The sequence below is a fragment of the Podarcis liolepis genome, assembly GCF_965112155.1.
Source record: "Podarcis liolepis genome assembly, chromosome: 1".
In the NCBI taxonomy this organism is placed as follows: domain Eukaryota; kingdom Metazoa; phylum Chordata; class Lepidosauria; order Squamata; family Lacertidae; genus Podarcis; species Podarcis liolepis.
The window spans coordinates 69,167,801-69,227,364 of NC_139554.1; the positions used below are offsets into that span (position 1 = coordinate 69,167,801).

General features: G+C 40.4%; 1 protein-coding gene across 6 annotated transcripts; it reads left to right on the forward strand.

Moving 5' to 3' along the window:
• Positions 1–1,490: 1,490 nt before the first annotated feature.
• DENND5A (DENN domain containing 5A) lies at positions 1,491–58,898 on the forward strand. 6 transcript variants are annotated; one of them, XM_083476827.1, is made up of 25 exons: positions 1,601–1,991; positions 16,308–16,379; positions 16,928–17,037; positions 18,424–19,084; positions 23,587–23,774; positions 25,743–26,060; positions 27,555–27,773; positions 28,715–28,949; positions 29,331–29,481; positions 29,962–30,055; positions 31,805–31,909; positions 32,371–32,502; positions 35,602–35,754; positions 36,554–36,658; positions 41,967–42,051; positions 43,276–43,360; positions 45,895–46,023; positions 47,519–47,640; positions 48,429–48,574; positions 49,082–49,200; positions 51,394–51,575; positions 52,414–52,496; positions 54,254–54,377; positions 54,572–54,740; positions 56,586–58,898. In XM_083476827.1, the coding sequence occupies exons 1-25, from the start codon at positions 1,862–1,864 to the stop codon at positions 56,767–56,769; spliced, it is 4,101 nt and encodes a 1,366-aa protein (XP_083332953.1). In that variant the 5' UTR covers positions 1,601–1,861; the 3' UTR covers positions 56,770–58,898. The 6 variants fall into 6 exon arrangements, with proteins under 6 accessions (XP_083332948.1, XP_083332950.1, XP_083332953.1 ...); XM_083476822.1 differs by lacking the exon at positions 31,805–31,909 and having other exon boundaries at positions 1,491–1,991; XM_083476824.1 differs by lacking the exons at positions 31,805–31,909; positions 36,554–36,658 and having other exon boundaries at positions 1,539–1,991.
• The last annotated feature ends 666 nt before the right edge of the window (positions 58,899–59,564 follow it).

The following is a 59,564-nucleotide window of genomic DNA, read 5'->3' on the forward strand; positions in this document are numbered from 1 at the left end:
AGCTGCTGAGGCTTCTACTTAGCCCTTGGTATTTACAGCATTTTGAAGAAAGTTACATTTGAAACACTTTAATAGTTAAGGTAGCCAAATTTAAAATTCTGAAACTTTCAGTTTAAGAGCTGGGATTAGTTGTTGAGAGGATTTGCAGCAATAAAGGCTTCTGCCTCACTGCTACCAGTCTCTTAATTTACTCATCTCTCCTTGCCCGCTAGAGCAAGAAAACTCTATCCCTTGGGCTTACAAAAAGGCCTGTTTGAGTTGCAGAGCAGAAGTCTGAATCTCTGCGTTAGCATCCAGCAACATTAGCCCTTGTCCCCTTTTCTTGTTTGCTGCATTTGATTCTACTCCTCTGGTAATTACCATGGTAACTCTTTGCATCTGTTTCAGTTGACTGCTGCCAGGAGCCTCATGTACCATCTCTTTAATACTGGCCCTATGGGATACTTGGAACAAGTGCAGAATGTTCCTGCAGCAATTCAGCCAGTTTTAACACACAGCTACTGTTGAAAAAAGCGTGAAGTATATAGCAGCAGGGCACTTTAGAGTGGAGTAAGCTGGAAGCATAGTGCTCATGTGAATGCAGACTTCAGCATAGGGCTATGCATGGAACTTTGTGCCTGCCATTCTCACAACCCTGATTAGTTCCAAATGAGTTCTACATTTTAACAGCTTTTGGAGGGTCTGTTTGGAAAGCAAAATTCATTTTCAATCAGTTAATGGTAAACAGCTTCTTATGCTTCCGTTTAATTCTTTGCAGAAAACTGCTGCTTTTTGGAGGCAGGGAGGGGAAAATGTTGTTGTCCACATTATCTGCCACACTAGGTGGTATTGCCCTCCACCTGCATGCTTTGACCCCAAGCAACAAGCCTAGCTGATCTGCTGCCCACAGCTGCCCCCTGGACCTGGTCTTCCTCCTATTACTATTGGCAGATTGATGGTCTGCCGAAGCCCTGTGTACAACTCTTTTGGGGCCAGTTTCCTAACACTACCTAAATGTAGCTATGTTAAAATTAGGGTAAGAAGCATGTTTCAAATTAGATAACAATCATGTTTTTGTCTTCGCACTGTGCTCTCTCCGCGAAAAAACAATTTAGGAACAATCCCTGCTGTGGGCCAAGGAGGAGGAGGAGGAGGACAGTAATAAGAAGAATGCAAAACCTTTGGAACAATCAAGAAAAATGTGATAATAACTATAACCTCCTTTTCTGCCATGCGGCCAAACAACATGGGCACAAATCCAGGAGAATTTGTTAATAATGCTGATGCTTCTGTAGCGGGCTCCCTCTCCCTCCAGATGTGTGGTACAAAGGACGCAGGGTTTAAAAGTGAAGAAGGGCAACAACTCAAAAGGGGAGGGAGAAGCAGAGAGGCGGAAATGTCCGTTGAGAGAAAAGACTGGGCTCTAACTCTATCCGGTGCTGAGGAAAGAACCAACAGCGGGCGAGGAAATGGGCTTTATCCCCTCGCGCCGCTCCTCCCAGAGTCTTCTCAAGAAACCACACTGCAAGGAGCATCACGTCATCCTTTCTGCTCACTGCGCCTGCGCAGCATTGCGGTCCTCGCTTCTATTCCTCCCTCTCTCCCGCCTCCCCCCCCCCTTGGAAACATCTGGGAAGAGAGGAGCTGAGGGGGGAGAGCGCCCTGTTATGTGTGTTCCCTCGCCCGAGTGTCAGGCCTTGCTACCCACAATGCCATGCGGCCCTGGCCGCTCCGTCATGGAGGCAGCAGCAGGGGCCCCTGAAGCAGCCGCGTCCGCCGCAGCTGGGCGGCCAGGAGCTTCGGCAGTAGCGCCCCGGAACGCTCCCTCTCTCTGCTGCTGGGCGGCTTGAGCCGTCCCGCCTCACTGGGGGCCCCGTCCAGCATGAGCGGCGACGGCGGCAGCAGCGGCAGCGGCAGCGGCTCCTCTTCGTCCGCTCCTGGCCGCTTCGCCGACTACTTCGTGATCTGCGGGCTGGACACCGAGACTGGTCTGGAGCCGGACGAGCTCTCGGGTGAGTCAGACGGCAGCCCCGCCAGCCTCCCTCCGAGAGCCCGAGGGCTGCTCTGCCGCCCGGCGTCGACGTACTCTGCCCTCCAGGGAGGGAGGCGGCGGAGGGGAGAGGAAATCAGCCCAGCCGGGGCATCATCATCATCATTTTATTTAGGCCGGGAGGGGGGGCGCTTTTGACAGCGGCTTCACTTCAGCCCCTGCCTGGCGCGGGTGAGGGGCGACCCAGTTCGGGGCTGAGGGGTTGCCGTCGGTCCCCTTGGAGAAGCGGCTTCTTTCGCGTCTGCTGAGGCGAGAGGGGCTTCATGGATGTCGTCTTCCCTCCTTGCCAGCTCAGGAGGAGTTGCTGTGCCTGGGCTACTTGGCAGCGGCGAGGGCGGGTGGAAGCAGCCACTGCTTTGTTTTGGCAGCAACAGGACCCTCATTCTCTCCCCTCCTCCTCCTCCCTCCTCTCTGCTCCCAGAGCACTTGGCCTTCATAATAAGGAGATGTTGCATCTTGCTGTCGCTGTGGGATGCAAAAGCAGTTTTAAGGGTCATGTGGCAGCGGTTGCCACAGCAGTGGCATTAATTTCACTGCAGGGAGGTGAAATCTAGTGCACTTTATTTTTGTGTGTTGTTTACACTGTTGTTCCTTTAACCTCTTCCTGAAATGCTGCCCTGACTTCAGATTAACATCCTTCTGCCCACTTATTCCTGACAGTGGAAACTGGTACTGTATTTATTTTTGTAATCCTGCAAAATAATCGTTTAAAAGATGTGGTAGGAGGCAAAGGGGTGCTCATGGATATGGAAGAGGAGGCAAAAGAAGACACTCGGCCACGAGATGAAACCACTGGTAGCAACAATTTAGGAACCATATTTGCAGAAGTATAAGGAATGGTTGCAGGTCTAGAACTCTTGCCTTTCATTATCTTTTGGCACAACTTAATAATTTCCCCATTCAAAACCTATATAACTGGTAATTGTTGTTTAGTCGTTTAGTCGTGTCCGACTCTTTGTGACCCCATGGACCAGAGCACGCCAGGCACTCCTGTCTTCCACTGCCTCCAGCAGTTTGGTCAAACTCATGTTGATAACTTTGAGAACACTGTCCAACCATCTCGTCCTCTGTCGTCCCCTTCTCCTTGTGCCCTTCATCTTTCCCAACATCAGGGTCTTTTCCAGGGAGACTTCTCTTCTCATGAGGTGGCCAAAGTATTGGAGCCTCAGCTTCAGGATCTGTCCTTCCAGTGAGCCCTCAGGGCTGATTTCCTTAAGAATGGATAGGTTTGATCTTCTTGCAGTCCATGAGACTCTTGAGAGTCCCATAACTGCTCATACTTCATGCATATAAGGGACGCGGGTGCCTCTGTGGTCTAAATCACTGAGCCTCTTGGGTTTGCTGATCAGAAGGTTGGCAGTTCAAAACCGTGTGACGGGGTGAGCTCCTGTTGCTCTGTTCCAGCTTTTGCCAACATAGCAGTTCGAAAGCATGCCAGTGCAAGTAGATAAATAGGTACTGTTGCGGCAGGATGGTAAACAGCATTTAAGTGTGCTTTGGCTTCCATTATGGTGTCTTGTTGCGCCAGTCTTCAGTTTCAGTGTATCTGAAGAAGTGTACATGAAAGCTCATACCAAGAACAAACTTAGTTGGTCTCTAAGGTGCTACTAGACAATATTTTAATTTTTAAAATATATTTTACCAGATCAGTGTTAACTTTTTCTGTTTTGGCAGTGGTAGTAGATTGGTACATATAAACTGCTGTACAGATCTTAAAGGTAAAGGTAAAGGTACCCCTGCCCGTGCGGGCCAGTCGTGTCCGACTCTGGGGTTGCGCGCCCATCTCGCTTAAGAGGCCGGGGGCCAGCGCTGTCCGAAGACACTTCCGGGTCACTTGGCCAGCATGACAAGCTGCATCTGGCAAGCCAGCGCAGCACACGGAAACGCCGTTTACCTTCCCGCTAGTAAGCGGTCCCTATTTATCTACTTGCACCCGGGGGTGCTTTCGAACTGCTAGGTTGGCAGGCACTGGGACCAAGCAACGGGAGCGCACCCCGTCGCGGGGATTCGAACCGCCGACCTGACGATCGGCAAGTCCTAGGCGCAGAGGTTTTACCCACAGCACCACCCGCGTCCCTTGTACCGATCTTAGCATCTACTTTAATAAGGTATGTGTAATTCCTTGGAGGATTAAACTAACTGCATAATTTGTCTGTAAAATAAATGGTTGAAAATGAAGAATATTTGCATGATTGGGAGTTTATGTTTACTTCCTTGTTGTTTTTCCATATTGCCTCATAGACGTTGAGGCATAGATTTCATATAAAATGGTGAAGTATTTTGTACTAAGCTTTCCATATAGTGTGCTACTTAGTGTGAACAAAACTATGGAAATACTAATCTCTGGATTATCTGGAATAAAGTCTGGTGTGATCTTGTGTTAAGTGATATATAACATTCCATAGTATGCAGACTTATATGTCAGGAGCGTCCATGTATCCCCATATCCAATTTTTCCTTGTTATCCTGATCTGTTTCCTCCAAACTCCTAAAATTATGCTAGCCGTGGAACTTGCATAGTTTATTTCCTTCCATAGGCTGCAATGGGCAGGTGTGGCTTCCAAAATGATAAACTAGTTGTCTTATGCACTATGAGACAGTAGGGCTCTGAATAAGTTGGTGACTCTAACACACAGAGTTCCCCACAGGTTGGATTTCTTTGCTCATGTTATTTTGTTAGGAATCCCGAAGTAGAAAGAAGTATTATGTACTTCTTATTTATTTATCTAAATGATACATGCAAGATGCTAGAAGTTTCACAATATCTCATTTAACAGCTTAACAACTCTGAGTGGGAGCTCATATTATTTTTACCCTGCTACTTATTAATTTTTATTATTATTTGCTTTGGAACAGATTGAAAAATAGTGACTTACCCAAAACTATCCAGGAAGCCCACGACTGAGCTGGGATTTGAATGAACTCAGGTCATCACTCGACTCACCAAACCATGAGTCTGTTCACATATGAGGTGTTCCCCATGCAATTGCTTTAGAAGCAGGTCTACCCAGAGGGTTATGGAACCTGAAGCAGGCCTGATGTTTGGGGCCCTGCTGCTACCCTTTAAAAGGGCTTATGAACCTGTGTACAACATTGGCTGGAGCACATCAGCTGCTTCTTACCTTGGGAACAAGCAGACTTTCTGCACTTGTTCCTGTGGCATGTACAGCTGGGCACTGACTTTGAGACACATTTGTAAGGCAAAATGACATTAATAGTTGACAAGTGAAAATTTTATTACATTTACATTACAAAGTTAAAACCCAAAAGACAAAATGAGAAGTACAAAGTCAGGGATAATTTCTGCCTTTAGATGCATGCAAGGTGAATGGAAGCCTCTTGGAGGAAAGGAATGAATAGAGACCCCTGCTGTGTAAACCGAGTCAGGGTGGAATAAAGCATTGTTATTTTTTAGATGACAAAGAATTAAGCCAGATGACAAAAGTGATGTATTCTGGTCAAGCCACTATATTTTAAAGGAAAAATTTCTAAGAGTAAGTTTAGGATGAACTTCAAGTCCAAATAAATTAGGTGAGGTTATTTCCATCTTGCTTTATGCTTTTTGCAAACTATAATTGTGATGTGTGTTGTGTATTAAAGCAGTTTCAACAGTTTTCATACCTTGGTCCTTAGATTTAAAATTGACACAGCTCCTACTGCAATTCCTCTGAGATCTACAATTTGAATTTAGCAGACTTTTAAAATTTTTGTGTTTCCTGAAAGATATATTTACTGGAGTAAAAAGGGATATTGTGTAGACCTTTCTCTGCTGAATGCATTTTTAGCTATAAAGGCATCTTTGTTCTGCTGAAACAATTTGTCTAATAAGTGGCAATTGTTCAAATAAAGCACTGGTATTACAATGTAGAGAGGCGGAGGGAAGGAAAATAGGATTCCTAAATAGAAGTTATTCTTAAAAACACTAACAGTAATTTGCTGCACACTGCAGCTTTCCTCAGAGTTAAGATTGCCTTGAGCACAATCTCTCTGGATGGTATTCAACTACTTTTACTCAGAGTAGATCCATTAATTTAGTGAATATGACTAAGTTAAGTCCATTAATTTTAATGGATCTTCTCTGAGTAAAACTTTTTTTAACACTACCCATAGTTCACTGGGAAACTGACAGTTGTTGCTGGAACACTTAGCAAGGCTATAGACAAATTTACAGTGGTGCCCTGCAAGACGAATGCCTCGCAAGACGAAAAACTCGCTAGACGAAAGGGTTTTGCGGTTTTTGAGTTGCTTCGCAAGACAAATTTCCCTATGGGCTTGCTTCGCAAGATGAAAGCGTCTTGCGTTTTTTGCAAGTTTGTTTCCTTTTTCGTAACACCGTTAATACAGTTGCGACTTGACTTCGAGGAGCAACTCATAGAACGCGGTGTGGTAGCCTTTTTTGAGGTTTTTGGTGATTTTTGAAGCTTTTCCAAAACTTTTCCGACACCGTGCTTCGCAAGACGAAAAATCTGCTAGACGAAAAAACTCGCGGAACAAATTAATTTCGTCTTGCGAGGCACCACTGTATTCTAGGAAATAAATGTTGTGCTGCCTTCTAGGGTTTATTCAAGAATATAACTTACAAATGTTGGTTGTATATAATAACAGTTTTCATATATGTGATTTTATTATTATAAACTTTAAAGTGAGATCAGTTACAGTAAAGCAATGGTGCATAACCTGTGAGCTCAATTTCAGACAACCTCTGTAAGTGATCAGTTGAGACCTTCTGCAAGGGTGAACTGTCATTCATGGGAGGAGAATTTGTAATAAGGCAGAACACAGAGAACTTTTATGGGGAGAGAGCACCCAGAGCCAAACTATTCCCCTCCCTATACCCACTTGTGAGGAGCTAAATGGGTGGTGATGGGAGAGAAGGGGCTTGTGTCCCGCCTCCCACTGTGCCAACTCATTTGTCGCTATTTGGTGGCCTCTTTCTTGCTGCCTTGGGCTGTAGGGGAAGAGAAGTCAGGTTTAGGTATGGACAAAGGCCGGCAGAGTAGGTCAATACCAGTGGGTGTGAGGCAGAAAGAAGGGTGGAGGAGGCAGTCCCTGCTCAGTCACCTGCTCCTGTTGGCACAGATTGGCCTCTTGTCACTCCACCCTGAGCAGTGTTCGAAACTCCCATTGTTCTAGGCGCATTTTGCAACAGGGAATTTCATTAGCGCACACAGTTTTTGAGCTCTGGGCACAGTACTGTGGCTAAGATTTCAGATCAAAACTGCAGAGTGGAAGGAAAGGAGGGCCTTTTTCTGCCTCCCTACTTACAGCTACTCTCTGAAGACTGGAGAAGAGACCCTCTTAAGAATATTAGTGGGGTGGGCAGGGGAAGGACTAGACCATGTGAAAAATGAATATTTTAGCTGCAGTTCATTCATTTTCAGTTTTGTATTCTTGTTATTAAAAATTTGTGCCTAGACATTCCATTGTTGCACCCATAACATAGGTTTAAGGTGCCATTTAGCTCCTAGCTTTCATATCTCAGTTTCTAACACTGACCCGGAGTGAAGCAGAGACACCATGGATATCTTTTCCAAGTGAAAAGTTATCAGGTGGCCTCTTTCCTCCCTATGCTGCCCACCAAGCGAACCAGCACGTCAGAGACACCATAGATGCCTTTGCTGGGTCAATCATTTGTTTTCTCTCCACTCTTCCTGAGTGAAATGACACAGAAACTATGTGGGCCTTTCCCCACCTCCGCTTGCCAATGATATGGTGTCCTATTGGGCCTTTACTCCATGTCTGGGAATGGACTCTACTCATTAAGCAAGTCCTTTTTGTTATTTTTCTTGTTCTGTGCATGAGCTGTGTCTGCAATTAAAACTCCAGTCTCCTGCCCGGGTAACTCCCTCTTTCAATGCCTTCAGTTTCATATAAACTTAAGAACAGCCTGCTGGATCATGGCAATGTTCCATTCTAGCATCCAGTTCTCACCATGGCCAGCCAAATACTCATGAGAAACCATAACAGGACCTCAGTGCAGCAACATTCTATCACTTGTCAATCTCAGCAACTGATATTTGGAGGCTTATTGCCTCTGACACAGCTTGATGTCTTCTACTCCAGTGGCTTCCCATTCCCAACTTCTTTATCAACAACAATGTCAGCTTCTTATATACAGTTATTTTGGATATAGCAAGCTAGAAATAATAAAATAAAATTGGATTGTGATGATGATGATAAATTTATACGCCGCCCATCTGACTGGGTTGCCCCAGCTACTCTGGGCGGCTTCCAACAAATTAAAAACATTAAGCACAGTAAAACATTAAAAACATTAAACATTAAAAACGTTAAAAAGTTAGAACGTTGGGTAGAGAAAGGTCTGAGCTCTTTTCTTTTTCCCTACCCCTGATGGCCTCCAAAATGACTATTTGTTTTCAAAAGCATCTGTTGGGTTTTCAGTAGATACTTGCATGTAATGATGAACAAAAATGCTTAAACATGGATGTTCTATATCTACTGTATATCCAAACTTGACTGTGTGGCCACACCTCACCAACTTCTCCACACAAAACCTTCCAGGATTGCCAGTGTGAATTTTGGGGCAGGAGAAGCATAGCTGCAGACTTCAGTGAGCTAACTCCTGTTTTATGTGGTGTATGTGAGTAGACCACTAATGGGAGCAGTTATTTCCAAAGGCCAGTTAGCTGCAGTACATCTGCACTAAATTAAACAGATCCTAGTTCATTTCCAAATTATGTAAAGTGAAAATAGAGTTCTTAGTGACTAAACTTATTCATTGACTGGTATTAAAATTGATGGAGATGTGAAATGTGAAATGGCTTTTATTTCATAAATTCTGTAGCGATAGGGCAAGAATTTGAGGTTGAGGTTTGCAGTAGCACTTGTGAAATCCTCTGTACATGTTGCTGCCCAGTTTTCTTTCTCCCCCCGAAGAAGCTTATGCTGTTTGCCATGTTGCAGAATACCAAAGAGCTCTTTTGTTTCTTTGGGAGCTGTGCAGACGTGCTGTGGTAGCTGATATTGCAGTGAAGAATGGAGTAGCTGATGTAAGTAAGAGCAGCTGTGAAGCTTCTTTGGAGTCTGCAGGCTGATATGATAGGCTGCTTTATGACTGATGTTGTGATACCATGTTTTTGTATTTGGCTGTATATTTACAACCCTGAGTAGGAGAGCATAATTTATAAAACCTGAGTAAACAAGTCACTCCTTTGTTTCTCTAAGCAGCCTTTAAAAGTCTGTCTGTTAGCTTTACAATGTGTGTCTGCAAAACTCAAAATTGACAGCAATAATTGACTCCGCTCAATATTGAGGCAAATATTTAGATCATAGTTAACTTCAGAAATGTCTCAAGGTGTTTAAATATTATGTTATCTAATTCCACAAATGAACAATTAACTTTTAAAATTTCAGCTGTATGCATAATATTAAACTTTACCTGGTTACATCTTGTGTTACTAGCTAAATAGTAACTCATTTTGTATTTAAATATTGTGAACCCCCTGTGATCTTCAGCTCAAGGGTGGTATACACATTTAATAACAAACAAACAAACAAACAAACAAACAAACAAACAACTGCTTCCCCTGACCACTCATCAGATTTGAAAGTCTATGAAAATGTTGTTGTTTTTTATGATAGTACCTTAGGATACTCAATCTTGCCTGCAAGAGTTTGTATGGAAAAAATAATTCATATAATGCAACATTGTCAGGAATATTAATCTAACTGTACATGGCAAATTGATCATTCTGCTCAGATTTGAGGCTGTCAGACAGACAGTAGCGACTGGCAGGGCAGTGTGGGTGGGGTCATGTTGCTGTCCTATCTTCTCAATGCCATATGTTAATGTCAGTTACCAAGAGAGGGAGAAACAAGGAAGTGGGGAACTCGATGTGGGTGCAATGGCAGGAGCATCAGATTGTTCTACCACTGCACCCATGCTGCATTCCTCACTGCCTTGTGCCTCCCCTTCTTGGTAACTGTCAGTGACACATGACACAGGAAAGCCAGGTCAGCAACACTGTTTTCCCCCACAGGCCACTACTACAGGTAGATAGTGTTATTTCCTCTTCTTTTTAAAACTGTTGTGCTTTGTTCCACAAATAGGTAAGGGTAAAGGGATCCTTGACTGTTAAAGTCCAGTCACAGATGACTCTGGGGTTGCAGCGCTCATCTCGCTTTACTGGCTGAGGGGGCTGGCGTTTGTCTGCAGACAGCTTCCGGGTCATGTGGCCAGCATGACTAAGACGCTTCTGGCGAACCAGAGCAGCGCACGGAAACGCCATTTACCTTCCCGCCAGAGTGGTACCTATTTCTCTACTTGCACTTTGACCTGCTTTCAAACTGCTAGGTTAGCAGGAGCAGGGACTGAACAATGGGAGCTCACCCCATTGCGGGGATTCGAACCGCCGACCTTCTGATCAGCAAGCCCTAGGCTGTGGTTTAGACCACAGTGCCACCCGCGTCCCATGTTCCACAAATAGGCCACAGTTATTTGCAAAGTTATTTGCAAAGTTGTCATTTAGGGTCAATTGCTTCCTTTCCAAGATATATGGCTACTTGGTAATACCTTGCATTATTTTGCGCTTTACATATTAAAAATTGAAATATTTTAAATAAATTAGATAGGATATTGGCCTAAAAACATGAATTGTATTCGTCTCCCTACATTTGCTGATCCTTGAAGTAATTTAGTTCTTTTTTATTATTATTCACGAACTTAATCAAATTGCCAAAAGTTATTGCTTTATCCTCAGGCATAAATCATAAAATGGGAGAAACTGCCCAATTGAGTCCAGATTATGGTATATATTTAACTGCCCTGTGCTGCCTTAGGAAATTGAATGTTGCTAGAATTCAGCATCTTACCAGTTAATAAGAGATGAAAGCTAAAATGGGGTACTGCCATTACTAAACATTTTAACAGTATACAAACCCTCTGGACTGCATGCACAAGTCATGGGAAGGGGAAGGTGTGGGAATACTGAGGATGCAATAGAAAAAGTTACAAGAGGGAAGTGCAGAAAAGATGATGAGGCTATGGTGGTCAAGACAAACAAAACCCCACAATGGAAGATATAGGAGTTTGGTGGGGGTTTTTTACACATTCAGAAGTGGGTAGATGCTTGATTGCAGTTAGTGAAAAGTAGGTAAGTCAAACTCATGGAATAAATTAGTCACAATTTGATGCACAGGTATGTTAGGTATGTGGAACCTGTGGCCCTCCAGACTCCAGCTCTTATTCTTGTTGTTGTTGTAATAATTATATCCCACCTTTCCTCCAAGGAACTCAATGTGGCATACATGGTTCTCCCTTTCTCTATTTTATCCATATAACAACATAGTGAGTTAGGTTAGTCCGTGGCCAATTGCTATGAATAGCCTTATCCAGATATTCAGTTGAATGTTTGAGGAAGTGTGGGTTGCTGTCCCCGCTCATTTCCTTCTGAACTTTTGGACATTTAGTGTGCAGGACTGGTGGCATAAGTGGGGCTGCACTGCTGACCTAGCTTCCCAACACTGCACATTGCTGTCAGTTACCAAGAGGGAAACTGCCACTGCACCTGTGCCTATCCCAAGCTTCCTGCTGCCTTATCCCTCCCCTTCCCTGTAACCAACAGAAATGTGCAGCATTGGGAAACCAGGTCAGCAATGTACCCCTACCTGTGGTGCCACTCCATTCACTACTGGATTCTGCATGTGATTGAGTACTTAGAATCCCCCTACTGACTATTAGCAAATGCATGAAGGCTGGGTGTAGAGGCAGTCAAGGCATACATAGGGACATTAGGAGCAGCATGGTCCACACACCCTTTAGGAGCTGGGGCTCTCATGCATTTGACTGAATATCTGAATAGGGTTATTTGAGGCTAATAAAGTTAAACGCATACTAATGCTTTGTTAAATTTTGAAAAACTCTTGAGTGTTTTCATCCAACTTGTAAGACTCATGAATGTGGTGGCAGTAGTAGGTTATTTTTAGGTGTACTTCACCCTCCCCTCTAGCATCAGACAACCTCCCAGTTTGCTCCACCTTCCCACCCTACACTCTTGTCTTCTGTGTGCAGTTACCCCCCTCTCTGCCCAGCAGTGAAGAGTCCTCAAGATGGTATCAGATGTTCAGAACATCTAGTTTGATGCCTTGTTCAGGATAATCGCTTTCTACAGGAACCAAAGAAGCTGTCATTAGTAGCAGAGCAAGGTGCAAGCATAAAGAAGTAGAGCAGGGCTTCCTGTTATTTCTCTCTTGGCTGCTGGCCTAAAACTTGCTGCTAATGACAAGTTCACTAACAAATTAGCTTGTCTTGTTAATTGGTATCATCTCACTCAGTAATGGGGTTAAGAAGTAATTGGTCACTCTTGAAACTTTTTGTGTGTGGGAGAGAAGAATGTTTTTGATAGGCAGAAATTGCATAAACATTGCCAGTATTTATAGTGTGTGTTCGGAAACCCAAGCTTGGCTTTTTAGTTCAATGTTGCTACCAGTTTGATTTTGAAAACAAGACTTAATCAGCTGTATACTGAAAGACTAACTTGGATCAATAATTGTCTGCTTTACAGATAGCTTAATACAGAAACAATTAGATGACAGAAGGTTGGATGATATATTTCTTTTTATTGCTATTTTACGTAGATTGAATTTATTGGGAGTCAGTGGATAGATAAAGATCATGCTTATTTAAGGTCATTGTTGTGTGAGCTAGCAACTTTTATTGCATCTTCATGTGTTTATAACTGTATTTTCCTAAAAATGTGCTGTTAGTGCATTAGTGAGGAAAAGGGGGAACTGATACATTTCCTCTCAAATCGTCCTTCAGGCATTGTTCTAACTAGCTGGGCTTGAGCCTTTTTATGCAAATCCAAATCTTACACAAGTTAGTTGGAAGAGTAAGTTTACCATGGTCAAACAGATGTTTTGGTTCTCTGAACGCTTCTGTCACCTTTATTATCTGCCCTTTTTATTTTATTTATTTGAAGTACTGTAGATTGCTATTATGGTGTAAGTTTAACATTAGAGATTAAACAATGTACTAATAAAACTCAATTCTCTGGGTGTGTGTCTAAATGTAGTTAAGACAGCAGTATCTATATGCGAGAGGGAGGTATTGACAGGCTTAGGGGAGCCCTAAGGTTTGCCTACAAAAAAGATAGGTGAGTGTGATTTCCATGGGTTCCTTACAAAGTACATTGGTACCTCGGGTTAAGAACTTAATTCATTATGGAGGTCCGTTCTTAACCTGAAACTGTTCTTAACCTGAAGCACCACTTTAGCTATTGGGGCCTCCCGCTGCTGCTGCGCTGCCGGAGCACGATTTCTGTTCTCATCCTGAAGCAAAGTTCTTAACACGAGGTACTATTTCTGGGTTAGCAGAGTCTGTAACTTGAAGCGTATGTAACCCGAGGTACCACTGTAAATAATTTGGCTGGTCTGCTGAGTCCAAACTTCCCTTAAGTCCTCGCAGCACCTGCTGCCACCAGATGCTTACCATGGGGTGTCAGCTACGTGCTGCTGTTCTTGATCGTGGATATCACACAATATTGATTCCCCCCCCTACACAATGATACTGTTGTTGTCTAGTAAAACAGGGTTACCAGGAAAAATATACAAAGTTGCCAACCCCCCCCCCCAAGTTATTTCTCTGGCATTTCACATATACATAGCTACACATTCACCTCTTTCTCACAGCATCTTACAGCGATCTGGAGATAATTTTGAGGCTGCAAAGGGGGTTGAAGGAGACTTGAGAGGAAGTTCCATTACACACATGGAAGTCCATTGTGACAGTGGAACTGCAGTGCTGGATGCAACCTGTAGAGCCCCTTTATTGGGTGAAGCAATTGCCCACTACTAGCACTCATGGCTGGCAGGCAACAAACAAGCAAACAAGATTCTTTTCACTTCTCCCCTCCTTAAAAAAGAATCATTCAAAACTAAGTTAGCTCAGTGCAATAGGGCAGGCTCTTCTAGGAACTGCTCTGCATTATTCTGTTATTCTCCCACCCCCAATAGTTGGCACTGGATTGGTAACGTTGGATCAATCCATCAACTTCTGATGGATCATTTAGAAGGATTGAGTGTGGCAACACTTTCACTGCCCGTGTGCCAGTATCCATACTCAGCAGCGTTGCATCTCAACGCAGCTCCTTCCTTGGAAGTGTCTTTGGGGTTGAAGGTACATTAGGCAATAAACACTCATGGACGCCATAAAGATTCAGTGAAGTGTAGAAGTTTACTTGATTGGCATAAAACCATAATGTTACATAAAAACATTAAGACATTAAGACATAAAGACACTGCTGTGGTCAAGGCATGCTTAGAGTCCACCAAGAGTCCAAAACACTCTCTCTGCTACTCTCACCGCAACACGCAAGCAAGAGACTCACAACAAGATACACAGAACTCTTGTTGTCAGTACTTCTTGTAACACTGTGCATGGCTAAAGAACAGTTCCCACAGAAAACGTCCTTGCATAGACAAAACAATCTCAGCCTTCTGCTGTTTCTTGAAACTTTTTCCCTGTTCTTCTCTGTTTCTGGAACAAATTATTCTCTCTCACACAGAGATATCCAACAGGTAAGCCCAGCATTATTCCTATATGTGAGCTACCTGGTGTGCCTAGTTGAGGCTGCAAGATGGAATGTAACACATTTGTATTTCATCCTTCTTTCAGGAATCTTTGTGGTGTATAGGGGGTTACACATTTCATCTCTAAACCTTTTACTTTTCCAAACATTTTATAAAATAGACCTCACTGTGCGTGTTCTGTATTGTCATGAATCTCAACTCCAATGTTGACAACATTTTTTGTAGAATGAGTGTGCCCTAAAGAGTAAACACTAAAGTATAATCTGGAATCATTTTCCATTGATGAGTAGAACACAGTGAAATCAGCTTCTTTTGCCATTTAATTACTGTGTATTTGAGAATAAATGAAGTATTGAAATGGCTTCCCCCATCTCATTTTGCAGGTGGTGATGAAAGCTTTGCGTTTATTTGAATCATGTTAATTCATGTAATTTTGGTTTATTGTTATAGCAGCTGTCACCCTCTACATGCTCATTTTCCTATTCATTTGATGAAGGTTTATTTTTGGAGTAACCCCCCCTTCTTTATTTAGAAAGCATTTATATCTGCATGAAGTGTAGTGAGAGAAGTACTGCCATTAAAAGCTATTCGGCCATTGCTCATAGTCCTTAGGTTTATTAAATACTCTGTAGTAAACTACTTGATTAAGATTCTCAAATGGCATTTGAGGCTGCTATTAGTTTTGAATTTGAAATCTTCATTGCACAGCAGCATACCTTTCTGATTATCAGATGCTGGAAGCAACCAAGGATTGCTCAAAACAATATAGAAGTTTTGAACATGGGTGAGGAATCCTTTCCAGACAAAGGACTGTGTTCTCTTCTGGACAACCTCTTGAGGGCCATGCCAGTGGTAGGCAAGGTCAGATGCAAACGTGGATGAGGCAATAAATGTAAATTGTACCTTTATACCGTAGGCTAGTTTCTACACTCTCACACCACTCTCTGACCATTCTCTGTCTTTCATCCAAGGAAGCAAGAGGCTTTCAGTTCAAGGAAGCATTCTAACCAGGTAAAAGTACTTGGAATGTAAAGCAGAGCCAATGGGGGGGGGGGATTGCATTGGCGAGAGACGATGTCACCTTGGTAGAGTTCAGGGGCCCGGAGGGGCCTGGAAGTAGAGAATGTAGCTTTAATAGGTTTGTGGTATGATGTAGCATAGCAAATTTGACCATTTTGTTTGACCTTTAGCACAGTAAAATTCTTGGTGTTCGGAGCGTTAATAGTATACTTGCAAGTTATTCATCTTTTGACTTACATTATTTTTGCATGGAATGGCAACTTTTAAAAGGAGCCTCATCTTGAATTCTGGGGAAAGCTCTACCAAGAAGATGATCCCACAAGAAGCTGGCACTTGTCTTTTCTTGTTTGAAATTATACTTTGAGCACAAAACCATCACAGTTCCTCCAGAAACAGTATATCCATATCAACTAACCAATTCCAATTCCTGTTTCTCTTAAAGGATCTATTTGAACCTGTTCCTTTTACGAAATATGAATGTTTATTTAGGTGACTGACCTTGATGTTTCTCATTTGCTGCTCAGAGGTCTGTTGCTATCCAGTTTGAAAAGGGATTTTTAATGTAACGCTTCTTTGATATCCTGAATGCATTTGGAAAATATGGAGATAGACCTGTTGAGTGAAATTATTTTTGAAGGAGATTTATAGTTATAATAAGAGTTAACACTTACTTAATCATAATACAGTGTTCTTTTTATTTGTTATATAGCATTATGCCAGTATATACAGGCCTCTAAAGCCCAAGATGGTGGTAGCCGTTTCATTTCAAGTTCAGCAGAAGGTAAAACAAAAACACAGGGAAAACTGATCAAAACTTTTTCATACAGATATTTCTCTTCTAGTATTTCTGTCCCTTGACCATTTTGTGCCTTCTAGCTTTCCCTTCTCAGCTGATTTCTCTAACAGATGATGGATTCTAGGTATAAATACATAACAAAGCTATTAACATTGATCTTGTATGCACTAAAATTTGCTTAACTTTAGCATCTGTTACCTATGTGTGCATTTCCTGGATTACTTTTAAAATGGGGTTTGGTTTTGGTGAACAAATAAACATGCTCATGATTAACTTTTGAAATAAATGAAGCAAATAAAATAATTTGGGCTGAACCTATTTAAGAAAAGGCACACATAGTTAATTGTATGTAAGATACAACCAATATTATAACCTCATTTTGCTTACTTTCTTGCTAACCACTACTTTCCATTTCCTGTTTCTCTTTAAGGAACTATTTGAACCTGTTCCTTTTACTACTCAGTTTGCTTTCTGGCATCTACAAAAAAAACCCTTGAAGTGAAACTATTTTGATTCTTGTATTCATTTTTCAGGCGAAAATTTTGAACAAACTCCATTAAGACGCACATTCAAGTCCAAAGTTCTTGCTCGTTATCCAGAAAATGTTGAATGGAATCCTTTTGATCAGGATGCAGTGGGAATGGTTGGTTCTTAATTTTCTTTGTTGCACTTGCACTAATGGTCTGGTGCTATAATATTCATATTTGTATGTTGGATCAGGATGCATACATTTATGTAGATTAGCTTCTAGAAAGTTTGTTCTCATTCAGAAATCAGGCCAAATTATGAAGACTTAGCTAAGAGCAACTTTTATTCCAACTTTAGCATAGCCTAGAATAGCCACTCTCAGTACGGAGCCTATCAGGTGTTATTCAGTTCCAGCTCCCATGAGCTCCAGCTAGCATAGCCAATGAATAGGGATGATGGGAGTTGGAGTCCAGCAACATCTGGATAACACTAAGCTTGGGAAGACTGACCTACAATGTGGCTGATTGGGAGACACACTTACACATGCACATGAATTCACAGAGAGATTAAGAAGGGACAGGAAATGGACTACTTAAAGTTACTTATAAACATATATCACATAGGCATATTGTTTCCTAAGCCTATATCATGAAGGCATATTGTTTCCTGTCCTCTTACCCATGATGTCTACTTCTATATGTTCTTTTGACCCTCTCTCCTACTGTCCTAGCTCCCGCTCCAGGCATGATAACAGAGGCAATCTGAGAGTGAAAAAAGAATGTTAATTAAAGCAGAGTACAATATAGGTGCAGCAACAGATAAAAGCTAACTCAAACAGAGCTTCTACAAACAGGGTGGAGGAGTTAACTGAGCTAGAAGCAAAGCCATAATTCCAAAGTCCAAGATTCAGGGCACGGTGTTCAAAACCATACAAGAGCAGCAAAGTTGTCCAAACCCAAGTGCCCCCAACCCAAGCTTTATAGCCAAAGGAGAGCACATGCATTACTTGTGAAAATTAGTCTTTTGAGAATGTCTAGACTGCAGGCGCATCAACTGTTGGGGTGGGAGTGTCTGTTCCCATTGGTGGATCCATTGTTTGGCCTTGAAAGACAATAATAAACCCTCCTTCTTGGAATTCTGTTCAGCCACCCCAGGCTGCAGCTCTGAAGTTTTCCTAGCCTCCAACAGTGTGCCCTCACAGGGAGAGAAGCAGCAGCTGGGACTCCTCCCTAGTCCTCCTCATCTGCCTCTTCATCTTCCTCTAGAGTCTGCTCTCCCAGGTTTGTGCCTGAAGGCACTGAGTAACTCATGACACCTACCCAAGTAAATATATTTTCAATAAGACAGGGGCAGGGGAGATAGCTTAGCTACCAGTGTCATAAGCACCACTGTCAGTATAGCAACCCAATAGTAGCTGGCCTCTGAGCAGCTTACAAAAAACTAAAATGTAATACAAAATAAAAGCAGCATAAAAACACAAGTTTTTTATTGTGTGTTATCATCTAATAAAATACCTGGCTGAATAAAAATAAACATTTCTATTTCTTCATTTCTCCCACAGCTATGTATGCCTAAGGGTCTGTCTTTCAAGACACAAGCTGATGCCAGAGAACCTCAGTTCCATTCTTTTATCATTACCCGTGAAGATGGCTCTCGGACATTTGGGTTTTCTCTCACATTTTATGAGGAAGTTACCAGCAAACAAATCTGTAGCGCAATGCAGACATTATATCACATGCACAATGCGGAATATGATATTCTTCATACTCCACCTACCAATGACAAAGATATCTGTAGCACCATAGAAGACTGTAATGGCACCTCTGTAACAAAGCTACAACGATTTAACTCCTATGATATTAGCAGAGACACTCTTTATGTCTCTAAGTGCATTTGTCTGATAACCCCAATGTCTTTCATGAAGGCCTGTAGGAGAGTGCTTGAGCAACTTCACCAAGCTGTAACTTCACCTCAACCACCACCATTACCTTTGGAAAGCTTTATCTACAATATACTCTATGAAGTTCCCCTACCACCTGCAGGGAGATCACTAAAATTTTCAGGAGTTTATGGACCAATTATTTGCCAGAGGCCAAGCACCAGTGAATTGCCATTATTTGACTTTCCAGTTAAAGAAGTTTTTGAGTTACTTGGAGTAGAGAATATGGTTCAGCTCTTCACCTGTGCTCTTTTGGAATTTCAGATATTGCTTTATTCACAGCGTGAGTATAGCCTTTTATATTATAAATGATGCTCAATGTGGTAAAGATACACCTGTTCTTGATGCATTGGGTCCACAGTAAAGTACGCATAGCAGGGCTGGCAGAAGCTGACTTTCCTACTCCTGCTCCCCAGGGCAGGTCTCCCTGCCCTTCAAAATGCTTCACTGAGGGTTGGAAAGCACTGCTGAATGGGAGCAGGCCATAGCATAGGAGCTTAGACATATGGGGTATCCCTAAAAATCAAGGGGAGGCATCTTCCATGAGTGGAGCTCCACATGGATGTTGTCTCTGTCCAGTTTTTCAATAAGGATTCAGTAAGGATTGGGCTTGCCAACTGAATCCAATTCCCTGCTCCTGGCTTAGTGATGTAGTCTGAGTATACCTTGGTGATCATTAAAATTATGAAATAAAAAAACTGGTGATCTTGTAAAACTGGTCTGCATTTCATTGATGATGATGATGATGATGATGATGATGATGATGATTTATAGCTCATCCATCTGACTGGGTTGCCCCAGCCACTATGGGCTGCTTCCAACAAATTAAAACACCAAATACAGTAAAATTTTCACAAGTCTCCTCAATGAAACAAATACCTTGAGTGTGATCTTTCTTGATTTCTTTTAATTCTTTCCTTCAAGACTGCAGTAGGTAGTTAGTGCAAATGAGTTTAAGGAGGTGAGGTCGGTTAGATAAAGCATAGTCAGGAATAAAGTTGGATGTCATTGGTGACGCTGCTAATGATATCTCAGCATAAGGCTCATACTGAATTCACATTTATATAAAAGCCATTAATTTCTAGCAGAATGCTTTGTTCTAAATTTTGACTGTCTTAAATAAATAAAAAAAACCTTATCTGTATAATTGGTGATATGTGTGCTTGACTATACCTGTATAATTGGTGATAAAAGCTACCCTAAAGCTTAAAATGCTATTGTCTCTCTTTAGACCTGTAAAAACCTTTATACTATTGAAAGTTATACTGTGCTTGCAGATATTTTCTAGCTAGATAAAACAATTTTCTGCATCAGTACTAGGTAACTGAAAAAGTAATTAAATAAATGCTTACTGTGCAATCCTGTGGCTGTTTAACTGAAGCAAGTTCCATTGAATTCAGTGAAACTTGCTGCCAGGTATGTGGGTATAAGATTGCAGCTTTACTATAAAATAATAAAGTGTCATTGGGCTGGTTCCAGAGACCCCATGAATAAAGTTGCCGCCACAGGTGCATAATGGCCATGGCAGGGGAAGGTAAGGCAACAAAAATGACACAGGAAGCTGGTATTGGATTGAATTATGCCACAACTTTATTTATTACAGGAAAGAGTAGATTTGGCTGAGGCATTGGGTATGTATTCTGCAGCAGGCAGCTTGCCTACTACCTGATAGGAACCTGGTGGGGTCAAACCTGTGCTGGGGAGTCACCCCTAACATTGATTAGATGGCACAGTCCTGCACAGGCCACCACTGGGAGAGTTTTATTGACCCATTGGCCCCACAATGGACTCATGGACAGAGTCACCCCTCCTGGACCCCTCTAATGGGGTACCTCTGAGACTAAGGATGCAGCCCAATGCCTTATCTGCCAAAATTGTGACGGTTGCTATGAGGTAAGTGAAAACCTACAAGCCTGCCAATTTGCTTGCAGGAGAAAATTTCTCCCTGGTCCCAAATATGGTGACTGAATAAACCATAGCAAGGTCCATAGCAAGGCAATGTGCCTGTCCACCTCACCCCCCGGCTGGACGGGCCCTTTAAGACTGGGTGGGTGGGTGGGAAAATCCCACGAAAATCCTCCAAAAGGGCGGCCAACACCTGGCCACTCCCTTAAATAGGCTAGGAGTGGGCTGCTTGCAGCCCACAAGCCTCAGCCTCTGATTGGCTGAGTGGGCACTGCCTGTCCTTACCTGGGATCCTGACATGGCCAGAGGTGGGCAGTGCCAGCAATCCTCTTCCCCGGCCGCACTGGAAGATGGCAGCTTCCCTGAACCCACCATGGCCACGCCTTGCGGCATTGGCTGTCCACCTGGAGTTCCATGCTCCATGCAGCCTCCTGCTTGCAGAATAATACGGTTATTTTAACTCATTTTCCCTTGCATTTTCTATAAATTCTGGTATATAAATATCTACAATAAAAAATTGTTCAAGTATGTTGGACAGTCCTTTAGCATAGTGTGGGAGATAACATAGTACTTAGCAGGGGGATGGGGGAATTGGTGAAAATCACCTCCGACTTGTGTGAGTAGGAAGACCCTCAGTCCAGTTGCCAGCCTTTTGTTTATGGAACACCTGCTCTGAATATGCCTGTAAACATTTCCAAAGGATATAAATGCCCTAGAGACCCCTGAGGACCATTTGTAATCTTTGGGATGGCGCTTCTCTCTAGATCACTTAAGCAGGACCGTTCTGGTGTTGACCTTTAAAGCCCTAAATGGCCTTGGCCCTATATAACTGAAAGAGTTTCTCCACACCCATCATCCAGCCTGGACACTGAGGTCCAGTACCGAGAGCCTTCTGGTAGTTCCCTCACTGTGAGCCAAGAAGCTACAGGGAACCAGGCAGAGAACCTTCTCGGTAGTGGCACCCTCCCTGTGGAACACCCTCCTATCAAATGTCAAGGAGATAAACAACTGTTTGACTTTTAGAAGACATTTGGAGGCAGCCCTGTTCAGGGAAGTTTTCAATGATTGACGTTTTAGTATTTTTAATATTTTGCTGGGAGCCACCCGGAGTGGCTGGCGCAACCCAGTCAGATGGGTGGCATATAAATAATAAAATTATTATTATTAATTTTGAAAATTGCTTCCCCAGGGGGGAGGGGCCACCCAGCTTTCAGACTAAGGGCAGGAGTCACCTAACCAGCGCCATCGGCAATTCAGCGGAAGTTCTGCACAAGGACTTTTCCATGTGCAATGGGGCTTTCCCCCTCCCTTGCTACCCCCCAAAATTGACTTTGTGGGGCTTGGGGAAACCCCCCAGAACAGTGCATGGGGAAGGAGAGGGAGGATCATGCCAACTGACAATAGTGGGACATTGAATTCCACCCATAGTCTGTGTAACAAAGCATTTAGTCAGGCTGAGTTACTTCTCAGAGCTTCGATAAGATTCTGCACAAGGTGCTGGAATAGTAGCGTTTGGTCCTCAGCCGTTTTCCCTGCCCCCCTGTTCAGGTATGTCACAAGAATTAGTAATGCTCTTTTGGAGGCTCTGGGGAAAAATATTTATATATTTTTACTGAGAATTTCTGATCAGAATCCTCTGGAGGGTGTTCCATCCACATCATCTCCTGAATTGCTTGTTCCTCCTGTATTGCTTGCTCTTCCAATCTAGTCTGGGAGTTGGGTAGTCCTTTCACCTGGAGAAGCAATTTAGAATGCCCCGGCCTAAGTGCTCCAGAGGGAGGCACCATCCTGAGGATTAGGAATATGAGGACTGAGAACAAAAAATTGTGGTAAGAAAATGACTGTTTTTTCTTTCTCCCTGAAACATTCAAACTAAGTTTATAAACAGCTTTTTTAATAAACATGCTGATCATAATAGTGGTTGATAGACAACCTAAGTCATACTACGAGTTAACCCATTGAAATAAATGACTTGTTACTTAAAACCATTGACCTAATGCGTCTACTCTGCGTATGACTTATTCAACTATTACTCAATACAGTAAGCTATCAAATCATAGTAAGTCGAACTAGTTTGGATAAAAAAGCTGGAAGTCTTTTTTTGCAGGTTCAATAGTTCCTCTTCTATCCATCCCTCATTCTCTTTCTTCACATTGTTTTAAAATTCCTATTCAAAATAAAGTTTAAATATGGTCTGCTCTTGTTCAGATTCCTTCTGCTGTTAAGTGCCCAAAATATCTTAAGGCTTGAGAATTAAATATAGCCTTTCTGGCTCAGCTAAGCCACATTAACAATTGGTGATTATCTGAACTGAATCAATGACCGTTCTTGAATTATTTTTTTTACTGTGATAATTTATGTAGACTTTGTAAATACTACAACTGGCTAACCTGAAGTGATAAAACCTTTCTGTGGAAACAGATTGCCTATGTGTATCAACAGTTTAATATTATATTGAAGAAAAAGTTCAGTATAAAAGTTCAAGCTGCAACAGAGTCTGTTGAAGATGCAATGGCCATATGTGTCGGATTTTAGCAGGCTCAATATAGCGCTATTTCCCCTCTCCTCCATCCCATGTATTGGGGAGAATGGGAGGTTGGTCTGTGGCTCATAAATCCTTTTCCTTTCTACTGGGTGCAAGTTATTTTTAAAATAATAATAAAAACTTCTCTGCATGATATCTGGTAGAAAGCTATGTTTTACTTTATCTTTCATTTCCACAGAGACTAAGCAACTGATATTTTTAGAATATGTATTGTGCAATGCCTTGTGTTTGTTTCTTAGTGCTCCTTATATGAAGCCTCTAGGTTTGTGCTGATGGTTGCATTTTCATGGTGGCTCTCTAAGTGTGTTCTCTTCTTCACTACTTCCTGTTTCTAGATTACCAGAGACTGATGACTGTGGCAGAGACAATCACAGCACTGATGTTTCCATTCCAATGGCAGCATGTCTATGTTCCCATCCTTCCAGCCTCTCTCCTGCATTTTTTAGATGCTCCTGTCCCATATTTGATGGGCTTGCACTCCAATGGACTAGATGACCGGTCTAAGCTGGAGCTCCCTCAAGAGGTGAGAAATTTTACTCGAGTCAGGCTTCACTGCTTGCTAAACTGTTTCCAAAGGAGAGAATTTTGAATTAGTGTTATTCCTGCTCTTCCACTTATAAAAGTCTCTCTAGAACAATGTGTAATTGGGTTTCAGGTAGATTGGATAAAGGACTAGTTAAGAAGAAGAAAAAGCTGACATTCTTTCAAATTGATTGTTGTAACTTTAAAATTTAGAAATTGCTTTAAAAATTAAATGTGATTCTCAGGATATTGAATCTTTTCCTAATATGACCTACACTTGAGATTGTAAGATGAAGGTATGCTTTTGGCTACATATTTTTGTTAGCAGCATCCCTTAGCCATATTCCTTTTGCTAGGAATAGTTTCTCAATGGTAATTTTAAAGTATGTTAACAAAAATGGAGCAGAACTCATACAGGGAATTATCGGTATAACAGGTAATGTGAGTTGAGTGGTTAATGTGTAGTACAAGCAACCACTGTGCACATAATTATAAAGAATTATACATATTGCCCAGTTAATAGACCTTCTCTACAAAAGGACTTTGTCGCGGGTGGCGCTGTGGGTAAAACCTCAGTGCCTAGGACTTGCCAATCGTATGGTCGGCGGTTCGAATCCCCATGGCGGCGTGAGCTCCCGTAGTTCGGTCCCAGCTCCTGCCCACTTAGCAGTTTGAAAGCACTCTTAAGTGCAAGTAGATAAATAGGGACCGCTTTATAGCGGGAAAGTAAACGGCGTTTTTGTGTGCTGCGCTGGTGCTGGCTCCCTAGCTGCAGCTGCAGCACGCTGGCCACGTGACCCGGAAGTGTCTTCGGACGGCGCCGGCTCACGGCCTCTAGAGCGAGATGAGCACGCAACCCTAGAGTCGGACACGACTGGCCCGTACGGGCAGGGGTACCTTTACAAAAGGACTTAGGTATGTGTGTATATATAGACTCCATTTTGTACATTTTCTGGCCAGTATGCACATTCTCCTGCAATCACCTTAGCACTACTTTGAATTCAACCCACTATATATTGCCACAGCAGTTGATGAATAAGATGAAAGTGACTCTTGTAGATGCTTCAGTGTTGGAGTTGGCCTTTATGATTCTGGCTCCTGTGGATGAGTATGAGTTTTTAAGAAATCCAGACAATAAAAAGGTAGCAAATTCTTACATCGTGTTATGAAACCTCAGCACCTAGCTATTAGAGCAATAGCAGCTGCCACCTTCATAGCACATGTGTCCACGTTATGGGCCAGGATCTTACTTAAGAAAAAGCCTTAGGCTGACATTCATGTTAAGAAGGACCTTAATAAATTGGCCAAGGTTGTTGCCTTCATAGTGTACGCAAGCTTAGATGCCCTTCAGTTCTCTTCTAAAGCACTGGATGCTGGTATTGCTGTCCAGCATCAGTTGTGGCTTTGGAACTGGAATGTTGACACCATATTTAAGTCTAATGCAAAGATGTTTGCCCTCTGCAATTCTCTGAATTGTTTGCTACAGTAAGGAATTGTTGTTGAGGGCATAAACAATTATTACGTGTCTTACAAGTTTCCTTTACGGAAATGCATATTACTTTCCTTCCTGCATTCCAAGCACAGCTGAAAAGAACAGGATATGTGTGTTTCCTCTTAATCCACTGTGACCAAGCATTGTAAATAATCTGACACTGTATCAAGGAGTCAAGAAAATATATCAGAAATAAGGCCTTCTAATTTTGGTAAGACTTACTCCAAAGTGTGCCTAGGAATTCAGCCTTAATCCTTTCCAGTTGGGCCGTTATCCTACTTTCTAATTCAAATTATTCTCTCTCAAGTTGTTATATACATTTCCAGTTTTTAATGAGTGTTTGTTTACACATTACGATACCTAGGATTTCTTTGCACATTTCAAAATGACAACACAGGCATTTTACATGTGCAGTATGTGTCAACGTTTTATATCTGCTCATGATTTCTCTTATATCTCTCCTGTCTTAATTCTCAGGCAAATTTGTGCTTTGTGGACATAGACAACCACTATGTTGAATTGCCAGAAGACTTGCCTCAATTTCCAAATAAACTTGAATTCATTCAGGAAGTCTCTGAGATCCTTATGGCTTTTGGGATTTCACCCGAGGGAAACTTGCACTGTAGTGAAAGTGCCTCCAAGATGAAGAGCCTCAGAACATGTGACATAGTCTCTGATAAGAGAAATGGTAACCTAGGAGGAACAACTTTAAATTCATATGAACTGTTGAAAGAAAATGAGACCATAGCAAGACTTCAAGCACTTGTTAAAAGAACAGGTGTGAGCCTAGAAAAGGTAATTTCATAATACTTATGGAAGCTTCACACTAGAACATTGTGTAGCTGATAGTGGATTGCTAAGGAACTTTACTGTGAATCTGCATTACTACTTGGTTCTAATCCCAGTTTTGCTGCATGCCACTATGCCTGTGTAATTTTGAGAGAGACTTGTCTGCTACAGAGATGTATGGAGTTTATTTTACGTATGGAGCAAATATGTTTGCCAACATTCACAGTTGTAGTGCAGCTTGGCTGCCTATGAGTTTTTGTTTTAATTTGTGGTGCTCTAGTACCACTGATCTAATACCAGGTCTTTAATGAGTATTGCTTAAATTGTGCCATTGAAGAAGAAGAAGAAGAGTTTGGATTTGATATCCCGCTTTATCACTACCCGAAGGAGTCTCAAAGCGGCTAACATTCTCCTTTCCCTTCCTCCCCCACAACAAACACCCTGTGAGGTGAGTGAGGCTGAGAGACTTCAAAGAAGTGTGACTAGCCCAAGGTCACCCAGCAGGTGCATGTGGAGGAGCGGAGACGCGAACCCGGTTCCCCAGATTACGAGACTACCGCTCTTAACCACTACACCACACTGGCTTTAATAAACTGGTTTATTAATTTGTCATTTTCATTATCTTATTGCAGTACAGTATTTGAATTGTATCCCATAACTCTTCTCATTTAAGGTTGATTTCTGTTTGTGTGGTCAGAATATTTTTTTGCATTGTTTTTTTAGTAGTCATGACAGCAGTCATGATGGTAAGCTTTTGATGTTGGCAAGCTTTTGATATTGAAATGCCTATGCTATAAATGTTCCTCACCTTGATTTTCCTTTTTTTTTTTGGTGAAGATATACTTGAAGCTTGATATGGAATAGTATTTGGAAACTGGGTGTTAGTTATGCCAACAAACCAATTGTTTCTTTTTTTCCTTTTGGAGTTACAAAAATAAAGTCATATTGGTAAAAACATAACATACATACAGCAGCATCAAATCTATTATTCTAAACCTTGGTGAACAAAGAGAATGTTTGTATAAAACAATTTACCAAGTTTGACTATCATAAAAGAGTTTAGACATTACTGGGTTGCTCCATATCCTGTGAAATCACTTAGTAACAGGATATGGATACATATTCCCCCAAATAATAAGTAATTTGTGATTTTATTGGCAGATCATATTAGTCAATATTTTTTAAAAATGACTGTGAACAGGTCTGTTCCTTTCCCCTAAACCTGAAGTAATTTTTTATCAGATTCAACTGGTTTACTTGTTTGTAAAAACAATTTCACTTAGAAAACAATTTACTTAAAATGCATTAGGAAAAAGGCACTGTTGTTGTTCCGCTCTTGCCATGAATATAAACACAGCACCATCCTGTATCAGCTCTTGTAATTCCAAAAAAATATTCATCATGGACATAACCCTAGTCTCTGACAGGCTTAACCTCACGTAAGTCAAATGCATAATTTCTATGTGAATAATTATAGCTTCAAATTCTTTTTCCTTATAGCTTGAAGTTCGAGAAGAGACTGGTAGCAGCAAGAAGGATCTCAAAGTGCAATGTGATGAAGAAGAGTTCAGAATTTACCAGCTGAATATTCAAGTGCGGGAAGTTTTTGCTAATCGTTTCACTCAGATGTTTGCAGATTATGAAGTATTTGTAATTCAGCCCAGTCAAGACAAAGAGTCATGGTTCACCAATAGAGAGCAGATGCAGAACTTTGATAAAGTGAGTATAAAGATGGACACCATGAAAGCAGAGGACAGGGGATCCATATGCATGATGGGAAGGAGAGTAGGGCACATGAAGCATCATGGCACAGTCCTCCAAACCATGGTTTGGAGGACTGGGAATTGAGGCACCAAAAGAGTGTTCATTTGTAAAGTAGTCCTTTCTATCAGCCAGAATTAGCTCTAATTTTGTTAAGATCAATGTGGTAAATTGTGAGAAGGATACTGTGTGATGACTTAATTCCTTGGAATGTTTAATGGGTGGTGTGAATCACATCTTGTTAAAAAGATAGATCAGAAACAAAATACTACTTTTGTAAACTGACTTATTAGTCACAGGTTATTCGCTTCACTATAAGCTGATAGTCCCCTCCCCCACTACGTTTCCTTTGTGCATAGCTGTCTGCCTATGATGATTCCAGCTGGTAAGGGCCAAATTAGACAACCACTGAGTGATGGGGTGAGCTCCCATGGCTCTGTCCCAGCTCCTGCCAACCTAGCAGTTCAAAAGCACGCCAGTGGAAGTAGATAAATAGGTACCGCTGCAGCGGGATGGCAAATGGCATTTAAGTGCACTCTGGTTTCCATCACGGTGTTCTGTTGCACCAGAATCGGTTTAGTCATGCTGGTCACATGACCCGGAAAGCTGTCTGTGGACAAATGCCGGCTCCCTCGGCCTGAAAGTGAGATGAGTGCTGCAACCACATAGTCACCTTTGACTGGACTTAACTGTCCAGGGGTCCTTTATCTTTTTACCTGTATATCTGTTTCAAAATAGAGTGTATATTAAAATTTATAATATAATATAATAAAACAATACATTTAAAATATAGTAAAATAGAAAATAATTTGATTGTGTTGATAATTGAAAGTATTCTTCATATCCTTCAGAAATCATTTAACATGGGGAGACAAACACATTTTCTTTCAATTTACTAGGCATCATTCTTGTCTGACCAGCCAGAACCTTATTTGCCTTTCCTCTCAAGATTTTTGGAGACACAGATGTTTGCTTCCTTTATCGACAACAAGATTATGTGCCATGATGATGATGATAAAGACCCTATTTTGAGAGTGTTTGATTCTAGAGTGGATAAAATTAGACTGTTAAATGTTCGAACACCAACTTTGCGCACTTCCATGTATCAAAAGTGTACTACCATTGATGAGGCTGGTAAGCTCTGAAATATTATCTTTAAAGGCACTATAGTTATGTCTACTGGTAAAACCAAGTTAATGCTCAGCTAGGAGCAGATAGAATGAAGATCTTCAGAAATGCAGTAGTTTTAAAATACTATTAATAAATGACACTATTTAAGAGATGGGTTCAAATGGAAATATGAATGTTTTGCTCTCAAGGGGGTTCCTTATACTCCTTTAGCACTCTGAACAGGATACATATTTCTGACAGTAGCTTTCTAACTTGTGCTTCATAGACTTGGGGTTCCTGTCTTCCCACTTGCCTCTTTTATTCTCCTTTTTAATCACGCATGACGACCTCTTGTCAGAATGATACGGTTTAAGATGTATATGTAATGGTTTTGTTTGTCTTCAGAGAAAGCTATCGAATTAAGGCTTGCAAAAATAGATCATACTGCAGTCCATCCCCACTTGCTAGATATGAAGATTGGACAAGGAAAATATGAGCCTGGATTCTTCCCCAAACTTCAGTCTGATGTTCTTTCTACGGGGCCAGCAAGTAATAAGTGAGTAAGCTATGTTTGGAAGATCTTCTGCTTAACAAATTGCACAATTTGGGGGCCATTCAGCTTTTGAATTGGGAGTTGGTTGTGATAACTATAAAATGTAGGCTGCTGGTGGCAATTGAGACTTGGATGTAATGGTGACTGTCATGAACATATGAACTTACAGATGATATGCTAACCATTCTGGAGTTAAGTTTTGAAGCTACGTACCAGATCAGGTGACAAAAGTGAGAAGTGAGAAATTAAGCATCCAGTTTTTTCTTGTAATCTCCACTTCCACAAATAAACTTTGACTATCAGTTTTCAAATATTAATAACAAAAATATGTTGAGTGGGGTTTGACCTAGTATAGGTTTCTGGTTAAACTGTATGTTGTACTATTTTGACCCTATCTCCCTATTAGCTGCAGTTCAGAATGGATATATATATTCCCTATGTGAGCTAGAATACATTTTTAAAATGTCGATTATAATTTTCTAGATGGACCAAACGAAATGCACCTGCACAGTGGAGGCGGAAAGACAGGCAGAAGCAGCACACAGAGCACCTTCGTCTTGACAATGATCAGAGAGAGGTGAAAACTGTTGAGCACAATTTCCAATCTAATGTCTTTATTTTGTACAGAATAATAATGTAGGTTATCAGACTGTATGTATAAGATGCTTTTCCCAACCCCATGAAAAAGCATAGCCCAGTTCTTCATCTGATATAAATGGTAACCTCTTCTAAAAATAAAGGTCTTTGCCAGGGGTTGTCTGACTTTGGGGGCCTTTGGGCACATTTGAAATAGGAGAAACTATTGTAGATCTCTCTCTCTATCTCTCTCTCTCTCTCTCTCTCTCTCTCTCTCTCTCACACACACACACACACACACACACACACACACACTGCAAGCATGGCTACATATATTTTTTTCTGCCCTTCCCACCAGCAGTTAGGCTTTCAAAAACGTGTTTGCTTTTTTTCAAGCTAGTTGGGAGGTGGTGTGAACTTCCTGGAGAATGCAGCTGCAGTCTACAGGAATGTCACTCTCCACAGCAATGAGACTTAGAGGAGTTGATGGTCCCTTCCCCAGCTCTAATTCCCCAAAATTGCCCTCCTGACATAGTTGACCTTGAAACACAGCCTCATATTGGTTGCAATAGAAGGCTTCTTGCAAGCATAATTTCATCAGAGAAGGGGTGGAGCAATGGGATCTTGTGGGTGCCAAGAAGGCCTCTCTGGTCCATGTGCACCCATGGGCATTACATTGGCAAGCCTTGTTTTGTGCCAAATGCAATTGTGCTCGGCAGCCTAAGACATCGTGGACTTAAGGTTCCCTAAACCTTTAAGGTTCCCTAAACCTTCCATGAACTGCCAACTCCATTTCTGCAGGACCATCTGGTGATGGTTGCATAACCCCAGCTTTCTCATCTCAGTCCATAGGATGGGTCTTTATCTTGCAAAATCTGCCTGGAAGAAGAAGTGTCTCACAAATTTACCTCTTTCCTTCCCACATTTCTGTATTGGCAAGTGTAAATTTACACTGTCACATCAATTTACACCCTCACCTGCCTTATGTGAGGGTTTGATTGCACACTCCTTACCCCTTCCTGATTAGTGACATTCCGCTGAACTACCAATTCACACCCATGACACAGAGTAAAGGTGGGCTGGACATCTTCTTGACATCTATGAGGACCCATGTTTGCATGTATGTTTTGGGGAAACAGCCTTACAGTGTGGTTATATTGTTTGTTTTTTGTTGTGGTTTGTACCCTGTTTGCTTTCTTTCTCATGCCTTCCCTCTACCCTTGATAATGACTTCTCCACTAGACTTTCTGAGGTTTGGTTGTCATCTTCCGATACCCAAAGGGTAATCTCCCACTTTGCCTAATTACTTGATTTGTATTACACCAAGGATGCAGACGAATCCTGTAAACTTTTCGTATAGAGCCAAAAGTATCAATATGCCATTGATGTCAGTGGGGGGGGGGGCAGTTATATAATCACTGAAGAACAGTCTTCTGCTATCCCAAATATGTAAAAACTGAGTTCTAAGCTTCTGTCATTTTCTTTTTTCTTTTTTAATCTTATCTTATGTGTTGATGCATGCATTTTATTCTTTTCTCTGTTGAGATCTGTTATTTATAAATTGCATTACATCACTATTCTTTCTCACTTTGGAAAGACATAAATTGTCTTAAGCAGCCTCTGTCCTGTTTTTGCATGTGTGCTCTCATTATTTCATGTCTGCTTACCATGCTTTCATCTAACATGAGCTATATGATTTTTGGTTTGTTTTTTGTTTCTTGTTTTGCTGTCTTTCCTGTTTTGCCAGCAGCTGGATTTTCCTTTGCCAGACCTTCAGTTGCAATTTTGTTTAGACTTGGACCAGCATGATTGGCCTTTCAGGCACTCTTTTAAATCTGTTTCAGAACTCTACCTGGTATGTTGTGTTTATGTAGGTACATTGTGTGTGTGTGTGCGTGTGTGTGTCTTGTTATATATAATATGAAAACATGGTGTTTGGTTATGGTACTGAACAAAAATACATAGTTAAGTATGTATTTCAGAGTCCAAAGAGAATTTCTCTTACATATTTGATATAAACCTGGGATCATCATATTATTATGCTATTACAAATATATTGGCTAGTGTAATCAGTGCAATGGTTCCCTATTCATGCAATAAAATGCTTCAGGTTTTTTCCTGAACAATAACAATAGCCAATTATTGATCTCCAGTACAATAAAATAAAAAGCATTAACCCTTTGAGAACTCAATATGCCATTATTTTTTAAGATATTTCTTTGACAAAAGAGCAAAACATATACTTCCACATATAAGTGCTTTAAGTGTTTTAAAAGTTGTGCATTTCTATATATGTATGTTCCTCTTTGTTTATAGAAGTATATCCAAGAAGCTCGGAATCTTGGCAGCACTATTCGGCAGCCCAAATTGTCTAACCTTTCACCATCAGTAATTGCCCAGACCAACTGGAAATTTGTTGAAGGTTTGCTGAAGGAATGTCGAAATAAGGTATTGTGCTGGTCTTTATTGAGGCAGCCTTTGCTAGTACTATGGAGCTAGGTAGTAGACTGTGTCCTAATCTTATTGTGCCTTGATGATATTTTATATTGAGATGGAAGGCTCCTCTATTTACTTCAGTGGAGGGAGGGATTTCATGTATAGAAAGGGATGTGCCTCAAAATTGCTCCCTCTTGTGTAAAGTATGGGGAAGTCCCCTTGTACAGGAATTTTGTGGATAGTCAAGTTTAAACATAAGTTTAATCATAAAAAAGTACAGTTCAGATAATGTACTCTTTCCTCCATATTGTGGTCATGGTTTCTTCTTTTTTGGTCTCAGAGCCACAACTGATGCAATTCTTCTTAAGGCTGTTTTATGGTGCCCATAAATGTTGCGATTTTCTGTACATGATTGCACATGCAGGGAGTTGGACTAGATGACCCTTGGGGTTCCTTCCAACTCTACAGTTCTATGTAGGAACAGGGAGAAACATCTAACCTTGGTTTTCTGGTACTTGTATCTGTCTGATGTAGGTTTCTGCTGTATCCACATATCAGTATTAAATGTTTTGCATGTATCCATAACTATGTGAAGTTTTGAAGCAGATCTTACCTTAAAGAATTCTGTTGATTTAGCAGTGCCCAAGGGTTAGCCTTAAGTAATCTGCTATTAGTCAGCTAGAGGAAGATGGATTGAACAGTGTGTGTGAAATCATGCTTAGATTTCAGCTGAGCCCATCTATTAGCTAAGCCCATCTTTCAAGACTGATAAATTGGAATTGTCAAATGATAGCAACAGTGGGTATAAGAAGTAAAGTCTGCAGTGTGAGATGATTAAGGATAAACCTTAGAGGCAAATAATATATCTGTAAGAAAAGACAGAGACACAGCACTCTCTCTGCTTTAAAGTTGTTACCTGAGAAAGATGAGATGCTTTTATTGATAGTGGCAAAGACCTGTCTAAAAAATGAGCTGAAACTGTATCATGTTCTGTTCCTGTCACAATTGCTCTATAGCTCTAGCATTTTATACCATCTTACAAGAACAGCTGTAAAGTCTATTATCAATTGTTTAATTTTTCCTGGGGCATTTGGAGGAAAATATGTTGCTGTGTCAGATTGTCAACCAAGGTCCTATTGTTAAAGTTGTCTGCTGTAGCACACAATGTAAATTAATTTACTGAAATGGAAAGGCACATTCCTTAAGCCTAGAAGAAAAACTGCTTCTGTAATGATTTATAGATAAAGAGATTTGCTGCTGTAATGATGAGATTGTTGATAACTATTGAATATTTCGAAAACATAATCTTAATAGGTGAGGAACCTTAAAGTGGTCCCCTTTCTCCCTGTTTCATCATTTATCCTTTTTGAGGGCACCATTTCAGGTGAATCCTGAAACAGAGAGGTAGAGTGTGACACAGTGATGTTTGCTGTTTTGGGGAGATGAAAAAGGGCTTAAAATTGTGACATTTTAGAAGATGCTGGTTGTGCTGGCAACTTTGGTAGCAGAGGCAGAACTATCCCTACTACAGTGACCACTGTAAGCCCTTCCTCTTCTCCACAAAGTGGGGAGGGGAGCTTCTTTGGTCCACCCCTATAGAAATTATGGAATGCTATATAGGGAGAGGAACAGGACAGAGGATGCCTTTTATTTTTCCTTTGAACTCACCCTGTTGGTTTCCTATGATGGATTAATGTATAAATTTCATCCATGGAGACAATTTGAACAAGCAGCCAGTAGTCATCCAGCCCAATGAGACAGGAGATTTCCAGTGGTTGCTTCTTGCCACAGCACAGCCAATCTGACAACAGATATCCCTCTGAAGAAAAGAGAGCAAAGAAAACATCTTAAACTACAGAGCAGGAAGCATTGGGCTGACAGTTTCTCCCATATTAACATATCTGTATCACAGTTTTGTTCTAGCACATGCATGTTGTGAGCTCCCTAGTATCACATAACAATGCATGCTAGGAAAAGGACAGTTATTTTGGGTTGGAGGCAGGTAAATAATTTTTCGTGAACATAGATAATTTCTACAGAGTGGAGAATCCCCAAACAGCATCATCATGAGTGCAGTTTCCTAATAATTCATAAACATACCACAACTTTTTTTCTCTTTGAACCTGAAGTTACCGGTACTTTACATAAGCAGACATGCACAAATGTGCAAAGTATAACCTTTGTTAATTAGAAATTCTAGATTGTATGTAGACATGTCCTCCCAGAATTATTCCAGTTTAATCTATGATTTTCTACCCAAGGGTTAGGTGGGGTGCAGGAATCCTGAGATCTTTAATTGTATTTTCCTAATTCAAAGATGAGAAATATGGGGCACTCACAGTAATTTTCATCCACAGAGGTAACGTGTTTAGGATTATCAACTTTCCATTAGGGGGGAAAAAAAATTCTGACAAGTATAGTTGCAGAGTAGTTTTTGTAGGACAATGGCAACATACGTTCTACAGATTAGAAATAAATCATATAATGCTTGAACTCAGAGGAGGATACAGAGTGCCTACAGTATGCGCAGAACACACGTTTGTTTTCCAAGCAGGGATGTTTCCAAATGCCTTTTCTGGCTGTAACCACCTGTGCTACACCCCATGACATGCCAGTGGGGCCCATGATGCTCATGTATGGATATGGGGGGAACAAGGGCTTCAGCAGGAAGGGGGTGGGCGGGAAAGCCCTGTTCAGCAAGTATAATTCTCTGTTCACATTTCTTTATGATCTTCTAGACCATTGTGTTTTGAATCTCCGGTTTTCTTATTATCTGATTTCTGACATAAATAATATTGCAGAACAGGTGTTGTGGATTTGCACACACAGGCAAACCATAGACTTAAATTCACTTGCTGTCAGCAACTTTTCCATTGTGCTGAACAAGTTTGCCATGTCTGATTTCTATAGAAAAACAAGGCAAAAAAGGGAACAATGCTGGCAGTATGTCACAACAGATAATCATTGCCAGTTAAAACAACACATTTTATAATTAAAATCACTGTATTTTACTCAACTAACACGTTGCTCACATGATGTGAAGGCTATTTAATATTCTGGTGGTTTCATCTGACAAATAGTAACTGTCCATTTCTCTTTCTGTCTCAAAAGACAAAGAGAATGCTAGTGGAAAAAATGGGTCGTGAAGCAGTCGAACTTGGTCATGGTGAGGTGAACATTACAGGTGTAGAAGAGAATACATTAATAGCTAGTCTCTGTGATCTCTTGGAAAGGATATGGAGCCATGGTCTGCAGGTGAAGCAGGTAAGAATTGAAGTTACCACTCTACAATTTTTCAAATATTTACTTACCTTTTAAAAATGTGCCATCTTTTTGTATTGTTTTCAGATATAAAGAATGAGTTGTGCTGATACATGCTTGAATTTTTTTGAATGAGATTTAGATATTTTATTTAAATTAGAATTTGCATTTTAGGTAGAGGTGCTTAATTTAATACTAAGGGTTGGATCCAGCAGAGGACCTTCTCAATGGAGGAGGTAGAGATAATTTTGACAGATTCCTCTTTCAGTACTCATGGTTGCCTCCTACACTTCTGAATACTTCCCCTATACCCCAAGGAAAGTTTTTTGGGGGGGTTGCTGGGGAAAGGAGAAACCTCTTCCCCAATCCATCAACAGGACAGAGAACACATTTTCTGTGAGCAAAGCTATGCTCACGGGATTTCTGGATCCAGTGCAAGAAGTCCTGACTCTTATTTTCCCTTGTTTTTTTTTAACCTTTACTTTGAGCTTTTAACTAGAAAATGATGAAGTAAGGCACAAAGTCTCATTCCTTTAAAGAGAAACTGCACTGATGGATTTCCTGTATGAAATTGCCGTTACTTATACATAAGTTCAAAGGAGAACAAAAAAATTGAATTTTGGTTATCTAAGGAGCTTTGGTGGCCTTTATATCTTGTTTTGTAGATTAGAACTTCCTGGTTTTTTTGTTGATAACTTAGGTAGAGCTACCTTTGCCCAAATCCACTTCTAGACTGTAACAGTTTCTGTATGTGCAGGTATATGCTGTCTGACTCTTACCTTCCCTCTTATATACTACATAGGATAGAAGCTGTACTACTTTCATCCTAGAAGATAGAGCATCAGTATACTCTGCTACAACTCAGATTTGGGCCTTTCAGACCAGCAAGCGGCCAACCCTACATAAGGTTAATTCTTTGAATTGATTGAAGATGTTGGCAAACAGTGCTGAACGGTCTGTTGTGGTAGAGTATTTAGGAATCTGATGGAAGAAGTGCAGTATATCCAAGCACTTCTGAAATAAAAGTGTAAAAAAAGAATCACAATTCCTCCTTGTAAAACCAGTTTTGGTTTTCAACCACAGAAGCCTGTTTCTGTAAATTTGTTGTTTGAGAAATCATCAGTAGAAGATTATACCCCCAGCTCCCTCCATACTACACCCAGCTTTTGCCCCCCCCCCCCCCCGCTGCTGGATCGTCTTAGCCCTGCCTAGCTACCAACTTGCTCTTCCATTTGTGATTGCGGCCTCATATTTATCAAGCCAGTTAATGTTGCAAGATGTATGATACTGCTTACCTGTCAGCTTTGAGAGTATTTTTCCTTCTTTGTTGTCATCTCTTGGACGCATGCCATTCTTCTCCCTTGACTTTGTCCATATCTCAGCATGCAGTTCAAGGAAATGAATTGTTACCTTTCATGTGAGCTTTTCATTCATAATTCCACACAATGTGATTTTCATTTACTATAAGCTCACTTGGGCTTTTGTGCTCTTTACATGATCTGTTCCAGCACTGGAGCCAGCATATATGTTGTTCATCATGTAAGTGTAATATTGAGAGAGATGTTTACAATGATGTCTTTATTTACGCATTAAATCTCTTTTGTATTGTCTGCCTGCCTTATTGTTTACAGGGCCATCAGTACCATAAATCCTAAACCAGAATTTAAAGGGTCTTCTAATCCAGTCTCCTACTGCAAGGCAGGATCATTTACTCTCTAGTTTTTCACAAATCAGGCAGTGAAATCCAGGCCACTATGGGCCACAGGCAGGGGGTAGGTGTATTGCAGAAAGTGCATGCTGGTTTTCTTGAGTCATATGAAGTTAAGTCAGGGTAAAGAAAAATAAGTGGTCGAAAATCCAAACATCTTGAGGGGAAAAAAATCTTTCTTGGCTCCAGTTTGATGGATAAGAATGAGAAAAATCTATTCATTGCATATTCTTGTCCTGATACCTGTATGAGTGAGCCACCAGAGCAGAAATGCCAATACAGCTTACATTAATCTTATTGAGCCTATTCAGTTTCTTTATTCCTATTTTAGACTATACCAGTTAAATGAACATTGTTTTAATTAATAATGTGATAATAATTTCAATATTTACTATAAATCAAATGATGTTTGTTAGAAATATTGAACCTGAATAATTATTTACTTTAACATTCCTTTGTAGCCTATGCATTTTTCTGTGTGTCTTCAATAATGTTCACCTATAACAATTAAAAACTACATTCTGATTCCTGACCATACATTAGTGATATTTTAGCTGTCAGTATTTATACTCATACACTTCTTGCCCTAAGTAACTTTCCTTAGTAATATGTTACCCTCCCTGATAAATGATCAGTTGTAAAAGGGACTTCACATTTTGCAAACACTCAAGAAATCCTTGGACTAAAAAGCTTGAAGTCAACAACAGTAATTATAATAAATTTGTTATAAATCTCTGGTCATTACTGCTGTGTTGTTATTAAATCAGGTGTATTTATAAGATGGGTTGGCTTCCATGTTAGCCTTTCTTTAACTTCTCAGCAATTTCTTTATAGTGAGTTTGGGCTGTGACCCAAAAAAAATTCTGTCACCATCTTTATTAATTCTGATATCATCAGTGTTACCCAGATCTCCTTTGGCTCATGGTATATCTCACCTAAACAAAATAAAGAAGGAAAAGGTTAATGAGCACTGATTCCTTCCCTCCCAGCAGCCCTCCACCTTCTCTGGTTGCTGCTTCCTCAGTTCTCTGTTTTGGTCTTGGTAACCTTAAATAACAGCAACTCTATCCAACACTAGGAATGAAGTTCAATGGCAGCTGGGTGAGAATTACTTAGACTGAGAAAGGCATTTTTTAATTCTCCTATTATATGTACAATAATCAATAATTCCCATGTTTGCTTGAAATATAGCAATATTTGTTATGGGAGATAGCGAATTTTAACAATTATATATTTAATGTTACTTTTTTCTGTGTCTAAATATCAATGCAAATCTAGAACTAGGTTGCAGTTGTATAACATTCATGATCTGCACTCATCCAGTATGGTTATAAGCAGCTATAAACTTGAATAAGTTTAGTTTTGTACAGTCTACCTTTTATCTAATTTGTACAAGTATATAATTTTACTGGAATGCCAAGTCAGAAGTTTATCTGAAGGATCCTATTTGAATATTTGAGGCTACTCATTAATTTTCTCAATATTCTGCTATAACAAGCTTTAGCATTCATCAGTCAATTTATAGATGCTCTTTAGTATCTCACATATTTTAGAGATGCTCGTTAGTGTCTCACATTTTTTATACTCCAGAATATTGCTGTATCCTAAATTTATTTAGCTAATGTGTAGTAGTATTTGTTTTATATTCTGCTTTTTGACCAGCATTCTCAAAATAGCTCTTAAAATTTATTAAATACATTGAGATATTAAAAACCATATACTGGTACTTAATACAAGCCTAGCAGAGAGTCATCTGATACTGACTTTACCTGCCTCCATCTTTACCTTTGTTCTTCCCATCCCATGTTAATGATAAAAGGTCTTGGAGCAGGAAGGGAGAGCTTAATTGGAGCAGAAGGCAAACCTGGTTTTTGTCTTCACCTGATTCCCTTCTTCACCTTTAATGCTTCGAAGATACAGTCTACACAGGTTTTATTTCTGTACAATAAGTTGTTTAATTCATTTGCATCATATTTTATGAATGCTTTGTTACCACTCACATCTGGTGAGAAGCCCTGGCTTTCTGGCAGATCCTTGTGTGTGTATGATAGAACATGTTAATTTTGACATTTATGACAGTGTCAGATTTAACTAATGAATCCCACTGGTGGAAACTCTTGTGATTTCAACTAGCACAACAGGATTTCCCACCCTCTCCTCCCCCACTCCCATTATTGGCTTGAAGGGGTCAGGAGAACCTCCATAACAGTGCACAGGGGGGAGGAGAAGGGAGATTGTTCCATCAGGCAAGCAGAAACTGACAGAGTGATCTCCTTAGGGCTGAATTCCTTCTAAGGTAAACTGATTTTGGTTACATGGTGGTGATCTCCATGGAGGAAATCACTTATGTGTGGAGTTGCACTTATTCTTATGCTTCTTTTCATTTATCTATAGCTTGCCCACGTTTTATATTTGGTGGTTATTAGCCCTATGTGAACTAGACCTTTAGGGTATTCTCTTCCACATGCCTTGCAAACTATGTTGCAGTCATAATAGGTTATAGCATGTTTCTCTTTGAAATAATGAGTTCTCTCTTCCAGATATAATCACCCTGCTGCTATTAACCTGAACACTTAGTCTGGAATGCTGGGGAAGGGTGACAGGAGCCAAATTGGGTCCTATTACAACAAATGAGTGAATGGGTTTCATTATGCCCTATTATGCTAGGTAGATATCAGCTTTCAGATAGTATTTGTGATGATCTGTAGATTGCTCTGGACAAACCCACGTGCTGGTTGGTCTTTGTGCCACTCAGGAATTAAATTTGTAACAATCATGAGAGACTAGACCATCCAGTTCTTGCTTAGGAGCCATATTTAGTAGCTGCTACCACTTTTTTTACATCCAGTTATGCAAGGATTTCTGAAAGATTGTCTAGAATTCTGTTGTTCTGGGCGATAGAAAGAGCCAGGACACTGGTACCTAATGTGTTAAGATTGGACTCAGCATCTGGCAGATCAAGCCACGATCTCGAAGACAACTTCTCTACAAGAAAGACTTGGATGCCTTAAAGCAGGACAGAAGGGTTTGGGGAGCATGAATGGGTTGCCGTGCTTTGTTTACAAGGGAAAGTAGCTGGCTGATGAGGAACAGCTCCATGATTTGGTTCAAGGTCAAGAATCAAATGTTGGAAGCTGGCGACAACATAGATGAAGTGCAGACTTTTTCCTTTCTATATCTGAGGCCAGTGGGGATCCATTGAATCTGCAGCTAGGAAATGGTGCCCCAGTTTTATCAGGGTTTCATAAAGAGTGAAAAGCTTAGCTGTAGTAAGATTGTGCACATGCGTTACCTCTGTATTGTACTGTACAGTATTTTATTATATCCAAATTCAAGTGTCTTCGCAAGACTTTGAGATTTGACCAGAGCTTTGGACAACCCAGGAGCAAACAAATTCTGTTAAAACAAAGCAGCCCGTTCAGGAAAACAGAAGATAAATTCAGGAATATGGAAATAAACATAAAATGGGATTTCAATTAGAAGTCTGTCCTAGAATAAATGTGGTGGCATTCGGCAGGATTGCATGCAGGTACCTGTGAACGTATATTGGGAATAAGTCCCATTAAATTCAGTGGGCCTTATTCCCAAGTTTGAGTAGACATAGGGTTGTAGCCTTGGATTTATAAAGAATAACCCAAATATCCAGAGTAAATTAAGTCTGTCAAAAACAGCATAGTAAAATCTGCCCATTAGCTCGGCAGAGACTGGCAGTAGAGTTTAAGTTGGTCTGTCAAGATTACCATGTCCCTCATTGAGGGATGGGTTTCCTGTTGATTGTGATCTGACAGGAATGGGGAACCTATAGCTCTCCAGCTGTTTCTTTTGGAAGCCGCCCAGAGTGGCTGGGGAAACCCAGCCAGATGGGCGGGGTATAAATAATAAATTATTATTAAATTATTATGGACTACAACTTGCATAAATCTCTGACTATAGGCCATTCTGGCCGGGGCTGATAGGACAACTGGAGGACACCCACCTGTGTGTTATAAGAACACATCACTAGTATTGCCACACGTTGGTGATAGCTTATTAAAATTCTCTTTATCAAAGGAAGGTTACAGTAAAGTTGATAACCTTTTCAACAAAGGCTAGGTTAATCTGGATAACACACCAGTTTTGCATGCATTTGAATACTGCATTTTATATTTATATTGCTATCTCAGACTTCTTGTGATATGAAATGACTGGGTAGTGGAGTGCACAATAGAGGCTCAGCTATAAGAATATAATAATAATAATAATATCTTTATTGTCATTGCCCCCTTCGGGGACAACGAAATTACAACGAATATGTGGTTGGAGTTGAAATAGTTGATGCGTATAGCTTGCTTTAGGCTGATTGGCAGTTTAATGGAATCATTTAGTGAATATAGGAAAAGGTTGGTGTGTAGATTTGTTTTAGAGATTTTGTCTTGGTACAGTATTATCTGATGATTACTTTTAATATGAATAATGCTCAAAATTAGTAATTTATGCTGCATTTGACAATCTTTCTTTTAAATCTTAGGGGAAGTCTGCTTTGTGGTCACATTTGTTACATTACCAAGAAAATAGACAGCGAAAACCTACATCCGGAAGCTTCAGTACCTCAGGTATTGTTGGTTTGTATAAAGGTTATGAACAGTGTTCTCCATTTTGAGAGAGAAAAAGTCACAAAAGAGTGATTGCACCAAACACAGATTATTAAGTTATATTTATTTATTAACTTCAACAATGTATATTATTATTTAACACCAAGTCTCTTAAGTGTTGCACAATAAGGATACAAAAAAAGATACAAGTGAGATAAAATCAGTTAAACTTAACCATAAAATCAGAAAAATGCCTGCTGAAATAAAAAGGTATTCACTAAGTGGCAGAATTTAACAGAGAACAGGTTTGTTCGATCATGACTGGGAGGGAGCTGCACAGAGTTAGGCCCACAGCACACAAGCTGCATGTCTGACTCATGGGAATAACTAATAGTGACTCATCTGAGGACATCCTTGATTGGGCAGAAGAACAAGGAATAGGGTGGTCTTTAAGATATTTGGGCATATGAACAGCCAGAGCAAGCTATGTGCTGGTGGAAGTCTGTCCCCAGGAACAGTCTAGCTGCAGCATTTTGCTCCAGGTTTGCTTCTGGACCTGGCTCCTGGATAACCACACATAGAGTGCACTGCAATAACTGAGTCTTGAGATTAGCAGTTCATGGATAACTGTGTCCAGGCTATCCCTGTCCGAGAATGTCCATACCTTAAGCTGGTAAAAGGCATTCCTAGCCACTGAGACTGCCTGAGCTTACAGCAACAAATATGTATCCAGGAGCACCCCCAAACTATGAACATGCTTTTTCAGAAGGAGTACACAAGCTGAAGCCAAGTCACCTGATTGCAAGACATTTCATCCATTAGGGTGACTAAGTCTGATTCAGTCTCAAAACCTGCCACAACCTTCCCTATAAAAAGAGTATTTGGAACTGATTGGTAGTCCAAACCAATGGGTCCTGGGCTATATTTTTTAAGAGTGGCCATAGGTGGCAGTGATCATTCCCTCATGCAATTGCACATTAACTATCATCTGGATCCAAGATGGACAGGGGTCATATCTAGAAGCATATCTTCTAGAGCTCCAGGGAATCTTTTTCCACAGTGGGAGTCAGCAACCTCCAGACTATCCAAAAGAGCCCTGTGGGCTGGCTGCTAGGTTCTTGTGAAAGTTTGCAATAAGCCCAAATATTCATTTGCTGACTAAGTGCATTGCTAAAATGGAAAGCATTTACCAATGTAAATACAAATCAGTATTTGTACTAATACAAAATGTTATCTTTAATTTAGGAATACTACTTGATTCAGAAAGAAGGAAGTCGGATGCCAGCCCAGCAATGTCTCCCTTAAGAGTATCTCTCATCCAAGACATGAGGTTGGTTTAAAAAAACAACACACAACTTTCATGAAAGGTTTATCAATATTTTAAGTACAGCTGACTTTAAAATAGCTCCTGTTAGCTTTTTGAGTTAGCCTCTTTTTCCTGATTTGAGATGGACAGTGCAATCCTAAGAATGCTTAGTGAGAAGCAGGTCCCATTGTGTTCAGTGGGCTTTACTTCCTAGTAAGCAAGTTGAGGATTGCAGTTCTAGTTCTTCTCTTCCAAAGTTCTCCTTAAGTGATTAAAAGTCAGTGTCTGTTTTTCTTTTTACAGTGAAATTAAACTCACTCTGTGGAGAAAAGGTCTAATTCAAAATTGTGTGAAGCTGTGGGAATTGGATGGGTTAAGTTTATTTTATCATAAGCATTTATAGGCAAGTCTATTCCATTGGATGCATGGAATGAACTTAAAAGGGTAGTTTATTATTATATTTGTTAAATTTCTGCCCTGTCCTCTGTCCCAAAGGAGCCAGGGCTGGTGTGTGTGCATGTATGTGTGTACTGTGGAAGAAAAACCTGATTAAGAAGTTGAGCTTGAAAGTTAAAAAGTGGCATCCATCCAACTAACTTGATCCATCAACACAGAGATTTTCACTTGCACAATAGAGCTTCCTCCCTATCTCTGTGTGCACACCCCAAAGCTGCTCCACAGACTTTGGAGAACACCCAGACCAGGTTTAGGGGGCGCAAGAGGGGGAAAGTTCTGTTGAGCAAGCAGAAATCCTTGCAACTGATGGAATGAGTTAGTTGAGTGCCTGTCCATTTCATGCATTTTAAGTAGACTTTAGCATATGTAGTACATTAATATGGCAACTACTCTTAAGTAGCAAGTATTAAGATTGTCTTATTTTACCTTCAGTAATTAAGCAGTATATAAAATAGCTTAAATATATGAATAAGCACAGAATGCAAAAAAACCCAAGAGTGCTTTATCCTTTGTAGCAGTTAGATTCAGTAGGTATATATGCTGAGCAAGAAGAAGTGAATGGCAGAATGGCAGGTTTCAGAAAAAACTAATTATCTATTGAGCATTTGTTGTATGATAGAGAAATATAGACAAAGACTCTCCTCCCCGAAGGGGAGGGGAGGGGTTGTGGTCGAGGCTCGAGCTCCGGTTAGCAGGGGGCGTGGCCCCCTGCTGCCCACTCACCTGGCTGGCGCTCACGCCCCCTCGGTGGCCATCCAACCGGGGGCCACGGTGGGGGCGTGTTCAGCAGCATTTTGCTGCAGCGCCAGCCTTCCCCCGGCCTCATTCTTTCTTCCTTCGCCCCTCGCGAGTCAACTACACTTTTTATGTCATATGACATTGCTGTAGTAGTCATTGCTGATAAATATTTTATTACAGGGAGGGGAATCTAAGGCATGGGGGGCTGCCAGGAGACTCTCTATCCAGCCCCCAGGTCTCTATTTTCTGTCTCCCCAGTCCACCCCCCCCCCTGACTTTGCTTCATTCCTTCATTCCTTCCTTCATACCTTCCTTGTCTGGGAGGAATTTACAAAGCTGGCAGCTTTCTAATAACGTTCTCTCTTCTGGAAACAATGATTAATGCTGAGGCCTAGAAGTCAAACATTTCATGAATATGATTACCAATTTTCTGTGTGTATATCTAACAAGTCACTCAGCCTTTCTGAATATAACATTCTCGCATAAAGAGAGTTCCTGGCCATTAATGATTGGCTATTGAAAACAAAGCAAATTCTCATTATTTTTAATTATTATACTTGGTATCAACTGTGCTAAAGATATATAGTAAGATCACTTAGGAATATCTTGTGTTTTTTGAGGGGGAGGGATGTTCATCCTCCACAATTTTATATTCCTTTCACTGGTTAGTAAAACATCTTTAAATCCTACTTCAATATTTACTTGTACTTACGGTTATTTCTGCTACTTTAGTTGCTTGTTGATGTCATCTTAGGGCCAAACTAAACAGGGTAGCAGTATTTATTCATGGTTTTGCTCCATAAAGGAGTGTGTGGAGCATGCAGCCTTTCTTTTTCTTCGATATGCGGTGGAACACATGGGTGTGGGGAACTAAACCCTGCCCTCTCCCCCACTTTTCCTCACTGAGTTTCATTGCTTCATTCAATTTTTCTTGCAGCTCAGTTCTGCTACCTAGGCTCATGAGAAGATTGTTTGAAGCAATGGAATACAGTGGTGTAAGAGATAGGCAGGGGCAGTGCCAAGTTATCTTCACCCACTAGCTTAATTTGAATAAAATCTAAACACTCTGACTTTATAGGTGAATGGGGCAGACTTGTAAAGAAAATATTAGACTGGCTACCACTGTAATAGACATTATAATCACAGTGGTAGCCAGTGTATGCCTGCCAGATATGGTTGCACTATAATTCCTATCAATCCTGGCCGGCATAGCTAATAATCAAGGATAATGGGAGTTGTAGTTCAGCAACATCTGGAATGCTTTCTGTTGGTTTGCCTGGGGTACTGTGCAATGCATTCCTGTCAACTTCTTTTCTAACTCAGGAAAAAGTAGGACAGCACAATAACCTGCTTTTCTTTCTCAGGCATATCCAGAATATAAGTGAGATCAAAACTGACGTTGGTAAGGCTCGAGCTTGGGTTCGGCTCTCTATGGAAAAGAAATTACTTTCCCGCCACCTGAAACACCTTCTTTCTGATCATGAACTCACAAAGTAAGTTGAGTCCAGCTTGAGGTTAACGGAGATCTGTTGGTTTGTGGTAGTTATTTTTTAAATAGACTTGCCATAGTCTTTAGCAAAGAAAATAGACAAAACAGTATATGATTTTATCAGGTACTGATAAAGCTGCTTGAGAAACAGAATACAGTAATCTTGAAAAAGGATAGGCTTCGAACAAAGAGGGCATGCATAAGTTTGCATTCAGAAAATTTGGGTTCATTCCCTTTGCTACATATTTTGTATAGTAATGGTCAGAAAGTCCAAAATAAACTAGATGAAGACATCTCCAAAACAGTATTTCTTTCAGCTATCTTAAACTGGAAGACTGTTGGTTTCAACTTTGAAAAATATAACTCTTATGAAAAATGACTATAATGGGATAATCCTGATGTGAGCTACTGTGAGCACCTTGGAGGCAGGGTAGGATCTAAACACGTTATAGCAGAGGAATTTCCTTAGCATTTGTTCTGGTACTATAAGAATTAATTTTCTGTTCTTTACATTTTTCTCACTTCTTAATTACATCAGCACATTGTTCAAGGCAATGAATGGGGGTAAATATAACTAGAAAATTAAGGTAATGAGCAATGCTTGTGCATGGTAGTTTGCATTCCATAAAAACTCAGATGACCAAATAAGATTGCATTCCTATATTCACTTACCTGGAAATAATCCCACTGAACTTAATAGGGCTTATTCCTGAGTACACACAAAGGATTGTGCTGTAAATTGTGTACAATTATTTTATATATTTGGATACTCTCATTTTCTTCATAAACTCAACTTTTCCAATAACATTAAATATTTTGATGAGGACTGTGGTGAAGGAAAGTAGGAAAATGGAATGGAAAGAGCAGGAAATTGTGAATGAGAATGGGTGAGCAAATGAGGAAAGGATGGCAGAAGGTGTAGCCGAAGGAGAGAATACTCATCTGTATAAGGCACTATATTTCCTGTGGCCTTTCCTTCTGCTTCCCCTGGTTTTTGAGCCTTCATCAGCTATGCTTCCAAACTATTCAAACCACAGGGGGCTAAAATCATGATAATTTTAAAAAGGTTTGGGGAATAGTACAGTGGTACCTTGGTCTATGAACAGCCCTGTTAATGAACACTTTGGACAATGAACTCTGCAAAACCGGAAGTAGGTGTTCCGGTTAGCGAACTCTGTCCCGGAAGACAAATGGAAGCCGAACACCGGCGGCGGGAGGCCTCATTAGGGAAAGCACACACCAAGATTTAAGAGTGCTTTGGTCTAAGAACGGACCTCCAGAATGGATTAAGTTCGTAAACCAAGGTACCACTGTATTCCTAACTGAAATGTTGGCAGTTAAGTGGGTGCAAGCCTACATGAAACATCTATGGAGTAATGTAGTTAGAAGTCAAAACTTTAGTGGTTACATGATACACATATTGATTGGTTCATTGTAAATGCCAGCAACCCTCTGGGAAGTCTTGTTATAGTAATATATAATTTTGTTTTCTTTGTCAGAAAACTCTACAAGCGCTATGCATTCCTCCGCTGTGATGATGAAAAAGAGCAATTTCTGTATCATCTCCTGTCATTCAACGCTGTTGATTACTTTTGTTTTACCAATGTTTTTACAACTATCTGTAAGTATAGCTTTTAATTGTTGGGTTACTTTTCAAAGGGGTTTAAAGCGTGTTTGACACATTCGTATAGCCTCATTTATTTTATAACAGCGTACAGATATCTCATGCTGGGAGTCTACCAATACCCCTTTCATGAGATGATATAATTTGTAACTCTGCAGAGTGTAAAATCCACGGTTGGTTGTTTTTTTACTGTGTGAACTTACTACGATTTTGGCCACAGGAAATATATTTCAAACAAATTTCTCTTTTATAACACTGAGCATGATTCTGTGTGGTAAATTAGCAGTGAGACCTCATCGATACATTCTAGTATTTTTGATTAGCATATTGCAATTCATTTGAAATCTTCCCTACCTCCAACACTGCCAATTTTGTATGCTTCCTTATAAGTTCTCTGCATTATTCTTCTCCTACCTGCCTTTTTATGTTCATCTTCATACTCAGCATGAGTATGATAAGTTTCCTATGCTCTCTTCTGAGCTCCCCTTGTGAGAGATCTGTCATTAGTTCTCAGTTCTCTTTTGAAAGACATGCTGCTTTTGGAGCCATAGTTGGACCTGTTTTAACATCACTAGACTCCATTGGTACGCTTCTGTCTGTCTGTCCAAAATAAGCTTTCAGCGCTTTTTCTTTCACTCCCTGGGAGTCTGAGATCAAGCCTAGCGGATGATATTTCTGCCTAAGAATATAGTATAATGGGTATTTGTTATTCTGCTTCAATTGTATTTGCATTTGTTCTTGGACAACTTTTTTCAGCCAAATTGTTTTTTTGTTCTGTTTTACAGTGATTCCATACCATATATTGATCATTCCTAGCAAAAAACTTGGTGGCTCAATGTTCACAGCCAACCCATGGATATGCATTTCAGGAGAACTGGGTGAAACAGGAGTCCTACACATTCCAAGGAATACACTGGAGATGACATTTGAGGTATGCCCTTACCTAAAGATAAAAGTCAAAAGAAGTCAAAAATTGCTGGGGACTTTTTCTATTAATTTTCTATTATTATTATTATTATTATTATTATTATTATTATTATTATTATTATTATTTAATTAAATATGCATATCACCCTTCATCTGAACATCACAGGGCAGTTCACAACCTAAAATATATGTGCACCTGTATAATACAAATTGCATGTATCTTCCTTTTTGGAATCTTTCTATGAGAGCCCAGCAAACCTATAGAAAATTATGATCAAAATATGTTATCTGGAGAGGGAAGTGTGAAACTATCTCTACAGACTTTCCATTGTGTTATTTTAATAGTTCCCTTACCATTTGGTTTGTAAACTTGCTTTTTCTCTAAAACGTGGCATTGTGTTTAGTCATTGCTAAGTTTGGATATTATTGCTCTGTTCATTAGGCTATAGTCACTGTGATGTTTTCTGTTTTGATTCAGCAGATTTTCCCCCACCCCTTTTTTAATTCTCAGTGTCAGAACCTGGGAAAGCTTACCACAGTACAAATAGGACATGATAATTCTGGACTGTATGCAAAGTGGCTTGTGGAATATGTCATGGTGAGAAATGAAGTAACGGGTCACACTTACAAGTAAGCAGCATTTCAGCTTTTTTATGGATTGCCTGAAAGGATGTATTGAAAATGTTGTATCATAACTGCATCAACTTCCTTTTAAAACCAGCCTGTTGCTGCTCAAAATACTTAAGAGGGCCAACTGGTCTGATAGGTATTCCTTTTCTTGCCCTGTGGGACCAAATCAGTTACTGATACATATTCTAATGTCGCACAAGACTTGCTTCTCATAAAGCTCACCTGTAAATAAAAAATATACACTGTTTTACAGAGTATGATTTGATGCCTCTTCTTGTTTATATCCGCTATGATAAGCTTATGTTCACTGAAATTGGAATTAAGCTGAATTATCTATTGGCTTGTATGATTTAGAGTGCTTTCTTGTCCATTTCAACACACAAATCTATATACTGTCAATGTACAATAGATATTTATTTGTATACACTAGCAAATCTATGAACACACACACACGAGCGCACACACACACACGCAGTCCTGTGTAAGTGCCTGGAGGTGGTTGGAGGACAGATGGCAGCTAACAGATTGAGGTTGAATCCTGACAAGACAGGCGTACTGTTTTGGGGGGACAGGGGGAGGGTGGGTGTGGGGGACTCCCTGGTCCTGAATGGGGTAACTGTGCCCCTGAAGGACCAGGTGCGCAGCCTGGGAGTCATTTTGGACTCACAGCTGTCCATGGAGGCGCAGGTTAATTCTGTGTCCAGGGCAGCTGTCTTCCAGCTCCACCTGGTACGCAGGCTAAGACCCTACCTGCCCGCGGACTGTCTCGCCAGAGTGGTGCATGCTCTAGTTATCTCCCGCTTGGACTACTGCAATGCGCTCTACGTGGGGCTACCTTTGAAGGTGACCCGGAAACTGCAGTTAATCCAGAATGCGGCGGCTAGACTGGTGACTGGAAGTGGCCGTCGGGACCATATAACACTGGTCCTGAGAGATCTGCATTGGCTCCCAGTACATTTCCGAGCACAATTCAAAGTGTTGGTGCTGACCTTTAAAGCCCTAAATGGCCTTGGTTCAGTATACCTGAAGGAGTGTCTTCACCCCCATCTGAGATCCAGTGCCGAGGGCCTTCTGGCAGTTCCCTCATTGCGAGAAGTGAGGTTACAGGGAACCAGACAGAGGGCCTTCTCGGTAGTGGTGCCCACCCTGTGGAACGTCCTTCCATCAGATGTCAAGGAAATAAGCAGCTATCCTATTTTTAAAAGACATCTGAAGGCAGCCCTGTTTAGGGAAGTTTTTAATATTTAATGTTGTATTGTTTTAACACTCGATTGGGAGCCACCCCGAGTGGCTGTGGAAACTCAGCCAGATGTGCGAGGTATTTATTTATTTATTTATTTATTTTTACTATTTTTCTAAAAAAGGTGCCAGAACTCACCACAAATGCCTCCCCTGTTCTCCCCTGGCATGCACCTGAGACCTGCCAGAACTTAGTTCTGGTGAGTTCTGAAAAAAAGCCCTGTCTCAAAGAAGCTTCATATCTAATGAACATTATTAATTACATTTGGTTGCATCCAGAGAAATATTAGCCAAAGGGGATTGGTGGAAGGTGACTCTCCCACCTCTCCAAGACCCATCAGCCCCCAGGTTCCCTTGAAACGCCTCTTCTGAGGGTCATGGGCTGTGGCACAGGGGAGCTGGAAGGGAATGCTGAAAATTGGGTGGAGGCATCATCTGTCAGTGGGAGTTCCTGCTTACAAATGGTGACTCCACCTAAATTCCAACAAACCCTTCCTTTCCTCTCAGCCCCCCTGCACCACAGTTTGCCCCATTTTTCAGGGTCCTCTGACTCTTGTGATAGGTTTTTCAAGAGGCTGCCAGGGCGTCATGGGAGTGGAAAAGTCATTGGTTTGTGTTCCTTTGGTTCAGATCCAATTTGGTCAATAAATCCAATCAATCTGTTGGCTGTCCAAAATATCTGTTTGCTTATGGTCCAGAAGATTCAGATTTCTGTTTCCAACAGCACATGTATGTGGCCCTTGTGGATTAGTCAGTTACATAACTCCTCCTGTGACTAATACTGTTCAATTCTTGTGATGGACCAGTCTTGCAGGGATGAGAAATTTTAGTAAATGGAGTATGCCCAGCATGAAATAAAAGCCATTTTACTGAATCACTTAATGTATAGCCTCTTGCTAAAATCTGGGATTAAGAGCTGCATCATGTGTCTTTTTTCTTATTTCATGTCTTTAGGTTTCCATGTGGGAGGTGGCTTGGAAAAGGGATGGATGATGGCAGTTTAGAGAGGATCCTGGTCGGAGAATTGCTGACATCCCATTCTGAGGTAGATGAAAGGCAGTGCAGAACTCCGCCTTTGCAGCAGTCCCCAAGTATGATTAGAAGATTCGTTACAATATCACCAAACAACAAACCAAGTAAGCTGGTTAGATTGAAAAAAACCTTTTACTAGTAATCTTACATATAGTAATAGCGAACTCAGTTCTCTGAGTGTAGTTATTTATGTAGCCAAAACATCATCCATACACATATTAGTAGATTTGGGGGAGCCCCACAGTTTGTGGAAGTACAACAAGTCTATAGGGGGGGAAATCATATGGGGGACAAACCCAAAAATAGCTCAGTGAGAATGAAATGTTGACTGACTGCCTTGTGGGAATTGGGGATAAAACAGATTATCCTGAAAAAAGGGAATGGCTAACTGGTTGGAATTTTGAACAGGTCTCCACTCTGCAACATTTTGTTGCATGTCTTGCTTCCACCATCTCAAAAACAGAGAAGTACTCTGGTTTTAAATCTTCATTGGGCTACTTAAATATTCTTTTGTCTTGCTGTAGCTTGCTTGACAATATGTGAGTCAGTCTCATTTCTGGTGATGGGGGAAAGGGAGAAGGAAAGGATCAACTTTAGTTGATTTTAATCTACAAACTACTGTTGTAACCATTGCTTGCTGTTGGAGGGCTTCTCATTTAATTTATCAAGATTTCAACCTCTGTGTAATGTTTCCCCCTTCACCTTCAAACATTATTTACCCAATAAAGTAGCTGTAGCTGTTCCCTATATGACTGCTTGGTGGGTTTTGCTCATTACTTCCAAAACCCTATATTACAAAAGATAAATGCACAAATGTTGATAAATCTGTACTATTTTAGAATGTAAAAAGCATAAGCCTGGATCTAGTTCCTTTCTGAAGTCCCTGGCCAAGTGAAAAACAAATAATTGCTTAAACAAATGCATTTTTTCTTTCTTGCACAGAGTTAAACACAGGTCAAATACAAGAATCTATTGGTGAAGCAGTAAATGGAATTGTCAAACACTTCCACAAGCCAGAGAAAGAGGTGAGCATTGTCATTGAACTTGATAATATTTCTCTGTTTATATTTATGTGTTCTCTAGTTAGTTTATGAAAGACTATAGCTAGAATTGACAGGAATATTGGTTCAGCAGAACAGTGTGGCACAGATGTGCACATGCAGCTGACGAGTTGAAGGGAATTATGCATAGCCAAATACAGAATCTTGCAGCTACATTTTTTCTTGATGTCAGTTTTAATCAGAGTTCTTCAGTAAATTTGTAATCCAAAGTTGTGTTTGTCTTAACCAGGATTAACAAAGGTCATAAATAACTTTGGACCCAGGTAAAAGGGGGCAGGAAAATTTACATGTGAGAATAGAATGCACTCCTGTAGTCTGCAGTCAGTCACTTAACCCTGGATCCAGTATTATATCCAAACCAAGCCTTAGAATTAAGTCTGATAAAACAGTATGCCAATTGTTTGAATTTGTCAGCTGTGCCTTGATCACAAAGATCATAGTATCCCATTTGGGACTTTTTTTGACAACCCCTTCTCTATTTGTTCTGATTTGTAGTACTAGATATGCTGTCTTGTGATATCCAGTAGATTGAGTATTTTTAACTTTTGTGTCTCATATTTATGCTCCGTCTAGCTTACGAAAATATATATATTGTTAAAAACAGCCAGTAGCATTTCAAATTAAAAACTGTTTCATATAAAAGCAGTAACAGAAATTACATATTAAAAGGCTGTCAGATATATTTCCAGTTTCTAACTAAAGACCAGTAAAAAGGAGGGCTAATGAATCTCCAACTGAAGGGCATTCCAGAGCCATGGCACCACCATCCAGAAGGCCCTGTCTTGTGTGTTTACTTACATCTGAGATGTTGATGACACAGAGAATAGGGCCTGTGAGGCATCTGGTCCAAGTCCATTTGGGGTTTTAAAGGCCAAGACCAGTACTTCAAACTGAGCAAACAAATAAGTAGCCAGTGAAGTTAAACAACATTAGAATTACATGTTCCAGTAAGGATGTTTGAGGCATCTTCTTCCAGATCTTCAAAACTCCTGAACAACAGTACCTCTACCTTGTTCGGATTAAGGTTCAGTTCACTTCAGAACTGATGCCAGACACTAATTTATTGTTTCCATTGCCTCCCTGGGTTTTGAATGATGGGGAAAAATGAAATGTCATCAGCAAATTGATGGCATCTCAACCTAAACCTCTGGATGACCTTCCCCAGTGGTTTAATGTATAAGTAAAAGCACTAGGGGACAAAGTTTGGGATTTTGCATGCCAAAGGCCACAAAATGGAACAGCAGTCTTCTGTTATACTTACCGGTATACTGTAGTACTCATTTTATAAATAACAGTGTCCTTTCCTGATCAAGGCACCTCATTTTCTCCAGCTCTTCATCAAACAGAAGTGAAGGTCCAAGGACGGGTGCTTTGTTTTCTGTTGCTCTGCACAGGGGGAGCTTCTTACCCATGTTGAACAGCAGTGAACAAAGGTGTTTGTGTGTGTATGTGAACATAACCAGGGTGGAAAGCTATTTCATCAATAATAATGCTGACTTGTAATTTCATAAAGTGAGTAAATGGTAGCTGTTGTGAGATCTGATTGTTGTTGAAATCTTATTATTGAGTGTTTTTCTAATGGGTGCCACTAACTGATAAACTCAGTCAGTGCAGACTATTGGTAGTCTGTTTTTAAAAGCCACAGTAATTTGGCATATATATTCATAATATACCATGGCTAACATCTCAAAACTAATATTTATTTTATATCCCGTTGGCAGAGAGGCAGTTTAACACTTTTGCTGTGTGGTGAAGGTGGGCTTGTCTCAGCTCTTGAGCAGGTGTTTCAGCATGGATTTAAATCCCCCAGGCTCTTCAAAAATGTCTTCATTTGGGACTTTCTAGGTAAGTACAGAAAACCTTCCTATGGCAAAAGGTTGAAGGGGTGGGTATGTTTAGACTGGATAACAGAGGTGAAATGATAGCCATCTTCAAATATTTTATTAATTGTATAAATAATTATACTGCCACCAATATGTGAGGAAGGTTTTGAGTTTTTCTACTGATCTGATCATTATGTTATATGACTCTGTCTCCAGAAAAAGCACAAGGATATTATGAGGCTCTAGAGCAAAATGAATTGGTCCCAGAGGAAAACTGGCAGAAAAGGGCCAGGAGTTTTTGTCGCTTTGTCACAGCCATCAATAACACTCCTAGAAACATTGGGAAAGATGGCAAGTTTCAGATGTTGGTGTGCCTTGGAGCCAGGTATTGTATTTCCATAAGCATATTTTCATTTGTATATAATTGCCTGGTCTAATGTGACAGAGTTGCTTTCACACTGATCAGTTTTCTTTTATTACTGTTTTGATGTCCAGATTTTGAGTCCTTTGACCAAATTACATATCCTTACACTTCTTCTGCCACTTTGGAAATCTGAAATTAGAACATGATCACTGGAATTTATCTTGACAGGAGATTAAAAGTGCTTGACCCACTTAGTTTACAAAACAAAACAAAACAAAAAACAAGGCTGAGAGGGGATATGAAAGTATTCTTCCAAATAGTAGAAGAATTAATCTGAAGAGGGAGATGAACTATTTTATACTAAAGGAGGCTAGATTTATTTATTTATTTATTTATTACATTTATATATATACTACAGTTTCTTCCAAGGAGCTCAAGATGCTGCACATGGTTCTCCAACTCCCCATTTTATCCTCACTACTTCCCTGTGAGGTAGATTAGGCTGAGACACAGTGACTGCCCCAAGGTCACCCAGTGAGCTTCATAACTGAGTAGGAATTTGAACCCTGGTCATCCAGGTCATACTCCAACACTCTATCTATTATAGCACACTGGCTCAGATGTACAATAAACAGCAGCTACAAAACAAAAATTGACAAGTCAGAATTTTTTGTGAAACAGTCTTTCCTGGAACCACAGAGGCAGCAAATAAGCTCTTTGGTTTCAGGGCACAGTTATAAGAAATTTATGGAGAATTGTGTGGCATTTTCTATACCTTAGTTGTAGCCCTTTGAAATCAGAAAGGGCCTTTCACATGCATAGGCCTTGATTTCTGCATCCCTCCTCACTGGGAAAATCAGGGTCATCACAACAAGGGTCAAGGCATGGAGATGCACCCAGTTAAATTTCCCATAAGATTGCTTCATGGCTGCAAATTTTGTACAACTGAGCATTTCCCAATCAAACTAGCAGCGCTCCTAATGGTTTCCAGTATGTGGCTTGGGCCGTTTTAAAGCAATTTGCCTTGTAAACACCTTTTGGAAGCTCCCCTGAGTCTGTCTGTGGTGCACTGTGGTCTGAATTGTGTAAGTTGATTGGTGAATGAGATGACGCTTTCTTGGGAGAATTTGGCTACAGGATTGTTTTTAAAATCCTTTCCAGCTCTCTAATTGTCACTGACGTAGGGCAGCCTAGTGCTGTGGATTCCTGCAGCAGCAAAGGTATAGCCAAGACATGGCCTCAGGCTGATCTAGAATGTTATGCCAGTGCAACAAAATGTATGCCAGTTCTGCTGTGCTGGCAACACAGCAGAACTGATGTTGCCTGATGTGGCTTCTGTAAAGGCCATTATGGAGCCTAGAAATCAGCAGAAAGGAGACATGGCAGGGCAAGACTGATGTTCTATGCAACTAACAATTCAGTCAGTATGGAGCCTTCTAATTTGCATACTGGCCATTTAGTAGTAACCTATAATAATGGGATTGCTATTGAATAAGAATAGCAAGATAGGCCTGCCCTAACTGTATTGCATTAGATGCCCCTGTAGTTGCCAGTCCTTCTGTACCACCACAGCTAGGTATAGCTTTAGCATCAAGTGCCAGTCATTTTGGATAAAGCGAGCGGCCATGTTTTTTCCAAGTTATTTGAGATATGAAGCAAATAAGAAATGATACTGAGCCAAAAGATTGACCTAGAGTTCAGTTTTTATAAACTCACACCAGTTAAACCTAGTATTGTCAGTACTAACTGGTAGTGGTATTAGGAAGAATTGTGATACTAAAATACCAGGAAATGTGATAAGTTTCTTTTTTAAAGAATTAAAAATATTTTATAACTTGTTTGAAATTTCAAAACATTCCCTTACAGAGATCACCTCTTGCACCATTGGATTGCCTTGCTGGCAGACTGCCCCATCACAGCTCAGATGTATGAGGATACAGCGCTCATAAAGGATCATACCCTAGTGAATTCCTTGATTCGTGTGCTGCAGACTTTGCAGGAGTTCAACATCACATTGGAGGCATCCCTCGTTAAAGGAATAGACATCTGATCCGTCTCTTGCTACAAGCACTGTAAAAAAGCAACAAGGAACAAACCATTATTAGTATGCAGAAATTCAATCGGCTAATACATTGCATCCAAACATTTACATCACTTGCTACAACTCTCCTGGAAAGAAGTTCAAAACAGAGAGTGGAAATGTGGATGAAAGCTCTACACCCAACGTGTAATAGGGAAAATATAACCTATAAATCACTTTTAGAATTTATTTGCTGATTTGCTTTTACACACTTTCATGTGAAAGGGTTAAGATAATGAGTATTGTGCAGCTTATTTTAAAGCTGTAATATTTCTTTGCCATTGAAAATGGCACAGTGAGAAGCTATTGGCATTCTCTCAACTTGCCTTCAGACTGTATGTTGAAAAGTATAGTTCACACATTCCATTTCTGCTAAGGGTCATTCAGCAATTGAAAATCTAATAGTTTATTATAAACATTTTCATCATTGGCTTTTACGTGTTGGGTCACTGTTCTGCAAGAAAAACTAAAAGTTTAAATATTGTTTTTAATAGCCTTGAAGCACTGAATTCATTAGCAAATCCTTTTTTTCTTTAATTTTTGTTGTCAGTATTATTTTTGGCAGAGTTTTGAAGGGCAACTCATGCAGATGTGCAGAGATCAGTGATATTTTTCATATGGGTACGAAATTGCACAGAGAAAATTATAAATGTGTTTTTAACTGGCATTTATTTATTTAACTTTTCATCATGTTGTAATGTCTTTGTCTAAGAAAAGAATACTATATACAGTACTTAACAGGCTATGTTACATGTCTGTTGTGTTTTTAATTTAGAACCTAATTAGAGTACAGCCCACCTAAATACAAGGCCAGAATAAGAGTGTCTGTTAGCAAAATATGTCTTGGCATGAACTGCCTTTCAATTTATTAGTCATTACTAACAAGTCCATTGATTTCAGTGGGTCTGCTCTGAGTATGAAATAGTTGGATACCACCATAAGTGATTATCCTAAGCCATGTGTACTCTATGTAATGGCTAACAGTCTAATCAAATACTAGATGTAACACTGACCTGGTTTGCATTTAACACTAAGCCAAACCATGACTTAGTGCAAAAGAGCAAACATTCAGGTTCCTGAAGTGAAGATTGCGCTGCAGCAATCCTCCCTCAGTGTTTGCAGCTAAAAGGGTTCAGCCATAAATTGGCTTTGTGTTACATCCAAACCCAAACTCATGGTTTGCCTTGTCCTTGACTTACCTCTTGAGGTTTGTCTGCAGCAGATAAACTATGGTTCAGGCATAACATTAAGTCAAACCATGGTCAAAGGCATAGGTTAAGCAGCAGCAAGATTTGAGGAGTGCTGTGGCCATAATATATATGCTCCAGAAAGCAAATGTTTGTTTGTTTGCACTAAGCCTTGTTTTGGCTTGGCATTATGTGCAAACTGGGCCGGTCTATAAATGTGTAAGGATCAGATACAGCAGCAGTTGTTTCACAGTTTTGTCATCTTGCAATACTAGCACTACCTTACAACAGCTTCACAAGCACATGTGCTGGTGCAAATACTTCAGGTTGGCCGTAAGTGAGAGCAGTATTACTGTGACCAATTTATGCTGCTACTTGATATAATGCTATGTTAAGGTTTCAAATCTTTCCCTTGGTAACCCAGTTCACAGGCAGAACATATGGAACATTTTTATTTGAAATGCCGAGCATTCGTGTGCTAATTTTTGTATATGTTAAAGGCTGGAGGTTTTGGATGCTTGTGAACACGGTGTAAAAATATTAGAATACCCTCATAATGTTCATAATTTGTGGACTTTTTAAATAGTAAAATTCCAATTTGAAAAATCTAGTGAATGCCTAGAAGCAACTGTTCTTGTTAGAATTCTCAGCAAAAATCCCTAGGAGATGCATATTGAGCTAAGGAAACACTAAGATATACTATACAAGCATTAGGTCTCTGTATTAAGATTCGAGATTCTACAGGCCTTTGCTGTATACATGTCTGAAGTTAGCCTCTTTAACTTCTGATAAAGACGTTTTCAACTGTCAGTCTCCAACAAGTAGCATTATTCTTTATTTCCTACATCTTGTGGTCATTTTTATTCCAGTAACTTAAAAATATAGCACATGTATTAAATTTTACTATTTTTACTTTTCTGGTGTTTTATTTCATTATTACTTTGAAAAGTTGCTATTATTGCTTCTGTACTCTTGTTTCTAATTTGAATTGGTTGAATTTGAGAAAATCATACTGGAGACTGAAAAGGATGCAGCCCACATTATCACAACATACACGATGGATAAACATACTCATGCTGGGCTTGAGGTGCATGGCTCTACTGACATTAGTTCTGCAATAACAGAATATTATTTTCTGTTATCTCACTTAAAAGTATATTACACAACTGCACAAAGAATCCGGAAAAATGAAAAAGCCTGTTGTTTTTCTAAAGATTCCTTTTACAGCATAGTATTCTGAAAAAAATGCATTGAACAGAATAACAGCATCATCTGTATTGGGTATCTACCCAAGAGAAGACTTGCTTCTAATAGTAGATGACACAGTTAACTACTTCACTGCAGCACTGAATAACAAAAGTATGTGTGTAGACATCATGGTTAGCTATACTGCCTTCAGGAGCAGTTAACCATCAGTGATAATATTCATGAATTGGGGATCAGAGGAGGTAGGTGGACACAAGCACTCAAACCTGCTCCTGTGTTCTCCAGTGAAGATGGCTGGGAATGCCCAAGAGCAGTGGAAGTCACTGAGAGCTCCTGGGTGGTACCACCCCAGCCAGTCTGATTTTTTTTAAA

What these genes read in the sequence shown, in the direction of transcription:
- DENND5A (XM_083476827.1), top strand. Translation starts at nt 1,862, where the DNA reads ATGAGCGGCGACGGCGGCAGCAGCGGCAGCGGCAGCGGCTCCTCTTCG. An exon ending in CGGAAGCTTCAGTACCTCAG is followed by an intron (nt 42,052 to 43,275) that starts GTATTGTTGGTT and finishes TCTTTAATTTAG; the next exon opens with GAATACTACTTGATTCAGAA. An exon ending in CACTGGAGATGACATTTGAG is followed by an intron (nt 48,575 to 49,081) that starts GTATGCCCTTAC and finishes TTTAATTCTCAG; the next exon opens with TGTCAGAACCTGGGAAAGCT.